General features: G+C 35.8%; 1 protein-coding gene across 1 annotated transcript; it reads left to right on the top strand.

Moving 5' to 3' along the window:
* The first annotated feature begins 55636 nt into the window (after nt 1-55636).
* Nucleotides 55637-59962, top strand: LOC118621404 (beta-defensin 112-like). The gene is made up of 3 exons (XM_036248716.1): nt 55637-55694; nt 56840-56968; nt 59805-59962. The coding sequence occupies exons 1-3, from the start codon at nt 55637-55639 to the stop codon at nt 59960-59962; spliced, it is 345 nt and encodes a 114-aa protein (XP_036104609.1).
* Nucleotides 59963-72089: the final 12127 nt, after the last annotated feature.

Genomic DNA, 72089 nt, shown 5'->3' with positions numbered 1-72089 from the left:
TCAGGTGAGGATTAACAAAAGAAAGAGAGAGAGAGAGAGAGAGAGAGAGAGAGAGAGAGAGAGAGGAAGAAGAAGAAGAAGAAGAAGAAGAAGAAGAAGAAGAAGAAGAAGAAGAAGAAGAAGAGAAAGAGAAAGAGAGAAGAGAGAAGGAAGGAAGGAAGGAAGGAAGGAAGGAAGGAAGGAAGGAAGGAAGGAAGGAAGGAAGGAAAGAAAGAAAGAAAGAAAGAAAGAAAGAAAGAAAGAAAGAAAGAAAGAAAGAAAGAAAGAAAGAAAGAAAGAAAGAAAGAAAGAAAACTAAGTCTAATTACCTGGCCCAATCACAACTTGGGCACATGGAAGTAACCCATTCAGCAGTTAGCCTATGGTAGGTATGATCACGAATGGCTGCAAAGCCAGGCAAAAGCCTGCCTTAAATTCAGTCACTAGTAATTGAAACTCAGCTATGATCCGGTACTATTGAAAGACAAGTGAAAGGCCATCCCTGCCTTTTAAGAGCTTACAGTTAGCTGTCACACAGCACAGGAGTGATGTGCTTGAAAGGAAATTTAACAGAAAGAGAGAAAGTTTTGTTTTACTACTGGGATCCACATACCTCTCTAGTCTTTAGGAAAGCCCTAGTTTTTCTATGTATGTTTTAATATGTGGACTTCCTTATGTAATTTAAACCATTTATTTTAATGGGATTCTGAACAATATATGAAAATAGCATAACAAAAAAATATTAATTTAGTTTTCTCTCAGTATCTCTGCTCCTTCAATACTCTCTTCATATATATATATATATATATATATATATATATATATATATACTGAAGAGCAATTCAACATGAGTAAAATTATTCCATAATGACATGGCTTTTAATGACATTCCCTATCTAACATGAATCCTTGGTGATATAGTTTAAAAGATGTTCAAGGTCAATTGTTATTTTACTTTTAGAAGGTACCTGTAAATATTAAACAACAAAAATATCCAGTTTTATGTAGAATTATAAAAATTTATTCTAAAGAGATCAAATGAGGCTATATTTCTATAAACCATCTGGGAAAAATAGGAAATAAGTTCAACATTCACGTCTTAAGTGGTTTTTACCTAAGTTTTTCTTCACTGAAAAGAAAATTGGTTATTTTCAAAGTGTGTCCTAACTTATCATTTACATTTATTTACTTGAGAGGCAAACCTGCAATAGTTGTATGCTATGAAAATAGTCTATTTTGAATCTGACAAAGCACGTCTATAACCAAATATTCAATTAGAAATACAGATACATTGAAGAAAAATAATTTTTAAGAATCTTGTCTGTGTTCTTTCCTTTGCTGTTTTATGTTCATATTCCAGCCACTCAAATTGCAAATGAGTTTAACATGAACATGATGGTAGCAATAAGCTCTGCTGAGTTTTACTACATTATCCAGGCACAAACCTAGAAATCTTGAGGTGAGGCATATTTTTGTCTTGATGATAACACACTTAATCTTTTATTTAGAAATATATCTCTTCACCCTGCACAGTAGGTCTTCTATAAAAGTAGTATTTTCAGAACTCATTTCAATTTAATAAATATTGTTTCTCAGATTTTTCCTTGAACAAAAATTCGCTGTTACTAAATAGTCTAGAAACAAAAGAGAGTTTCAAGAAAAGTTATTTTTAAATTTACATGATTGCTCAAATTTCAATTCTAATTATTTTTTAAAAGACCCCTAACTTCCCAGAGAGCTTAGAAAATAACATTATGAGCTTGATGCATTAACATTACATCCCAAGTAAAAGAATCCAAGAGTGAAATAAATTTCAACAGAAAGTATGAGAGGCTGGCTGGTGCAAGCAAAGGACCTGGGGGAAAAGATTCAACCAGACCAGCCAAATAAGCAAATGTTTCTAAGCTTTTCACTTATATTATGTGAAGAATTACTTTTTCAGTCCACTTTATATTGGTTATTTCTTTCATTAATAGCTAATTAAGAAGGAATTAAAAGGTTGAATAATGAAAGTTTATTTTGACTACATAAGGATTTCCATTATTGAGAGGAAATATTTATTTAAAAAATTATATTATGTCATAAGGAAACCCTAATGTTACTAATGAAAACCAACATGCATTTATTCCTCCCTAACTTGGGATGTAGTTTGTGGAACTGTCATTATTCTCTGAATTTTTGTTTAAGCACTCCAAGTATGTACAGGTTGACTATTTTTTAAATAGTTATAAGTGTAATAGGCTTATCTTATTTTGACAATATGATATAAAGCAAAAGACAAATAGCAGTGCTGTTGAAAAAGAAAAGAGAGAACAAAAAGAAAGAAAGATAAAGGAAGGGCTAATACATATGATAAGACATTTCCAATCATGCTTTACGTGTGCTGTGGATTTTGGCACCAAGTCTAGATTAAAGTGATAAACATAGAACTTTGAAGTATGCATTGCTTACATTTTAGTTGTAAGCAACCAAAATTATTCAGACCCACTATTGGTTTAATATTCATCCTCAGTTTGTAAATCAGCCATTACCCATAGTAAGAAAATACACTTTGCAATTTCGGTTTGGGTTCATATTTCTTACTAAAACCTCTATTTATAGTAAAATAATTGCCTTCCCTTAGTATTTCAAAATAAATTTTTAAAAAACTTGAGGTATCATTGAAATTTGAAAAACATTTGCTTGTTTTAAGTTACAGGTGGAAACATGTCATTCTAATAGCAAACGGTTTTTCTTCTAAGAAAGTGTGAGCGTGTGTCTGTGTATGTATATATACAACGTACACATACACAGCATGCAGCACACAGGAAACATTGGTTAAGGTTCCAACTTGGGCAATATTATGAAGAATTATCTTCTATTGGCTGAAGCTATAGACCATCACAGCCAAACTGTAAGCTTGAGTCTAACAGTTTATTTTATTTTTTTTAATTTCAAAATTAGCGGAAGTAGCAGACACGGGCATGTATTAGACCTTGAACAAAGATAATAAGCAAATATATGTGTGTAGAATCTAAAGATGGAGAGGAAGTTTAGGGTTTATGTTTTCAGCTGCTTAAAACCAAACAATGTACATTTCAAAGTTCTAAAGGCATATTTGCACCGACATTCTAATTATTAGTTCACTTTATCTCTGCTGGCCCAACGTGGTTCTCAGTTTTTTAATCACTTCTCTACTGACACAGCTAATGTGCCTACAAGTTGTCTAGAATTTTAATATTGCTAAATTTAGTGACACAAGTTGTGATTAAATTGTGAAAACTTGTTTAATGCAAACCCTGATTGAAAAGAATACATGGTTATTTAAGGAAAATGTACAACTTTGCAAAAATTATATAGCACTATATATGGTCGCACATTTAACAGCTTTACCGACCTGCAAAAAAGTTGGTTCTTGTAGAAAACTGCCAGGCTATGTAGTCTGAAATCTGGAGTCGTAATACCAGAGAGCTGTCAGTCAGCCATCCATCCATCTAATTGGCTTCTTACCATCTTTCCATCATGTTTTTTTTATAACTGGTCGCCTCTGGCTAAAATGCAAATCATGAGGAAGAGCCGTCTAGAAAAAGCTGCTGCTTTCTTAATTATCTGTCAGAGTATGGACCAGTGGACCCAGGGCCGCACTGTAGAGTTATGCTAAGCAGCAAGGCATCATGGGAATTGGAGTGACAGCTCATTTTCCTCCTGTGTTTTCTGTGTTCGAATGACAATGCAGAAATATGGGTTTTCCCACACTTTCTCTGAACACCTGGGCTATTGCTCAGGGGAGCACAAAGCCAAAACTGTCACATTTCCAGACATGGTCTTATTGCTGTCACTATGACAGGATTGTTGACAAATGCCAGCAGTCATCTCGGCATCTTGGGAAATGTCTGCCATGATTGTGTCAACAGCCTGACAGAAATTGTTAATGTTTAAACTTCTTCCACTGACAGAATCCTGTCTTGCTGACAATATTTGTCATATGAAACTCAATCTTTGTCAAACTTGCTTAAAAATTAACACTTTCTCAATTTCTTTTTTTCTCTCCTAGTTTACTGCCTAGCAGTGCAAAAAATTTTAGCAATAATGTTTCAACAAGGTAAAGTAACACAGTAATTTAAGTCCACCTTCTGTCCAGATCCTCCAACCCTCTAACTTGTGGCCACCTTGTCCTTTTGACCTTTACTATCAGAATAATTAAGCATTTATATATTCAGGAGCTGCAGAACACGATTTCTCAGTATACAATGTAGAAAATCAGTTAAGTCTTGAAGATTTTTAATTTCTATGAAAATCAGTTGCAAATCTGCAGGTATGCATTAATTCATTTTTTAAATTTTACATATACAATGTTTCATTTTATTATTTTTAACTCTAATTTTTAAAAAATTAATCAGGTTAAATAGTATCTTTTGTAGGAATTCAGCAAGTAGTTGTTTGTAAGTTTTTGGTTTGTTTATTTGTTTTTAACATGTGATTTTGTCAAATCTGGACTATAGGGAAAGTCTGAATTTTCTAATTCTGATAAATCTGTTGGCAAGTATTTCTGTGAGCACTATAAAATATGTTAGTTTTATTTTATTTTTTAAAGAAATATCCTTTTTTAAATTCCACAGGTGGCTGATTTTTAAAAATATTTTTGGTGAGACACAGTGCTCAAATTGCTAGAAGGCAGTTAAATCCTATTTGGCTGTACTAATCCTATTTAGAGCTACCCAGTCACCCACAGGATGCTACATATCTTAGACATGGTGTAGAACAGAGCAACTGGTAAGCAGAATATAATGTCTATTTGTCCCTGACAGAGCAATCTCTGTCAAACTAAGAGTGGCAACTTGCTAATAATGACATCAATACTATTAGTTATGTTATTATTAGATAGTGTGGCATAACACACAAATATGGTATATACTTATACCAGTAAGGGCATATTAAAATAATTTTTTATTAGAATAGCAATCTCCTAGAAAAATACAGTGTATCTATAGGTAGTATGTATCTGAATTGTTGACAAATATAATTTCAAGTTACTCTATAGACAGGTACTAGGTACTGCCTGAAATAAGTGGACTTCTTTTTCTTTTTTTTTTGTTCAGGTAGAGTGGGAGGGAGAGAGAGGAACAGAGAGAGAGAGAGAAACATCAATGTGAAAGGAATACATCGAGTGGCTGCCACCCGCACAACCAACCAGGGCTGGGGACAAACTGCAACCGAGGTACATGCCCTTAGTGGGAACTGAACCCGGGTCTCTCAGGACCGCAGGCCAAAGCTCTAACCACTGAACAAAACGGCCAGGGCATAAGTGGACTTCTTAATATGCTTTTTAGTTTCAATTTTTATTTGTTGTAAGAGCTATAGATATTAATTAAATTCAATTAATTTTTTTAAAGCAGTTTTAAGTTCATAACAAAATTGAGCAGAATGTGTAGAGAGTTCTTATATACCTTATATCCCCACCCAGGCACAATCAATATCCCACTATTAATACCCTACAACACATTGGTATATTTGTTACAATTGATGAACCTACATTGACACAACATTGTTATAGTATTTTTTGTATTTTTAAAATTCAAACATCAGAAGTATCTTCAATAATACAATGCCGATGTCTTAGACCAGAAGTTGGCAAACTTGTTCTGCAATGAAACAAATAGTAACTATTTTAAGTTTTTTTCTACATCATAACTCTCTAGTTCTACTATTGCAAAAGCAGTATAATACATTTTAAAATATGAGCATAGCTCTGTTTTAATAAAACTTTATTTACAAATAAAGTGGGCCAGATTTGACATACAGGCTGTAGTTTGTTGACATCTGTTTTAGAAGATGGGCTAAGAAATATGACACATCCTGATTTCAGTTTTCAGCTCTACTGTACACTAGTTGGGTGATGCTGCGCATAGTTCCAGTATATCACTCTGCTCTCTCAGTCCTCAAAGTAACCTTTAGAAACATCTTAATCTCCTGATATTATGAGTGAGAACTGATAGCTCATAGAGGTCAAGCCATGCCCCCAGAGCTACCAGGTAATGAGAGACAAATCCGGTATTCTAATATGAGCCTTTCTGAATTCTTAGCTTTCTGTTTTTCTCAGTTATGATATTTTATCTGGAATTCTTATACACTTCTGAAATAAAATTCTAGGTCAAATGTGGAATCGTAGAGCACAGTGTGAGAGAAAATGTGGATGAGGGCAATATCTATGATTCAAGGGGAAAGGTGCTCTTCACCACCAGCATTTCTTCTTGTGTTGACAACACAGGGTTCTCTGCTTTCACTTCCATTAACGTTGATCACCTCCTTCCATTGGCTGGGGAAATCAAAAACAGGGTACAAAAAAGGGAAGAGATGTGCCTCCTAAATAACGAGTCAATATTTAGTGGTTCTCTCAAAAATTCAATGATGGTTATTTTTATGTATCAATTTGACTAGCCCATGAGATGCCCCAATATTTAGTTAAACATTATTTCTCAGTGTATCTGTGAGGATGTTTATGGATGAGATTAACATCTGAGTAAGTAGACTGAGAAAAGCAGAATGCCCTTGGCAATGTGGGTGGGTATCCTCTACTCTGTTGAAGGCCTGGATAGAACAAAAAGGAAGAAAAGAGAATTTTCTCTCTCTCTGTCTGTCTTTTTCAAGCTATAGGTCTCTTACACTTGAGTTAAATCTCATACCACTGGCTTTCTTGGCTCTAAAGCCTTTAAACTTGAAATGGAACTACATCATAAGCTCTCCAGCTTGTGGACAGAAGATTATGGTACATCTCAGCCTCTATAATAATGTGAGCCAATTTCTTATACTTAATCTATATAGAAATAATATAATTAAATAATAATAATAATATGAACAAAATTTATTGGTTCTGTTTGAATAACCTGACTAATATAGCATTATCTTAACCTCCTTCCTAAGTAAATCATGACTAAAGTGTCCTCTAGTCTGGACCATGTAAACTGTCTTAATCTCATGGAACTATATACCCAGCATCCTTCTCTGGATCTCTAGAAGGTGTACAATCAATTCTTTTTTAACTTAAACTTAGCCAGACTAATGTCATCAAGAACCTACAGCCAAAGAACTCATCTGCAGAAGTAGAAAGGGCATCCCTAGATAATGTTCTGCTGCTCTACTTGTTTCTCTTTGACAGTTCAATGTAATTCAATTCAACTTAAATCCATAAGTATACACAGAGCATCTATTTTGTTTTAGGTTAAGAGGCATGGAGGATCCAAAGAAATAAATCCTAATCACTGAAAACAAAGAGACCGTGATAAAATAAAATTTTGAAACAATGCAGGAATAATATAACATGCTTAAAAATCAAGAAACGTTTTCTTTAGCATTAAAAAAGCTTAGATACGAATTTATGAAATACTACAAATTCTCCAGATATAGTCAAAAGCTAAGTTAAGTGAAGTGAAATATCTCTTTCAATTCTCTTTCTCCTAAACTTGAACTTTGCTGGGGCCAAGAACAGCTTTTAGCAGACTCAAGGTTAGTTTTGAAAATGTTGTATTAGGATATGAGAGGAGTTACAGGTTGAATTGAGTGCTTCATAAAGATATATTGAAGTTCTAACCTCTAGTACCTTAGACCGTGACCTATTTGGACATAGTGTCATTGCAGACATAATTAGTTAAAATAAGGTCATCTTGGAGTAAAGTGAACCCCTAATCCAATATGACTGGGGCCTTTAAGAGACACAGGGTATTTCACTTAGCATAATGCTCTCCAGGTCAATGGAGAGGGGTGGGGTACATGTATAATACTTTCAACAATAAAGATACATTTACACTAAAGGAGAGAGAGAGAGAGAGAGATGGTAAAGACAACCAGGCAACAATGGAAGCAGAGATTGAAGTGATGCGTCTGCCAGGCAAGGAGGTATGAAGATTTTTTGATAAAAAACAGAAACTAGAAGATGCTAGGGAAGATTCTCTTCTACAGGTTTCCGAGGAAGCATGACCCATCTGACACCTTGATTTTATACTTCTGGCTTCCATAAACAGACAATTTTCTGTTGTATTAAGCTCTATGGGTTTTAGCACTTTGTAATAGCAGCCCTAGGACGCTAATACAAGAGACATGACCGTATAGGAGTAATAGGCCTAATTTTAGAGCCCCATTAATCTGGCTTAGAAGCTCAACTTCATTATGTCTTCTTATGTTTATTTCCTCATCTACATAATGGAAATTCCTCCCAATCAGAATCTTCTTCAGACTTACTCTGGAGAATAGTACCAACACACAGCCAATGCTAATGTGCTCACCATATGCCCTGATGTCTTGACTAAACTCAAATTGGCAGTCAAAGCTACTGTAGGGATTTAACAAAATTCCAACCTCCTTCTGAGTGTGTCCATGATTATCCCAAAAACACAGTGGCCAAAGCAAAGGTGGAGATAAGCATGTTTTCAGCTTGCTGATGGTTTCCTATGACAATGAGGTATAAAATGTTTCTTCCTAAAATTCTTACCTTTTGAGATTGCAAGTTACTTACGTTGTGACTGTGTGTTATTTTCCAAATCCAAAGCAAGGACACTTGCTTGCAAAGTATAAGTGAACCTAGGGTGACAATGCAGCTGAATATCTGGAATCAGAATTTTTAGGCACTTTTGCAGTTCATGGCACTGCATAGATGGACCTGTGATCCGGACATCAGTAGATCACCAAGAAAGTCAGGACAAACATTTGTTCTCGGTACAGGTATTAAATGTTGAAATTCCAAAAGAACCCACTATGTGTAGACCACACAGTCTTTTATTCCATATCAATGAGGTTATATTTTTGTAAACCATCTAGAGTAGAATAGCTACATATTCATATCTTCTCTGGTCAATGACTTTAATCTCTCTTCCACTTTTCAGCTACTACATACTGTGCTAAATTTCAAAAGGTGCCTCAGATAATCATTATTTTAATGTCTACCTGAGGTATATGCCTACAATAGGACTATAGGGTGAATTAATCACCTTTTAAAAATAATAGACTCTGAAAGGAAGAGGCTTTATAAACACAGAATACTGTTCTATATAGACAAAGTCCCACTGTAAGGAATGACAGAAATAAGGCCAGGAAGTTCCCAAGCAAAGTAGGACCCTGAACTTTCTACCAAACCTCATAGAAAAGCCTCTTGAATCTATAAAATCATCTGATATTAGGGCAAAGCAGAGAGAAGCAAAAAACCTACTTCCTCTGGGAGGCCAAAAGAGAACAGAAAACACAATTATGTTTAAAGGATCTGCAAAAATCAAAATCAGTTTTCAAGTCCACTTATTAATGGACACGGAGAGATACTTTTACAGGCTATAATTATTTTCTAATTAAAAGTATTGCTTGATATAAGATAACAGTGTGATGAAGAGTTGGGGGGGGTGGATTGGAAGGACTGAGTTAATAAGGTGACAAGTGAAAGTTAATAAATTATTATTCAGGTTTTTAAATAATTGGCATCACTTGGGAATAAGAGAAAGAGACTGAAGCTGGGAGGAGAGGAACCACTGGAGTAGAACACTTTAACAAATGACCCACTTAACACCAATTATCATGCTATTTTGCCTCTACTAGGTTTGTTAACTATTTGGATATCCTTTAGGAAAATGTGTCATGCAAATGACAAAATGAGATTAATTATTATGAATTCAAGACAAAACACTGTGGAAGCCAAGCCTCACCTAATAGGGCTTATTTTAAATAAACTTACCAATTTGCAGTTCATGGTTACTCAGACCTTGGCAAAGCATTACATTTCTGTGAAAGCCTTACTTCCTTTTTGCCCTTCTAATATATACTGAACTGAAAATTTAGGTGCAGATTTGTTTATATTTTAATTCTTTTTAATTTTATTTTTCAATTACAGTTTACATTCAACATTATTTTGTATTAGTTTTTTATTGTTGAAAGTATTACATAAGTTCCCTTATTTTCCCCATTGACCCCCTGTTTCAGCCCCCCTCCCCCCACCTCCTGACTTCCCCAGCCTAGTGTCCATGTGGATTGGTTGTGCATATATGCATATAAGTTCTTTGGTCTATCTATTCCCACCCCAATCCCTCTGAGGTTTTTTAGTCTGTTCCCTACTTCCATGACTTTGGATCTATATTGGTTGACAGTTTATTTTGTTCATTATGTTCCACAAATAAGTGAGATCATGGGATACTTTCAATATGTAGCCCTCTTTATTCCAAAAAAACACATTTGATTTGTCTTCTTTATCATACTACTGTAAGTGATCCCTTTAGCCAAGACTAGTGATAGCATGAACTTTATTTTAATAGTTTGCTAATGGCTACATATTTAAATGCATTGTAAAAATTCTAACTCTTGAGTTATCCCCTTCCCAAAAGGACAGAAGAATTTGCAAATTATTAAATTTGGACATCATACTGAATCTTTCCTAATGAATCCTGTTACTTTTAACTAAATTAAACTAAGGTTTTTGTTTGTTTGTTTTTTACTGAATTGGACCTCATTTATTTTTCATTGAATTTATTGGGGTGACATTGGTGAATAAAATTATATGTTTCAGATGTACAATTCCATAATAATACCATATGTATATTTTATTGTCTATTTGCCACCCCAAGACAAGTCTCCTTCCATCACGATTTTTTTTTTTATCCTCACCCAAGGACATTTTTCGATATTTTGTTCAGATAGAGTGGGAAGGAGAGAGAGAGAGAGAGAGAGAGAGAGAGAGAGAGAGAAGAGAAATATTGACGTGTAAGGGACACATCGAGTGGTTGCCACCAACATGACCCAACCAGGGCTGGGGACAAACTACAACCAAAGTACGTGCCCTTAGCAGGAACCGAACCCAGTCTCTCTGGACTGCAGATCGACCCTCTAACTGCTGAGCCAAACTGGCCAGGGCTTCTTCCAGCACCATTTATTCCCCCTACACCCTCTTCTACTCCCCCCACCCCTCTTCCCTCTGAATCACCATGATGTTGTTTATGTCTATGAGTTGTTAGTTTTTTGTTTGCTTGTTTGTTTGTTTGATTTTTGCTTCATCCCTTCACCTTTTTCACCCAGCCTTGCAACCCCTCTCCCTTTTGATGGCTGTTAGTCTCTTCTCTTTCTATGAGTCTGTTTCTATTTTGTTTGTTAGTTTATTTTCTTCACTAGACTCCATGTATGAATGAAAGGCATCTAAATTGGAAAATAAGTAAAACTATCATTATTTGCAGATGACATAATACTGTATATAGAGAACCCTAAAGGCTCCACCAAAAAAGTATTAGAATTGATACAGAAATTCAGTAACATAGCAGGATACAAAATAAATATCCAGAAATTGATTGCATTTTAAAACACCAATAATGAGCTATCATAAAGGGAAACTAAGAAAACAATCACATTTAAATGCTTCAAAAAGAATAAAATATATAGGAATAAATTTAACGAAGGATGTAAAAAACCTATACTTGGAAAGTTATGACACTGAAGGAAAAAAATTGAAGAAGATTCAAATAAGTGGAAGCATATACGGTGTTAATGGATAGGGTGAATTAATAACATAAAAATCCATACTACCCTAAACAATCTAAGATTCAATGCAATTCCTATCAAGATACTAATAGTGTATTTTACAAAACTAGAACAAACATTCCAAAATGTATATGGAACTATAAAAGACTCTGAATAGCCACAGCAATCTTGAAAAGGAAAAAGTAGGAATTATCATCCTCCTAAATATCAAACTATACTACAAGGCCATAGTAATCAAAACAGCATGGTACTGACATAAAAACACATATAGATCAATAGAGCAGAATAGAAAGCCCAGAAATAAACCCACAGCTTTATGGTCAATTAATACTTGACAAAGGAGGCAAAAATATTCAAGGAGATACAGATAGTCTATTTAATAAATGTTGTTGGGAAAATTGGACAGATACATGTAAAAAAATAAAATAAAACTAAACCACCTTCATACACTATACACAAGAATAAACTCAAAATAAATTAAAGACTTAAATGTTAGATTTGAAACCATATAAATCCTAGAAGAAAATATAGGCATTAAAATCTCAGATCTTTCTTACAGCAATATTTTTTTTCTCATATATCACCTCAGGCAAGGGAAACAAAAGGAAAAATAAATAAATGGGACTACATCAAACTAAAAGGTTTTTGCATAGCAAAAGAAACCATTATCAAAATGAAAACAAATACAGCCCACTGAATGGGAGAACATATTCTACAGTACATTTGATAAGGAATTAACATCCAAAATTTATAAAGAACTTATGAAACTCAACACCAAAAATACAGACAATATAATGAAAAAAATGGGGAAAGGAATTGGGTAGATGCATCTATAAAGATGACTTGTAGATGGCCAATAGACATGTGAAAAGATGTTCATCACTGATCATCAGAGAAATGCAAATTAAAACCACAATGAGAGATTACCTCACACTTGTCAGAATGGCTATCACCAATACATCAACAAACAAGTGAGTTGGCAAGGATGTGGATAAAAGGGAATCCTTGTGCACTCTTGGTGGGAATGCAAACTGGTACAGCCACTGTGAAAAGCAGCATGGAGTTACCTCAAAAAATTAAAAATGGAACTACCTTATGATCCAGAGATTCCATTTCTGGGAATATACCTGAAGAAACCCAAAACACTCATTCAAAAGAATATGCGCACCCCTATGTTCATTGCAGCATTATTTACAATAGGCAAGATTCAGAAGCAGCCCAAGTGTCATTAGTAGATGTGTGGATAAAAAAGCTATGGAAATGCCCTGGCTGGTTTGGCTCAGCGGTTAGAGTGTCTGCCCAGGGACCAATGAGTCTTGGGTTTGATTCTGGTCAAGGGCACATACCTTGGTTGTGGTTCAGTCCCTGGCCCTGCTTGGGGTTGTGTGGGAGGCAACCAGTTGATGTGTCTCTTTCACTTTGATGTCTCTCTCTCTCTTTCTCTCTCTCTCCTTCCCACTCTGTCTGAGGATAAACAAAATATCCCCGGGTGAGAATTAAAAAAAAAAAAAAAGCTGTGGAAATTATATTTATATGATGGAATACTACTTGGCCATAAAAAAAGAGAAGGAAATATTACCTTTTGTGACAGCAGGGATGGATCTGGAGAGCATTATGCTAAGTGAAACAAGCTAGTAAGAGAAAGACTAGCACCTCAGCTTTCTAACGCTGGTAAGGAAAGCCAGTTGAAAAGTTTGTAACACAATCTCATCAGTTTGCAAGGCTGTAGAGATTAGGCTCAGACCAACAATCTATTTCTTCATTCTAAATCAGAGTTCAGGAAGCAAATCAACATTATTGTTTTTGTATAACAATGGAGGTTCGGCCCTTGAACACACAACTCCTATTTTTGAGTCTTGGAGGAGCCAAATTGGAAGAAACATCAAAAGAGGAAACTGGAAATCCTATCATTTGAGGAGGCTTGTAAAAATGCATTGCATTCAATCTCTGCCCCCAACTAAATTCTACAATTTTATAGACTGGGGGTATCTGCTGAGATTAGGAGGAAGTTATTGTTTGAGGTAAACTGTTCTTGGGGCTCTGGATTTCATTGACAATGAGAGACCTTGACAGCCCCTATAGGCTACTTCTCCACCCTGCTTATTGTATAAATATTTGGGGCAGCGTCTTCATTAGAGTGTGAAGTTACATTCATCTTCCTTCATTAGATAAACTCAGCCTCCCAAAGGCTCCCCAAGAAAGTATCATTGGGAAGGTGGGAAGAGCTTGAGCTCTGCCCAGAGCCTAACATATAATAGATATTAAATAAGTACGTATGGATTATGGACAGAATAAAGACCCAAAAGGCAATTTCCAAATCCATTATAATGAGTTGCTAGAGAAGGTTCCCTGTTCCATAAAGATGTTTTCTGTTGGAATGTTCATTAGGCGGCTTTTGCTGTTGATGGTTTTGGTTTGTGTGAACTGCTTTCCTCCTTTAAATTAGAATTAGGAATTCTTTAAGAACATAAATTATTGTATTCACTTTCTATATGACCCCTTGGATTTATAACAGTGATTTATAAATAACAGCATCTACATAAAACTTAGAGGAAAATAATTGGTGTGGCCTGAATATTTGTGTCCCCCAAAATTCATGTTGAAATGCTAATACCAATGTGATGTTATTAGGAAGCAGGAGGTTAGGGAGGTTATGAATGAAATTAATGTTCTTATAGGAGAGAACCCCACAGAACTTCCTGGGCCCGTCTATCATATGAGGACACAATAAGAAGCGTCTATGACCCTGAAGAGAGGTCTCATACGCATATGCTAGTACCCTGATTTGGGACTTCAAACCTTCCAAACCAAGAAATACATGTTTGTTGTTTATAAATGACCTGTCTATGGTATTTTGCTATAGCAGCTTGAATGGACTAAGTCAATGATCACAAGAGCTAATGTTTGAGTGCTTCTTGTTTGCCAGGTTGATGCTGCTGAGGATGTGATGCCAAGGATGGCAGACACTGGGACAAACTGTATAAATAACTGTGATGATAATTCTTTTTTTTTTTTTTTTTTTTTTACCATATATATACTAAACACTTAAGCTGTGAGAAATTTGAGAAGTGTTATATTTAAGATGAGAATAATTTGGAAAGAAAAATGATGTCCCCCACTCTTACCCAGTGCAATATCATCTAACTACTACCTAAATAACTATGGACTTTTTTCTTTGGGCAAATTCAAAAAGTCTCAATATTTACATCAAACATTCAGATTCCATTCCTTTCAAGCTCCCTGCTTTGCTATAATATTTCCACCACTCCCAGTGGTAAGAGCATCATTTATTTTTTCATTGTAGATCTTCTCTTTCTCAATTTAGAAACATTATTTAAAAAAATAAAAATAAAAAACTTGGTTGCACGGCCAGTATGGCTCAGTTGGTTGAGCAACTTCTCATACACCAGGAGGTCACTGGTTCAATTTCTAGTCAGGGCATATGCCTGGGTTTTGGGCCTGATACCCAGTAGGGGGCATGCGGAAGGCAGCCAATTGATGTTTCTCTCTCACCTATGTTTCTACCTCTCTTTCGCTCTCCTTTCCTCTCTCTGAAATTAACAAAAACATATTTAAAGAAAAAGAAAACATGGTTGGTTTAAGATTCCCAAAAAGAAAGAAAAACTAATAAAAAAGAACAAAGAGAAAAACTACTTAAAATGATGCATATATGTAATAAAGAGTAATGTCTCTTTAACAAAATGTCTTTCAGTTAAGTTTATTAAAAGTAGCTGCTCCACTTTGACATGAAGGTTTTGGTATAACACATGCCAGTCTGGCCACTCTAGTACGGGAATGACTTTCAAATGTGCAGCAGATGGTAATCAAAATTGACTGGAGGCTTTTGAGGATATATGTTATGACTAACCAGACGTGGACTGCACAACTCTGAAATTAAGGAATGTCAGGGATGCTTGAAGAAGAATCTGATGGTAATTTGGAGTGTTACATCAGCCACTTCCAGAACAGCATGGGATGTGAAAAGACATGTGATTGGGTGATAGAAGTAGTTACCAAAGTCATGTATGAATGACACCTCCTGACTTCTCACATTAACCCTGTGACAGATGAACATAAATCTGAAACACTATAATGTCTGAATAAGTACTTCTGACAGCTCCCCAACATTCACATCCACGAAGGGCATTTGCAACTTCTGAGTGTATGAGAGGTGGAAAGCAGGGTACGATGAACCCCATCCACACTCCAGATGGCTGCTAAACCTCCTCATTGTTCTCAGGATGGGAACTTGAACAACAGGCATCAATCATGCACTTCCTGCAGAACTTTGACAACAGTGTTTGTTTCTAGTTTTCTGTGTAATTATTCTCCCTACACTGAATGTCCTGCAACACTCAGAAAAGTAAACGGGGTAAGACACCGGGAAATGACATGAAGTGCAGCATCTTCATTAGCATAAGCCGTGGCTGCAACTCCTGACATTTCAACTAGGACCTCATGAAACTGAACATATTTTTGTTTTTTAAATGACACTCACTCTTCCTGAAAATCAAGGAGAAAATATTTGGTGATTTGCTTCCATGCTGTTATTGGAGATGTCAGAACTTGCTCAGGTCTAATCCCTCGATTAGTTCATTTATTTCTTTTCTCCTAGTTATCTTGTTATGAAAAGGTTGATGGGGTCCAACCTTAAGCCTCATGAATAAATATTAGACTAATGATTGATGGCATGTATTAGAGGCATGTTAAGTGTCAATGTATTTTTCTAAATGCTTTGCAGTTACTGACTCATTTCATCTTAACACCAATCTTATGAATTAAGCATTGATAATTTTATATCCATTTACAGATGAGGAGACCAAAGCACAAAGAGGCCTGGGACAACATAGTCTGGAAGTTGCAGAGCTGGATTCCATAAGGTCAAATTGTCTCCGTGACCCGAGTATTCTAACTACTATGCTTTTCTGCAGCTCCCTTACCTAACTGCACTTACCACAAGAGGAATACAGCTGCAAAGTCTCTGAAATCAATATTCTTTACTGTTGTGCCAGGATTTATTGAACTCTCAAGTGGATACCTAGAAATTTTGCAGAATTGTATTTGACAGTAAGGTAAAGTGGGCACAGTGGTGTAAAGACACATAGTGAACCACACCTGGTTCCATATCATCCCCAACTATTGAAGAGACTTGAGCAAATGATTTCTCCTCTCTGGAATCCAACTGTTCTTCATCTGTAAAGAACAGAGATTGACTAGATTACTTCCGTGGTCACCTGCAACTCTAATAGCCCCATAAATATAGTATTTTACAGTAGAGTTAATTATAAGAATATTAATTATGTTCTAGGCCTTAGCTACCAAATGATTTCCTCAGAGATGCCACCTGGAAGTTTATGCATCACACCAGTCTTTGCTGATGCTAGATATGTGTTTATTTCTTTGTTTTATTATTTGTCTCACCCACTAGACTGCATGTTCCATGAGGATAGAGACCAGAACTGTTTTATTTACCATATATCAAGCACAGAATATCATTTATGCTGGACAAGCACAAATGAATTACCTCATTTATTTCGTATCGCCGTGGAAGAAATTGTGCTATGTTACTGGGTGTTTTATAGATGATAATCATGCCAGCTATTGTTAGTGAAAACTGCATTACTTGTAAAGAATTGTTACACTCATTAGCTTCATAATAGCCCTAATAATAGCTCAGTTCTTTTTTAAGTCTGAAATGTATCTTTTATTATAAATCTTTAGAAATATATATGTATAAATACCTACAGAATTTTTTCTTTTTTGTTCTTTTTCTACTCTATGATACCATTTTAAGCATCTCTAATTTTATTATTATTTATGTGGTAAATAGAAAAAATAAAAAAATAAAACCCAAAACCAAAAATGGTCTCCACAATACTTTATAGCTCCTCCAAAGAAGAGGTAGAATCTGTTTCCTCCATCCTTGAATCTGGGGAGGAGGGGTATGGGTTTTAGAATTTGTATTAATTGACAGAAACTGGCTCTAGTGAGATTGTGCCAGTTCTAAGCCTAGACCATAAGAAATTTACAGCTTGCTTTCTAGCTACTTTTGGGGGAGAAAATGCCACTGTGTTAAGAAGTCCATTTAATCCTACTGGATGATGAAAGATCCTGTCCCAATCATCCTTGTTGCTGCAACTAATGACCAGTTAACTGCCATTTATGTGAGTGAGGTCTTCTAGAACTAATAAGGCCTAGAAAATGTACCAGCTGCCTACAGATGCATGAACTAACCTAGTCAAGGTCAGTTAAGTTTGACCAGATCAGAAGCACTGCCTAGCAGAATCGTGAGCTACATAAGTGGTGGTTGTTGTAAAGCCTTTGTGTTTTAGGATGGTTTTTCAACTGCAAACGCTAATAGATACACACAAATTCAATGATTTTATGTAAGCTTGCTATAGTATTTTGGTCATTTATCTCAGTTGAAAAGGGTGAAAATTTTACACTATTTTTAATTATTGTGGCAGTGTTCTGTAGATTTTCCTTTTCTTCATCTTTGCAAAGTTGATGGGAGGTTATGGCTCTCTCTAGAAGCCAAATATTTCCCACATTTTAAAGTTACACCAGCTTTGTTGTAATTATATATTTTTATAAAATAAAAAAAAATATTTTAAGAGTTTTTAAAAGAATCCCTTATAATTAACTTTGGCTTTTAAATAGATAGCTTTGGTGGCATCCCTTTTGTGTGATTGCCATTGTTTGCTTGTATTTGCTTTCTTCCAGGCTCTTGCTTTTATTCAGTCTTCTTGAGGTCACCTGAAAAATAACATCTGGGTGAGTTTATTACCTAATTGGTGTCAGATTCTCTGTACTCAGATTTCATCAAACTATTTTCTTTTATATCGTTCACTTCAAGCTCTCATGGATAAAAGTGCAGCATAAACCGAATTCTGTTCTTGTTCACCCTTCGGACAAAGAGCCTTACTAAACAATTTTCCTCTCGTTTGGAAGAAATACTGTACAAAGCAATAATGCTAGGACTCTAGATCGAACAGAGACATAAATAGGACCAGAGAAATAGTTGTGTATATGGATACTTAGATTCTAAAAATAAACAAGCAACATAAATTAAAAAATGAGTGAATAAATGATTGAGTGAATAAGTCTCAAGAATAGATAATATTACTTATGATGCCTTTCTTCTCCAGTGCCTGGTATTTCTCACGACGTGGGCATTTTGTCCACATTGTAGCCTGGCTCAGGTGCTAAGATACACTGGTAATGTCATCTATGTTACATAACATTTTAAATGCAGGTCTCAGCAGGCTCACAGCTTTTTAAATTCTCTGACAGATAGTTAAGTTGACATGAGACTGCATGATCAGCCTAAGAAACTGACAGGGATTCTAATAATACCTGGATAAAGAATGTATAAGGGAACATAGTAGGTCAGAAAGAGATTCCTAAAGTAGGAAACTTTGCACAAGAATAGACTCCATCATTTTGATTTGGTCAAAACTGAAGAAAAAGTTTGAAGGGAGTGTATGGGTAGGAAAGACTAGCACAAGCATATTTTGAGAAGTTGAAGAAGGAATAAATTTAACTAAATAAATAGTAATTCGATTTGTAAGTCCCAAGAGAGAAACATCAGTAAGAAAGGAAGTGGGGGGAGGATGAGGATATGAGGAGGGGTAGGTAGATTAAGCCCAGAGGTAGTAAGACAGAGGGTGAACAGTAGCATACAGAGAGGTGAATACTTTTTGGCTAACTGATTTAGCCAGAACCTTGTTTAGAACCTGAAAATTTTCCCTTCCTGCTAGTGAGACACAATATTCCTTTATTTTTCTCTCAATTTGGACATGTTTGTCTGCCATCATCATGGTAGGTAAGTCAATTATACCATAAGGCTGTCATGCAGAAGGTAACAAATATAATTGAATATGGAAAATATAAACTGCTATAGACATTTTGTAATAGTTACGGCAAAAACTACGTATATGAATACTTATAGTAAAAAAATCATTTCTGTTTCTGCTTAAAAGAATGGGAAGAAAACCAATATTCAGGGAGACAGCAGCACCCTAACCACTCAGTCCAAGTGACCCATAGCCCTGCTCCCGAGTTCTCGGTGAGGAGGGCCTGCCGAAGCAATGGGTAATGTGTTCTGTGCTGAATGTTATGTTTTTATGTTGCTGGGTTGTGTGAGGCCTTCTCTCAAACCATCCATCACAAACAGGCACTAGAGGGAGGGATGCTTTTCCTAAAGGAATTAAAACCTGTTTATCGCTCTAGGCACCTTTCTCTTTGTTGTTTTGTCTCTCTCGCATTGGGGGTTCATACTGAGTGGTTTCTCAGTCAAGGCTATGACTAAAAATAATGATGAACCTGGAAAGAGAAAAAGCTATCTGGATATGACTGAGGTTTACTGTTTTGATGCTATAGTTGATGACAATTTATTTATTTTTATTGTAAACTCCTGGGACAGGAGAAGCATGTAATGGAGCTTGGTGATAGCTATTGTATTCGGTAGTCTCTTTGACATTGTTCTGAAGTTTTTTGTATTATTTCTGTTTTCTAAAAAGGCATATCAGCCATAGACAGGCGTAATGAATGCCACACAAGAGGTGAAGTTGACATGTGTGGCTCTCTCATTTCAATAGTGTCTGGATTCTAGGTTGTTGAATGGGAAGTTTACATTATTTTGCTGGTATGCAGTCCTTAAGCGGTGACCTTGCCAGATTCTGCTGTGGTGTCCCTATGTCCTTAGAGCTTTTTGCTTCCTGAGTCCAGAAATTACCCACATTTTTAATTAATTCACTATTTACTTGAAAGTTCAATATTGAGCTTTATGGAAGTATCAATGAGTGAAATATTATATCCAGATGTAATTATAATCTGGATATGCATTGCAGTTCCAAGGCACATATATATGATCAAATTTATATAGAGTGAAAAGTTATCATTGGATTCTTTGTGTGGTACAGAGCTAGTCAGACCACTTTTGACAACCTTGATTCCTTTGAACATTGCCGTGTCTGTTTTCCTTCATGTTGTGTATGTGCTCAGATTGCCCATCCTTCCCACCACCCTTCACAGTTCCCACAGCACATGTAACCTGTACCCTCATAGGTATCTTCTTCTCTTTCAAAGTAGATACATATATTTTTTTTTAGATTTCATATATAAATTAGATCATATAGTATTTGTGTTTCTGAGTCTGGTTTCATGAACTAGAGAGTACAGTAGTGGTTACCAAGGGCTCCTGGGTTGGAGAAATGGGAAGACGTTAGTTAAACAGCCATCTTTCAGTTGTAAGTTGAGAAGTTCTGGGGCTCTCATGCGCAGCACAGTGGTTATAGTTAACATTGCACTGTATACTTGAAATTTGCTAAGAGAGTAGATCTTAAGTGTTCTCACCACACAAAACAAAGGTAACTATGTGAGGTGATGGCTGTGTTAATGAACTTGATTGTGGTAATCATTTTGTAATCATCTGTATTAAATCATCATGTAAAACCTTAAAATTATGTCATACACCTCAATATATACCATTCTTATTAATATTTTTTTTAAAAAGCAGGAACATTTTTAACATACAGAATTTCATTTTTTAAAAGAAAACTTAAATATTTTCCACCTATCGTTAGTGTTATTATAAGTTCCCTTAATACTCTGTATGTACATGGTTTCTATAAATTTTCACTAGTTTACATGTGTCATACTTGTTTCATGTAAGACAAATTAGCAAAATTACGTAGTAAGAAACATGTGTCTTCTAACTGGTTAATGCCCCTTTACCTCTCTATTCCCTCTCCTCCTTCTAGGTTCTTAAAATAAGAAAACTATTCAAGTCAACTGATATTATTAAAGGTCCATTATGTTTTCAAATAAATCACAAATATTCCAAAGTTACTTCATCTAAGTCATTACTTCCTATAGCATGGAAACTTGAAAAGAGGGTAAAATGACCCTACAATCCAGAATTTATTATTAAACAAAACAAAAACAGCCACTTCTTTTTACCTACTCTTCTTAACCTCACAAGACAAGTTGCCATTTTTTTCCATTTGTTTGTTTTATTTTATTTTTCAATACATTTTACATTCAATATTATTTTGTATTAGTTTCAGGTGTATCACATAGTGATTAGATAACCACTAGCTGTCATTTTTTTTTCCCCTTTATTGATTTTAGAGATAGAGGATGGGAGAGAGAGAGAGAAACATGGATGAGAGAGAACATCGATTGGATGCCTCCTGCATGCCCCCCACTGGGGATCGGGCCCTCATTCTGGGCATGTGCCCTGACTGGGGATTGAACGGGTGACCTCTTGGTGCATGGGTCGAAGCTCAACCAGCCGGGCCTAGCTGTCATCCTTAAACATCTCGCATGCCATCACCAAATCTCCACTGTTTCCTCTTTCTGAATACTCATGCCATTTATCCTTACTTGTTGAAAGCTGATAAAACTGTGTTTACAAAAACAGGTGGGCAGCCCATGGACCATATTACACCAACTTGATGTTTAAAAATATTTTGCTGAAAACTTTCTGGATTGAAAACAAACATTATTTATCTTGATTTTTGAATTGTTTGGCACCACCTTAAACTTTGTCCTTATGAAAAATGTCTGAATCACTTTACCTTATTCCTGGTCCTGCTATGGATCCTTCAAATTTCCCTATATTAAATATTACCTGAAATCTCAGAGAGAATTACTCTTTCATTCTCTTAAATGTCAGACAATTGGCCCTACTTTTAAAAACATGTTATCACATTACAGGATGATTACTTGATTGTTTACCTATATTCCTTGCTATGCAGAAAAATAAAATCTCATATATTTCTAAACCTCCAAATATAGGACTTTCCTTCGACCACAGCTTAGCTTAATGCATTTACTGAGTGAATGAATACATGACCAAAACAAGGTGAAAGAAAGTCTGCAAGGTAGGGTGGTTTTTGTGGTGACTTTAACTTGCAGTTGTAGAACTTTTTTAATTTACTTTTCAATAAGGCTTTTTTTCAGAGCTGTTCATCCCCAATTTAAAGATATTTTAAACAATTTTAGGGCAAGACTATGTCTTTTATTATTTGTTTTGTTTTATACAATATACATCAAAGAAACTTTGGGGTTTGGATTAGGCATAAAACTGGGGAACAGGGGCACCTAATGGAACAGAGATCATTCATGTTGAATCCAGTTACTTCAGGAAATTTGGGGGTGAGAGTAAGAGGTCCTTAGTGGACAGAATGCATGTTTACTGTCACCAGTCCAGTATCTAAAATATGGTATGCATGCAGCCAAGTTTTGATAAAGAAACAATCATGAGAAATCAAATATTCCTAATAATGGGAGTTTCTCATAGATATTGCTCATGCAGAAAGAGGATTTTCCCCCTTGTTTTATTTGGTTATTTGTTTCACATAGAATTACAGGAATTGTCTAAAATCCCTTGCTGCCATATTTATGCAATAAACATTTTAATAAAGATGCATTTTCTTTTAAATCTTGCAGGGATTTAAATCCCCCTGTTGCCATATTTAATAACATAGTCAAACGATGATATGCAGGTATTTTACTGAATATTTTTACAGGTACTTTCACATTTAAAGAGAAAGCATAGAGTGCCATGACCTCAGTATTTTATCTCCCCAAATAATGTGTGCAGGCCTCACAAGATTCAACAGAGCTGGGGGCTGAGGCATAAATCTCTATCACAGTGGTATTCAGAGCTTAATACCCAGCCCTTTCTCACAGGGTGTTCTTGAAACTCTAAGACATTCAAGACTCCAGAAGATCAGTTGTGTAACCTAGTACCTCACTGTGATTGTTGATGACTATTGTGCATAGCTTTACATATATTTTAATGTATTCACATGTTTAATAGCATATGCCTTGCATTGTTAAATATGAATTTTATCATTTGCAACTGAAAATCCAGAAAATGTATCAAAGTCCTGAAAACAATATCACCTTTTAAGTGGTAGCAAGAAGTGTTTGGAACTAAGGATTCCAACCATTATTTCAGTTTATATTGTCATTTCTGAATTGGGTACACCTGTCTACTTGTATCCCTAACAGAATGTAACTCTTACTTACTGTTTAAGTTTTTACCATTTTATTCCCAAAGCTCTCTCTGCATGTGGAGTGAACTGGCAGGTGGTGCGTATCCACTATAAATTGATCCTGCATGTATGATTAGTAGTTGCTTATGCTGTTCTGAAGATTTCGGAATAAGACAATGAGGTTGTAGAATCTGTTAGGGACAGAAAGAGTGACAGAAAATAGAAATTTGGTACAGTAAAGATGACAAAAGGGCATTAAACATAAACTTTATTTAATTCATAATGTTTGCTAGGTTATTAATCTGCTCTTTTAAAACGGAAGCAAGCCAACAAGTGATTTAAACACAGGGTTATTATTTTACTATTTTTGCACCATCTCCAGGACAAGGCTGCTTGATATTTTCTGAGATTATTCTCTGCTATGTTAAATTTGGTGATGGAAGCCATATAAAAATAAGATAAAGAAAAGAAAATCTGTAGGCTTATTTAACTCATCTTTAAAGAGGAAAAATGAACACCAAATAAGAGACATTGCAAGTTATAATTTACTTCTAATGACTAGACACCTATTTTAAGCAAAATAGATTATATTTTCCTAATCCTTATAAGTACACACATTATTTTTCTTCGTACACAAAGAAATTAAAGTCAAAGAAGTGAGTATAATATCATAATTTAGTAAATAATTTAGCAAGGACTCAACTTCTAATCTAAGTTTATACAGTGATCCCTATAAAAATAAGATATACTGTTATCCATCTACAGTTATATAAAATTCTAGGGAGATTAGAGGAAGGAAAGCGGATTCTTGGGTGCTAATGCTCCCTTGGGCCAAAATCACTGGCTAGATTTTTAATAGTTATCCTTCTGAATGTTGCCATTGTGGGATATTGGTTATTTTAATGGACTTCTTAGTTGCAATATCTGTACATTTTCTTATCTCTAGGCTTCTAATTTGTTGAGATCAGAGTCCCTTTCAGTTGTTTTATTTAAAGAGCCATAAATTATTTTTATTTTTAGCCTATTTACTTTCTAAGGCTATTTGGAAATATTTAACCACACATTGAGTATTTTCTAAATGGACAATTTCCCATTTTAATTTTATTTTCTCATTCAATGCACTTGAACTCATTGAAAACAACAAAGGATAGCCCTGGCCGGTTTGGCTCAGCAGTTAGAGCTTCGGCCTGAGGTCCAGAGAGACCCGGGTTCGATTCCTGCTGAGGGCATGTACCTCGGTTACAGTTTGTCCCCGGCCCTGGTTGGTCGTGTGGGTGGCAGCCACTTGATGTGTCCCTTTCATGTCAATGTTTTTCTCTCTCTTTCTCTTCCTCCCTCTCTGTCTGAACAAAATATGGAAAAATGTCCTTGGGTGAGAAAAAAAACAAAAAAACAAAAAACAAAGGATAAGGTTAACTTTATAGTAGCTATTGAGTCTACTCCAGAAACTTATTTGAATATTTTCTGAAGTCTTTGATCTTACTTTAATACAAAATTTGAAACCGTATTGAATTACTTAAAGAAAGGTTTCTGAAATTGCCCTATGTAGTATATTTTCTATTTTTATTTTAAAAATTTTACACAGCTGTGCTATTTAAGTTTTCTCTTTTCTTCTCAGTTGCTTTTAAATATTTTCCTCCATCAATGGGCTAATAATTAATTGAAATACTTGGTACAGATCTATAGTCCAGAATAATAAGTATTTCACTAAATCTTGACTACTATAATTATTGTTTTTTTTCTCCCTTTTTTTCTTTGTTGTTGTTGTTTTGCATGTCTTTCTGGAGTTTAGCATCTTAATCAGAACCCTTAACTTTTATCTAAGCCAGTGTTTTAATTTAATTACTATAAGGTATTTGGCTCTAATTGTTTTACATTGTAAAATTTTTTGAGAAAACCTTGGAGAAAGAATAGGAAAGATGAATGCAAGGAGGGTAGATTTCAGGACTACAAAGTTTTTCAGAGACACTGCCTTGGAGTTATATGTTTTGATTTTTAGTATAGCAATTAAAGAAAGTTACTATTTGTTGTTTGACTCCTAATTATTCTTAAACTACTCTTGAACATATTGATTGATTGATTTTGACCCAGCAGAGATTTCACCTAGTGGCCATTTTTATACTAAGCAAAAACTTATTTTTTGACACTTTTCAAGGAAAGCACATGAATTTGGAAAATAGTTATATATATATATATATATATATATATATATATATATATATATATATATAAATTGATTTTTAGAGAGAGAAGAAGGGAGAAGGAGACAGAGATGGGAACATCAATGAAAGGGAACATCAATTGGCTGCCTCCTGCATGCCCCCCACTTGAGATTGAGCCCACAACTTGGGCATGTGCCCTGACCAGGAATTGAACCGATGACCTCTTGGTCAACAGGTGTATGCTCAACCTCTGAGCTACACCGGCTGGGCAACAGTGCAACTTTATATAGGAAGTAGAAATGCTTCCAGGAAGAGTGAGATTTTGACGTAGGCACATTTTTTACCAACAAAATGAGAGGTTATTAGACACAAAGTGTGCTAATGAGTAGTGCCTCAAATTTCTCTGCCTAGCTGAACTTTAGGAACATTGTTTCCTGAAGTTTATGGGAACTTTTAAAAATAAATTTTAAATACCTAACAAAATCTTCATACATTAGCCAAAAGTCACATAAAAATGTTCATTGCATCATTATTTATGATATCCATGCATTGGGAACAACTCAATTTTTCTTCAGCAGTACAATGGTAAGCCCATGGTGGTGTATTCATACAGGTGAGAATGGCCAAGAATGACTCATTGCTACATACACCTAAGTGGTCGAATCTCACATCATCATGATGTTGGATGACAGGAACTGGTCTCTAAAAATTAAAAATTATATAATTTTTCTGATATAAAATTCAAAAACCACAAAGCAAATTTCTAGAAATAAAATCAAATAATGGTTACTTTTTTTTATCAGAGGGATGGATACTGTCTCAGATGCTGGCAATTTTCTATTTTTGACCTGGGTGCTAGTTTCATGGGTGCATTCATCAAACTACATGCTTAAGATTTTTAAGCTCTCCTATGTCTAATACTTTAAAAAGATGAACAACAAACTGTAGAGTTTCTGATGCATGACCTGTAATATAGAAGAGCTCTTTCAAATACTTCTCAGACACACCTATCTTCTCTTGAGCCTTCTACCTTCTATATTTCATTATATGTACACTGATAAAGCTTATCTTAGATTTTTTTACATAAGGCATTCATCATTTCTTACAGAAAATTTATACCAATATTGTTCCAAATAGATGGGTCTCAATGCCTTACTACCAATAATTCTCTCATTCTTCTCTCTCTTGTTCCCTCTCTCTCTCTCTGTTCCACCCATTCTCTCACGCTCATTAACACACAAACGAGCTATAACACCATAATATTCTTAGATATTTATATTTGAGTTTTAAGAGAGGAAAAAAATTTTTCTTAATGCCTTACCAATATTTAGTCATTGCATACATATGGATATAACACTATGAACTATTTGACACTTCATTGCTGAATCACTAAAATTTCTAAGCAACTTTAGAATAATATATTTTTGTTGCTGACACTACAAAAGAATTTAATGTCAATCCAAGATATTCTTTTTTAACACCTTGGAAATCCAAGAGAAGCAGAGATAAGCAGTGTGTTAAAATACAGTGGTAGGCAAAGGCAGGTTTACAATTGTAGTACAAATAAATACTATCATAACTAATAAATAATAATACAAGAATAAACTGTTGTGTGTACTCACAACTGTAAACCTACTTTTTCCCACCCCTGTATAGTAGCCAGTGTGGAAGACAGAAAGGGTGGAAGGAGGGTTTAGATTGACATTTTATGCCTCCAAAATTATTCGATTGTCATTCAATTTTAATTCAGGGTGAAGACTTGGGTCAGTTGCTCTTTAATGCAATCTGGCTTTTGCTTCACTACTATTATTAACTCCTTTATTCAGATGTTATTCAAATACGTTTCTCTATTAAAAGAAGCAAACTGATGCAGGCAAAACATATTGTTAGTACATCTTCTCCAGTTTGGCAACACATTACTGATAGATCTGGCAGTATCATTGTCAGAAACTCCATCGGCATCTGTTACAACGGAATCAAGATAAAACGAGGGAAAGAAAGCAGAAAGGGGTGGTGGGGAGTGCTGTGAAATGTTTGAAATGTGCTAGAGATGTTTTGTCCCTAAAGACTTTCTTAGGTTTCATCACATTGATCGAGAATTTGGTACTACATCCTGTAGGGAACTTTCCTGTGGAAATAGAAATGTGCAAATATGTGTGGAAAACCTGGGGGCAGGCAGGTGCTGTCAGCAGAAAGTGTCTGAAAAGTCTGTTTGATGGGCTCGTCCTTTTTCTGTGACCATGTGGCTTCCATTATTCTATTTTGCCGCTGGGCATGCGCTGTCGTCTTCTACACCTAGATGCTGAGAGGTCTGACAAAGGTCCAGGCGTGGAACAGGATGGCACGTTTACTCCCTATACTGTAGTTCACCTGCTCCAAACCCCATTCCATCCAAACCTTGTTCTATAAGCTATTGCTCTTAGCAGGCAACCTGACCTGGCTAACGTAATTCTTCATTAACAGTTCATCTCACTAAAGAAATTAATAGTAATGTCAGTTAGTGATAATGTGTATGGACTCTGGAGCTATACTGTCTTGGTTCAGATCCCGCCACTATTTCTCACTAACAGTAGGAACATGAGAAATTTTTTTGACCTGTCTTTCCTCGGTTTACTCATCTGTAAAATGGGTGTTGAAAAATAGTAACGACCTAAGGGGCTTTTAAGGGATCGAATGAATTAACATATGCAAATTTTTTACGATGCTGTCTGGCACATAACAAGCACTATTTGATTACTAACTGTTATTATTCACTAATAATATTATTACTACTACTAATATTATTAGTAATATTATTTACTAATAATATTATTATTTACTAATAATATTATTCACTAATTATGTACTAATAATATTATTTACTAATAATAAAATGTGCTTTTAAATATGATTTCTTAGAGATGCCAACTATCTAAATTAAAACAAAGACTTTCTAATTGGGAAAATACCAGACAGCTTATGAAGCAGTTAGGAAAGAGAAATTTGAGCAAATATTTTAAGAACTCTCAAAATAAAATATGCCTACCTCCAATGCATGATAATTGCTAAGTTACAAGAAAATTGAGGCCCAGTGAAATTAAACAGCCTATCTGAGAACATAGGTTTAGTAAAGGAAGGAGATAGAAGTTGTGGTGGGAGGTTCAGCATGAGGGATCTTGAACACAGAATGTCCGCTAAGAGTACACAGCCCATAGACTTCAAGTTGTCAAACATCTCTATTTGCAAATTCTCAAATCTACATGTTTCCAGGTTTGTTTTCAGCCTCTGAGTAATGTCTTCAGATGCTTCCAAGACACCTCAGTTTCTGTATCCCAATAAAAAACCATGCAACCTATAACCAAAATGACCCACTCTTCTGAATCACCTGCCAATGTTTTCTTCTTTGTTCCATGACTGGAATTGACACTCACTCAGTTACCCAAGATGAAATGCTAGCAGCGTCCAAGCTCCTCTCTCTGTAATTTTTCTGTAACCCCAGATCCACTACCTCAATCCAGAGCACTGTTTTCTCTCACTGCAATGGCAGCAGTCATATGACTGATCTTTCAGGCAATATCATGGGTCCCCATGACCCATTCTTACAATGTGGCCATAATTATCACTAGAAAGTGCAAAGGATCATGTCAATCCCACCCTTGAAATTCGTCAATGGCTCTCAGCTGCCCAGAAGTTCAAGTTCAAATTTTAAAACCTAGCTCCCAGGCTTCTGCATGATTTTACATTGACCTGACTTTTTAATGTCTGCTCCCTTGCCTTTTCTGATGCATCCACACTGAAGAACTTGCAGTTCTCCCAAGAGCATGCTGCAGTCTCTCAGTTCTGTGAATTCTCATGTACTATGTCATCTGCCTAGGATAATCCTTTCCTCCAGGGGCGTTCCTGCATATTTGAGGCCTAGATCATGTAATTCAGGAAAATATTTTCTTTTTTATATATGATTTGATCCTTTATATGTGTGTATATCTATTCATATATGATGTAATATGTGTATATATACACACATACTCATATATGATGTGATATATATGCACACATATACATTCATATATATGATCAAATCACATATAAAAAGGGAAATATTTTCTTGAATTCCTGTATAAACGCATATTGTATGTATACATATATACATATATATTACAACTAACAATTTGTACTGTCTTACTATTTTCAACCTAAGATTCAAATGAAAACTCCAGTCACATAGAATTACACAATTGTAGTAACTCAAGTTCTGTTTCTTTATCTTTACAATTACTCTGCTGACATTGTTTCAAATCTGTTGTTTATACACAAGAATATCTTGTGCCCATGGGTTTGGAGACAGTAACTGTGTTCTAAATGCATGTGGATGATTCTGAAATGGCTGAACTTACTCTTGAAATGAAAACGTGTAGCTGATTGGAGGGTGTTGAGGGCTGGTTGTATAACTGAGGTTTCTCCAAATTAATTTCATGTAGAATAAGGTATTTATTAAAGGATAAGTTTAAATATTGGAATTTCTCACTCAATGAAATCTGCAGCAACTATTTAGAAAGTAGAGCAACAAAGCATTTTTGGGGTAAGGGTAAGTGACCATGAATATTGTTTAGAATCACTGTTGCATGGTGATAATAACAGCTTGGCTTCTGTTTGCTATTGTTTTAAACCACTTGCAGTCACTGCTCCCCTGTGTTGCCTGCACCTGTTGCAAACCATTCCCATGGCCGTACCCTTGACACTATTGCTTTCTACTCCCATGTAATATCTCTTCCCTGTCTCTTGCCTCACTAACTTTTCCTTTATTTCTGCTATAGCTAAATTCTACTAACCCCTCCTATCACTACCATTTCTTACAGGATTTTTCAGTAGACTAGGTTCCTTGAATTATAATAAATTAGATGCCTGAGGTTATAAACTCCCAATGTCCTGGCATATGCTATAGTGGTGCTGCAGATCATCCTGCCACTTTTTGATGGTCAATTTGCTAGTCTATCTTTTTCACTGCACTCTAATCTCTATGAAGGCAGGGTATACACGCTGCTCCAGGAATAGTCAATCAGTAATAGTTGTTCAGTAAATGAATTTCCACTGTACTCCTCAGTCTAAGAGTAATCCTATCAAATGTAGGCTGATCTGCTAGTTTCACTCCAACACAGTGTCAGGGTCTACCTTTTAATGTCCACGTTTCAGAAAAGCCTACTCAGGTCCTATTATGCCCACCTTTTGTGACCGGGCCATCCCACATGAGGAAGGATCATCATGGGCAAATACTAATCAACACCTACGTGTCTGGGTCTGAGAACCAGCCCAGTCAGCAGACAGAAACCAGGGACGGGGGCAGGGCCAGGTGAACAAAAGACATTTGCTCCTGTTTCCTACTCTGTCAGTAACATGTTCCCTCCCTCAACTGATGAAAATTATTCACACTAAAAGCTTCAGGTAAACTGTCTTCCTTCAGAATACATTCCCAGGGTTGCTCTCAAAATACTGTTTGCTGACTTTCTGTGCAAATACATCATATTTTATTAAAATCTTGTTTTCAGTTTCTTCCACCAAACCATAATCTCTTTATAAACATGGATCTTTTATTAATTTATGAATGAATTTCAATCACCAAATATAGAATGTATGCCTGTTGAATTTAAACAACAGACCTGAAGACTGTCCACAGATAATGTTGATTGAAGAGAACCACAGAAGTAAACACTGGACTATGAGGTGGACAGTCCTCAAGCCATCTTCTTTCAACTACTATAATACCTTTCTTAAGGTAACCTCTCTCTCAATAATTCTTTTTCGGTCTGTATTACCCCCTCCATGAATTCCTGTTCCATAGCAGGTAAGTATATGGAACTTGTTCTCTGAGGACTTGAGTCCTGGGCAGATGGTCCTTGCCAAGTGAGAGACAAACAACATCCCAGAAGTGATAAGCCATTTTCTAGATAATATCTCTATTTATTGTGAACCACCCTGCATCTATGATGGACATTTTTGATGCAGAGAAGACAATGTATTTCCAGTTCTTTTCCATATATCCTGCAGAATGGCACCCTACCTAAATTATTGCATCTCTTATTTTCTTTCTAACAACAAGGTCTCACGCTGAAATTTTGACCTCAGAGTTTGCTCCTTGGAAAATAGATCAGTAAAGGTCTGCATTTCTTCAAAATTTATAGAACATAATTCTCCTTTCCCTTGAGTCATAAAATATTTCTTCTCAGCAAATTTATTTCTGCTGAGTATGAGAAGACCCAGAAAGTTGGCATAGTTTGAGGAGTAGAAACTTCTATGGTTTCCTGTACATTTTGGAGGTTATAAAGTTCTATGAGTCTACATTTTCCTTCCTCAGCAAACAAAAAACATTTTGTCACTGACGGGCTATCATGGATAGGGTTCTATGCCTGCCACAGGCGGATCTTAACGGGGCAGGTTTCTTAGCTGTATAATTATCCAATCTTCAAACCCTAGCAACACTCAAGTAGATAGCATTTATGTGTTTTAGCTGAACATTAGAATCCAAGATAGTGTGGGGAAAAAATGATGATAACAATGACATGTGGCATCTACTGAGCATTTGCATGTTCACTACACACTTCATGGGAATTCCTTAGCATGATGTAAATAAGGAACTTGAGGCATAGAAATGTTCAGCAACTTTGTGAAGTTCACACAGCAAGTGAACGACACAAACCAGACTGAAACCCGCATCCGTATTCCACAGCTTGCTTTCAAGTCTCAAGTGCCCGCATGGTGTGGCACATTTCTACCGAGTTTCTGAATAGTAAAAGCCCCATCTTTGCTTCTGATTTCCCATGCAGTGCCCAGCCCAGGACCTTATAATTCTTAATCACATTTTTAGATCATCAGTGAAAGAATCTATTTTAAGCATGTTGAAGAGAAGAGCAGCCATATATTCTATTCCCTACATAGGCGAGTAACACTCAACCTATTCTCCAAGCTTATTGAAACAGAGTATCCAAAGGAAAACAATTTCAAGATAATACTCTTCATGAATAGCAATTTTTAAAATAGTGTTATGATCAAACTGGGACAGCAGGAAGAACAATATGATAGCTACTGTTTTTCTTAATGTGGGCCAAAATCGTCATGGATTATACCATGTAATTATTGCAATGACTCTCAAATGCAAATGCTCTCATTACCCTAATTTTACTGGTGGGAAACTGACTCTCAGAGTTAGTAGGTATTTGCTAGTTTACAGAGCTAGCAAGTATCAAACCAGGATTGAATGTAAGCAGTCAGCTGAAGTAGCCTGTTTTCTTCACTACTTGCTGCAATACAGCACTGAGGAATGCCCTCCTCTTTTATATTGAATAATTTTGATTTTTAAAAGGTCTACTATTTGTTTTATATGATCTATAAATTTCATGCCGAATAAATTCCCATGAATCGACCTCATAAAGACAGATTCTGGCGTGTCCTTGGTACATCATGTGTTTATTCCTTCTTGATCACTAGAGGGCGATCATTGTGTTTTCAGGGTGGATTCATTCCATCTAGAAGTGCTGACTCCATGCAAAATCAAGTCAGGCAACTGCTTTCAGTTCTGAAAGGAAACAATAAAACCAATTTGATTAGCCATGAATTCAACAAGTATTTTTTTGTGCCACATTGGAGACAAAGACAGAAGCACTGGACTCAAGAAGTTTATATTTGGGGAAAGCTATGCATGTATAATAAATCTAAATAAATAGTGTGGACAATGAAATTTATAAGTTTAAAAGAAGAAAGTACTGTGAGCCAAAGAACTAATATGGAATGCTTAGAGCTTTTTAAAATTGCAAAGTTTTTGTTGTTGTTTTGTTTGTTTTTGTTTTGTTTTGTTTGTTTGTTTTTTGTTCTACCTGCTTGATTCTTACATCCTCATGTGGGCAATAGAATTCTCTCCACCTCACATGATGAACTTGGAAGTTGGATGTTCAGTGACTTGTCTCACTCTTTGGTTTGCTATTAGAATGGGTGAAATTTTCACTTGCATTTTCAAACCTTCTTTCAAACCATTTCTCTTCTTAGCAACACAGGAAATTAAGATGTAACTGATATAAATTGACCACGGCATTTGGGGTAATTCTTCTTTTTCCCAATTCCTTCTATCTTCCTAGATATAGTTGGTGTATTGTTGTTGTTGTTTGCAGAGTTAAAGCCTAAAATGGCTGAATAGATCAAACATGTGTATGTGTGTTTTAATTTCATTTAAGAAAAAAAGGCTTGAGTTCTATGCCTCAGACCTTATTTGCCAAGTATCAACAAGGAGAGAATTTTTATGGGCAAATTATAGAACCCTGAAAATAGGACTTTATAATGGAAATGCTGATACAACCGTAACTATAGTATTGCAATTGCATCACTATAAGAAAATTGGTTTAGATAATATACCCTTCTGGAATGAATGCCATTCTAAATGATTGTGCATCTCCATAAATCTAAGCTAACTCAGTAATTCAAAATTACTAAGATTTAAGTTTAGTACCAATAAGCAATAAACTTATGGCTACTGCTATAATAACTGTTGGTCGCTACACTCTTATTTCACAGCAGGTGGTCTGTTCCATGCTGGTTGCAGACTGAATAAAATCAGACAATACTTTGAAACTAATTCCTGAAGTTGATAGAAGACTCCAGAGCCATTTCAACTGGTGAAATAGTGTTGTATTTTGTGCACATTTTTTTCCCTCTAAATTAAATGCTCTGAGACACTTGACCTTTCTAACAAATGAAGGGCAAACAAAGCTTTGCTCTCATTTCATGCCACAATGATATGTCTCTAGATGTTTAAAATGGTCTCGAACAGATTGTTTTCAGTTCATAAGCCATTCTTAACACAACACCCCTATAAAAAGAGAAAACTTATTTGTCATTGAATGGATTTGTTGGATTCAAAAAACTGAAAGAGGGTGTTAGTTAGTCTGTCTCTATACGACTCTGGACAAGCAATCCAGGAAATCCTGCTGCCTTATTTCTAGACTCTTCATAAGACCATTATGTACTTTGTTTAAAGTATATTTTCAGGTCTCACAACTTAAAATGTCCAGTTTTAAATGATGAAGAAGACATGTTGTAAACCTTCCTATCTAGTTTTTTAAACATGGGAAAAAAAGAATAGTTGCATGTTATCACTGATAGGATTTAATCCTCCTTGTTTTAGGATCAGAGGTTTTTTTGTCTTAAATATCAATGAAGTGTTCTGAATTATTATACAATTTATTAACAAATATTTCTTAATATCAGCAGTTTATGTGACTTCAAATTTGGCCTGGTTTGTATGATTTGAAGCTCAATATATATATATATATGCCTAATCACTTAGAACAGAACTTTATACGAAATAAAGCCCTTTTTTCTTCTTCTTTGAAGAAAAGGGTATACTTGAAGGAGAAACTGACATTAAAGATAAAAGAAAGTGAGAAGATGATTTGTAAAGCCAAATCTGAGGGCAGTTATTGAAAATAGTATAGAACAAAGGTTAAAGCACTAAATGAACAATAATATTAAATATAAAATAAAAATAAAGCATCATGAATTCCCATGACATAATAAAAACAGTGTGAAATGGTTTTACAAAAGAATTCAGTAGAAAATGAGATTCTCCTTTAGCTAGAGTTTTTCACTTCAAATGCAAACTATTATATATTTTAATAGGTTGGAATATAAAATATCATATAATATAATACCTATATTCTTAAACAAGAAAACATATTTTTATTTTTAGAAATTTGTTACCAGGGTCTAACATGTGAAAACATAAACGTCTGAGTTGCATGTGGTTATGGAACTATTTTCACAAAGTTTTCAAACTGCTGAGGTTTGACAGTTTATTGATTTGCTTTTATTGTCTTATGAAGTCACACATTTACTCACGTTGCACTGAGATATTTTTCACATAATGAATCCATGAGTACCATTCTGTGGGATAAGGGGAAACTCCATTCCCTACCAATCCATTTGTTTAACGCAGCTCCACACAGAAATTTAGAGTGTCTCTTTTAGCAAATGCTTAGTCATTCAGAGTGGCACTCACCCCCCCTGTTCAACTCCAAGGTCACATCTGAATTTATAAAGGAAGGGATTTATGTGAGCAGATGTTAGAGAAAGGATGGCCTTGAAATCCACAGTTCTATCCTCTGACCCCTCTGGTGTCGCTATAATGTCCTATGCCCACTTGCTCTGTTTGCCCTCCTGAATTTTGCATGTTCATTTTCTTACTGTTGAAATGATGGTTTATTCTTTTTCAGCTAAATTGGGGCCCAGTAGTCTTTCCAATGTATTAGTAGCAACATCAGGTCTCGCTGGCATTGTAGACCCTCTGAAATATAACTGTAACTCCCACTTAATCTCAGGCTCTGACTATCTTGAGTTCAAGATAAATTTGCTAGTATTATTGCTGGGGAGAGGACCTCCTCTCTACCAAATGGTAGTAGGAGTGGGCTTCTTGTGATATCCCAAGAAAAATAATTTTCTACAATTCACATGGAAGAATGGGTGGTTTTTATTTGTGTAGAATGAAATTCCTTAGTTTCCAAGGTCCCATTTTGCTTTTCCCCACCAAGGAAGAAGTCCCATTTTACTTTTAAAAGGGCTAAGATCAGAGCCAGTGTCTAGAATGTTTGTTTCATGTTAGGGCCTAGTCTTGTCCAACATCAGGCTAGCTTAGTATGTATTCCCAGCTGCACTCCGAGGGTCCATTTAGTACAGGATCTGCATGGTCATGGGCCACACAGACAAATCCAAGATAGCCAGAGCCAAGAGAGAAAACTCCTTTGTGTGTGTGTGTGTGTGTGGGGGGGTTATGTATCCTCAAATTTTTATGGGTTTGCAGTGGTCCTGCCTACTGTCAACTATCACCAATGGTTGCTCTTTCCAGGTTTGACTGACAGGCAAGTACCTTCCCTTTGTCACCCCCAACTTCACCGCACATTTGTCTGACTTCCCCTTGATGGACTTCTTCCACCAGTGACCTTCAGGGAATGGGCTGGTTTTCCACTGGGGAGTGGACAATTGCAGCTTTCTGATGAAGCTGCCTAAATGAGGTGCCTAAAATGTCTGGCTTCCCCCTTTGCTTCTTTCCTATTATTAATAGCTAGCTAATTACAATGGTATCACTCCTATAAGTACCACCTATTCTGGCAACATCACAGTCAGACTCTCAACTAACTTCCATGTAGCCCTCCCAAAGACATGTGGAAAACTCTGAGTCTCATCCTCTCTGAGACGGCATGGGAGCTGAGCTTCTCGGAGAGAGCTATGTGAAGTTTCTCCTTTGCCTAAGCGGTGTGCATGGCCATTTTTATTTACTCTTGATTACAGTTGCACCCAGGCTAGTACAGGCATAGTAAAGGGAACCAAAGTTTTACCACCCTGAAGCTGCCTTTTTGATTTTAAGCTGTTTATTAAGAAACAAAACTCAGAAACAACCATGGACCCTCTCCCTTTTCCTGCCCAAGAGATTTAGGCAGAAAAAGGGGCATTGTGGTAATCATCTGAGGAATCTTCACCCTAGCAGGATTTAGAAAGACTCCAAGCCTGTTAGCTAGACCCCCACTGTGTCCCACTGTTTCTGAGTTGCCTAGCAAGAATTTTCCTGCTATGTTCCACTCTTCCTCAGCTACCTGTAAGTTGCCCATTCTCACTTCTGAAATCAAATACCCCATCTCCTCCTTTTCTCCTTTGTCCAGATGTCTTATACACTCAATGTTGCCTCATTGTCTTTGGAGTATTCATGCCTATGTGAATTTCCTTGCACATGCATTAAAACTTTGGTTTTCTCCTGCTAATCTATCTTTGTTCAAGGGAGTGGTTGTGCAAGGGCTTATATGAGAGTCTTACAAGACTCTCTCTGGCCCCCTTGTTCCTCCTCTTACAGGGTCTAGTACGTGACTAGCAACATGCCAGGGGAAGAAAGCTCAGGGAGAGTCAGAACCACATGACCAGCAATATGAAAGGTTAGGATGTCTAAACAGCATGGCCAACAGTATGCTAAGGGGGGAATGGTCACTCTGGGGTGAGGTCCCACCCTACAGTACTTGGTTTCCCAGTTTTTCCCATTGCTAGACACCCTAGGCTTTCCACCCTGGTGACCTTCTGTACCTGAGCTATCCTTCCTATTCTGCTCATGGCTGTCTAACTGCCTACTATATTGTACCCATTCCCAGGTGTTAAAATGGCAAACTGTGAGAAATAAGAATATGGCTTAGTGTTAAAAGGAGAGAATAAAAGTTATTTTCTCTCCTTCTTTATTTTCAGCTTCTCATCTATACCTTCTTACAGCATCAAAGTCCCTAGTGCTTATATTTAACTGTCAGACATGGATCTGGTGAAAACAATTGTTCAAATATTAAAATGTGTTTATACTCATTGGCAAATAACCACTGTTCTCCAAGTGTTCTCACTGTCACCTGGGCTACTAGCATCCTTCTCCTAGAACATCCAGCCTTTCCCAGGAATCAGTAATAAAGAGGTAGTGACTAGCATATAAAGGGGTTTCCAGGACTCTTATCCAACGTCATGGCTGACATTCTCTCTGGCTGCTCATTGCTTGTGTTATACATGTTATAAACTATGAATATTATCCCTGAATGCACCTGTATGTAGTCATTCCACTGCTTCAGGTCTACAGTGAGCTTCAGTGTCAAACACTCAGTGTAACTCATATGTTCACTAGAATCCATTAGTCCCACAAGGATCTGAATACATTCATCCTGGGCCCCTCTTACGTGGTCTGGAGAGAGTCTGGAACTCCTCCTCTGGCATATGAGGGTTTCTACAACTGGCACTTCATGCTTCTTTTTGCCTTGGTACCCCCTCATCTGCACCTCTGCTTTTAAATGAGCTTTAAACCTGACTTTCTTTGTTGGTTACTTCAAAACCTCCACTTGAATTTAAATACTGGTTAGGTATAGTCAACTTAATGAAGATTTAGGAGTCATGGGTGGAATTCTCACTGTGGCAGGGGCAGCCTGCTACCCACATTCTGTCTCTTCACACTGCAGTTCCCTAAAGCAACAAATTCTCTCTGCTTTTTGGTAAGGACACCTCCATTCACATTCATGCTTGGATAATTCGTTTCTAACTAAAGTGAGCTTTTCAGAAAAGGTACATACTATAACAGGGTGTTTGTCCTAGAAAGTTCTTATTCTACATGTTAATAAAATATAATTGGTCTATACTGTTACACAAATATGTTAGAATTGCATACAAGTCATACATATTAGGTCTGTATAATTTATCTATTATTTTTTTAATGTAGCTGGAGTTAATTCATATTTATTGTTAATTAACTACTTTGATATACCACATTTATTTATTTTCTTCCATGAAATTTATCTTCAGTCATATACTACTACAGATGATATTGTTGTGATTATCCTTATACCTGTTACCTGTGTTCTAAAGGGTAGCATATATTTGAATATGTTATTTCCAGACCTGAGAGAAAAGGCTACATAGCACAAGAAGATGCTGGGTTCTTAGCTAGATACTTTGTTGGGATGATATTTTTGAGTTGTTAACCTTGGGGGAGGGATAGAGGTTGTTCTTCATGTGGACAAAGATTTAAATGCATATTGATCATTAGAAAACTTGAGTGTGCCTGAGACTGGCTAGCTGTTCCCAAACTCATTTTCTCTTCTTTCTGAGATCACAACTAAAATGCATTTTCCAGGCCAACTTAGAGTTAAGAGCATCTATATAACTGAGCTCTGGTCAAAGGAAGTAGTATGTATCATCTTTAGGAATGGTCCATAAAATACCCCCACATGGGATTCTGTTTCTCTTGCCCTTTCCTCAGGCACCTTGAAACCCACATGTTGAATGTGACTGAATCCTAAGATGGAAAGAACCTGGATCCCTGAATAAATTCTCGGAAGAGAGACCCCTGGTTTTTTGTACTGGTCTTAGCCTACCAATAACCAGTGTTGCGGCTGGACCAGCCCTGAGGTTGTTATGATTGCAAAATGCCTTTTATTCTTTAATTAATTGATTGATTGATTTAGCAATAACCACCAGGAAACATGAGCAAGAGAGACTGAGAGAGAGAGAGAGAGGACAGGCCTGGGGTTCCTGGGGTTACTGGGGTTCTTCTTTTATTGGGGTTGAAATTAGTGGCCTAAATTTTAAGGGCTCACTCTTTATTGATAAATATAAAATAAGAGTAGGAGTCCGGCTAGTGTGGCTCAGTGGTTGAGTGTTGACCCATGCACCAGGAGTTCGCCAGTTCAATTCCCAGTCAGAGCACATGCCCAGGTTGTGGGCCAAATCCCCAATGGGGGGCATGCAGGAGGCGGCCAATCAATGATTTCTCTCAATGATGTTTCTATCTCTCTCTCTCTCTCCCTTCCTCTCTTTCTAAATTCAATAAAGAAAAAAATTTTAAATAAAATAAGAGTAAGAATTTAAAGTGTGACAAGACAGAGAGAGGAAAGAAACAAACAAACAAACAAAAACAAGTGGTCAGTTATTGAAATCAACCGAAATCTCAACAACAAAGAGCCTCGTTGTGGGGAGGAGGCCTGATTCTTTTCAAATGTGTGGCTGGCAGTGTGTTGAGTCAAGAGCCATCCTGGAAGTGGATGCCTCAGCAAAAAGAAAACTTAGGGAGTTGCTGCAGTCACTGAAGAAACAAGGAGGATTCTCAGATAAATATTAGCTGCACATAAAAAGTTTCAACTCTCGCCCATGACTTATTCTACAGCCAAATGCTTCACTTGTGGCAGAAATATTCATGGAATCTGAAACTGTAAGTCAAGAAATGTTTAATAACCATGAGTTTCAAGTCAATTTTTTATATTTTGTATTATTTTCCATGCCTTTGTGACCTGATAGTTTTGATTTTCATTTTATTTCTTTTTGTCTCAAACAGAGACATAACTTTTATTATTCCCATTATATAATAAAATTTTATCACAAATCTAATGACTACCACTACTTAGAATATCAGTGAAGCATAGGTTTGGATCAAAGGGAAAGCAGCATTTTAATGAACTCTTTATTTGGAAATTGGCTTGTGGTTGGATTGAAATGTTACAACTTGTTCTGTAAGAACTTTCTGTCTTCAGTGAATTCTGTTATCTGTGTTTGATATCATAGAGTGTTCTTGGGTCTTAAGCCTTGGTAACTTCACCTTATGATCAGCATGAACATAGTTTCCAACTTGGAGATCACAAGAAAGCTTATTATTTCAAAGTCACCTAAATTATACCTCTTCCGGCTATTAATTCTCGACGGTCTCCTTCCCCCGAAATTTATTTCTCATTTGATTACTTTTCCTCTCATTTTATCACTGTTACAGAACCTCCCATTCTTTTCTCCAAATGATACCATATCTGTACTAGACTTTATTTGAGAAGAGTTCTTTCTCCCCATCTGCAGATTCTGTGAAGTTATATAAAAATCATGGATGTCTTCTCATTTGAAATACATACATCACATTCTGTATTCTCTATTCCTTGAAAATATACTCATCTCTATTCACATCTCAAAATCTAGGTTGATATATTTTCCACTTTTTTCCTGCCACTGACCTAAGAGGCTAGCAAACCATGGCAATCATCTATCTATTCCTTGAGAAGGTTCTTGAGGAAGACATCCTTGGGTTGTAAAACTAGCTAGAGACTGGGAAGATATTTACATCTCAGAGGGGGCAGAGAAATAATTTATAATTCAAGTTTTCTAAAATAAATGTTTTAGGAAAGGGGAGGTTAGAGGCCTATTGTCAGAAAGTCACCTGTCTGAAATTTAGGCATGGTGAGAAGAATGATGTCATCCTGATCAAGAGTCTTTGGAACATATTCTCTCTGTTTGCTAGGCCAGGATTCAATCTGATATATACACTCTTTGTCTCTAGAGAAGTCTAAATAGTGTCTTCAGACAAGGTATGTTTATGGTCTCTGAACTATCAGGTGAGAAATAGAAAATAAAAAGAAGTAGAAAGGACCCTTAACCCATAGTTCCTCCTCCACTGTCTCATGGTGTTTATTTATGAAATTGTTCACTATAAAATCCTTTACTAGATTTAAATTCTTTCTTTTTTTTTTTTCTTGGTAAAAATAGATTCTAAAGGGAAATGTATGTCATATTTATAGAAGGAATTTGAATGGGCCCCAAAGGGCCTATATTCTAGAAGTTTTCAAAGTAGCCAAGATTATCACAAAACTATTTCCAGACCACCATAGGGATGGAAAGATTTAGAGACTTTTTCTTCTCTTCCTGCAGCTTAATTTTTATATATCAAGGTTATATATGCAATTTTGTTCCAAAAATCTACATTTTAAAAACTTTGACAATTGTCAACATTCTTAAACTCCATATCTCACAGATGAGAAAAGAGAAATACAAAGGAATGAAAGGACTTGGCCAAAGTCTAGTGGCTATAATTATATTTTTGAATAAAACATACTAGGGTAAGAATCTGAGTCCTTTGACTTATTCTGTGATTCTGGGCAAATTATGTACTTCCTCTTAATTTATAAAATGTAGAAACTAATACATACCTATAAGGTTGTTTGTGGATACTAGATAACATCTCAAAAGCACAGCTCCTAATTCAAAATACGTTTTAAGGAAATGATTGTGATTATGAAGATTTTGACAATAATTACTCTTTATGTGTGACAAAACCTAAATTAAGACTGTGCTTGCCAACTAGACAAGAAAAAAATTAGGCTGGGTATTGCAGAGTTAAAAATCATAAGCTCAAATTGATTTCCTGAACCACTCTTGCATTCACCATCAGATAGAAAACAATTTCTTGTTTTTCATGGATTTAGGCCTCACTCAGAAAACTTCCTGGTGAATTAGCACTATCATTTGGGGTGGGGGGGGGATCATTTTTCTCTTTCTGCTTTGGAAAATGTAGGTTCAAGAGTAGACATTCTATTTGGTTGCAGGCCCTGAGTAGAAGAATAATCTCATATTTGTTACCTTTTGGAAAAGAATTTTTAAAAAATCAATAAAAAGTTTTTTCTGTTCTTCTTAGTATCAGGAGTTGATAGCAAAAAGATGTTATAATTAATTTACTCATGGGTTTGATGACCCACTTTAATAATCATTTTTATTCATAACAAAATTAAATTATCTATGTTGCTGACTATGGGCTTTGAACAGAGCGAGATACATACATTTTACTTATAGATGAGATGAAATGTCACCTTCCTGTCAACTGATGGAAAAATGCTCAATCCTTTTTTCCAGCAAGAACATGTAAGATGCTCAAATTGCAAGACCTCAGCTAGAATGCTTGCGCTTTTATTATGTGTGGAAAAAATTGATTGAGGAGGAAATTAATCCCTGGACAAATCACTTCATCTCACTTCTTACGAGGGGATCTATATGAAATTATTTACTATTCTGGGACACTGATTAATAGTTTTGTTGGTTTTGAATAAAGATTATTGGGACTCCTGTGGATGATCCTATTCACTTCCACATTCCAGGCATCCTCGGAGTGTTGTTAAAAGAAGTAATGATACCCTGGCAGGTTTTGCTCAGTGGTTAGAGTGTTGGCCCGCAGACTAAAGAGTCATGGGTTTGATTCCAGTCAAGGTCACATACCTCGGTTGTAGTTCGTCCCTGTCCCTGGTCAGGGTCGTACAGGAGGCAGCCGGTCGCTGTGTGTCTCTCACATGGATATTTCTTTTTCTCCCTCCCTCCCACTCTTTCTGAAGATAAGTGGAAAAATATTCTCAGGTGAGGATAAAAAAAAAACGAAGTAATGAAAGAAACAAAAAGAAGTAATGGATCTCTGTTTTCAGTACTAATATTGGAGGACCCTCTTTAAATAATAGCCTAGAGAAATTTTACAGAGTAGATTATAAATAATTCTGAGTTATTTGGGAAAGTATCAGAGTCATGGAATTTGGTTTTAAGTAGTGAAACATTTATTATTTATCATAATATCTACTTTAAGAACTTTTATCAAAATAGTGCAATGTTGGCTAGATAGACTTCCAAAACTATTGGTGAATTTCTACTTTTAATAAATTATAAAGATTATATGTTGTAATACATCACCTAACCTCTTTGGGTTTTTGTGTCTTCACCTAAAATATGAAGTATTTTTTACAATACTTCAAGTTCTAAATTGTTATGATTTAGATGTCCCTGCACATTAAGATTCAAGATTCTGATACGAGAAATATAAAATACATATTCAGGGATCAATTAAATTGTTACAGCGTAATTTTAAAACTTAATATCTTAAGAATTTAAACATGCATCCTTTGATATAATACTTAAATCATATTAACTTAATAGAGAAAACAGTATATGATAATCTCAATTAATTCAGAAGTAACATTTAATAAAATTAAATATCCATCATATTAAAGACAATAAAAATTTTTCTTAAATAAATTAAAACAAAAGGGTACTTTCTTACTCTATTAAGAATATATCATAAAAATCCTGTAGTTAATATCAAACTAAATAATAAAATTTTGACAGTTTAAATGTTTTACTCTGAAGTCAGAAATGAGATGCCCACCCACTGCGGTCCTTTCTTTCCAGCAGTAGACTAGAGTTTTAGTCCATGCATTGTCAATACAAATTTTTAAAAATACAGGTATAAAAAATGGAAATAAATATCTAAAATTATTTTCATGTCTAGATGAAATGATTACATACCTAGAAAGTTCAATAGAATTTACAAACTATTATAATTAATACATGAATTAAACTACTCAATACAATGTGAAATTACAAAATTCATTGTGCTTCTGTATAGTATTAAACATAAATTGTAAAACTGAAATTTTAAAATTCTACTTACAATAACAAAAATCTCAATTTACTGGAAATAAAGTTGTGCAATCTTTCTAAATGTAATATATAAAATATTGCTGAGAGAGATTAAATAACTCTAAAATTAATGGAGTTATGCACCATATTTATGTATTAGCAGACACAGTATTCTTATACCTATTGTCCTTAAATTTATCTGTGGGTTTGATAAAATTTCAATAAAATTCTCCCATGAGCAACCCTCACCATTTTTAACAGTTCCATTAGAGAACCACACTTCTGAATTCTGACAGTATAACCTCCCTTTAGTCCTTCACCCTACAAGTGATAGGAATTCTTACTATTGCTAATCTCTGGGTTGCCTCATCATTTCATAGTTAATTCCTCAACTCTCCTTTCAACTCTACAACCAACCTCTATATTACATTCCATGTGTTTGAAATACCTGAAGTGGTTTATCTTTTTCTAATTGGTATCTCACATATATATTTTTAAACATTACAAAATTTCAGTCCAATCATGCTTATTTTTTAAATGTTATGGTTAAAAAATGTTATGATTGATTTTGGCTCAATTTAAATTTCAGGGTAAATCACTAGTGGGTAAGAGAACTGTTATTAGAATAGCTATATATTTCCTAAGAAAAACTGATGCAAACAAATACACTCATAAAACCTGCTTTAAAAATAGAGCTCAGAGAACACTAACACTGAAAAAATATGCTCGCAAAATTCTGGTTCAATATCCTCATTCTACAAGTCAGGATTCTTGAACAAGTGAGGTTAACTTTGTCCACAGTTACAGAAACTGTGCTGAGACTGTGACAGGAATATATCATTCCTAATCCAATCTGTTTATCTTTTGGTCTATTCCTTCAAAGAACATTTTAGTTAAAAGGTAACTTGAAGAGTCAAGGCCGATAGTTGACATCGATGAAGTAATATCAGAAATATTTATGTAATTAATGGTAGTGTGGCTTGTGTAAAGCCCTAGGTCTTATATTTAAAACAAAATAAAATGAATTTAGTTTGACTTTGTATCTTAAAGGTCAAGATGGCCAAAATGTTACTGAATATAGTACACAAGTCAAGGAATTGTTCCAAAAGTAATGGTCCTTTCCCTGGTAGCAGTTCTCCAACTGTGAGCACAGAGAGCTAGCTCTCTGTCGCAGTTCAGTGAAGCTTAGTGCAACACAAATAATGATGCTTGTACTAAAACTTCCTCTGGTCCACAATCCTTCAGGGCTCCCTGACTTCCACACATTTTCTTGGTTTGTTTCCATATTCACCTTCACATCAGCAGCTGAGAAGGCCCCAGGAGACAGAACTCAGACTCTCCACATGACGAATGTGTGTTGATATACAGTACTTAAGAAGACCAGCTAGTGTTTCAAAGTCCAGTTTTACAAATTGGAATATTTACTCTCTGGGTGACCTTAAGTATATTAACTTACTTTTCTAGCTCAGTGCCCTTGCCTGGGTTTTAGGGGGAGCTCTAGTATCTATTTCATAAAATACAAAATGAGATGTTTTCAAAATAGTACCTGGTACATGGTAAAATACCTGTCCAGGTTATTATTAGAAGGTCTACACTCGAAGTTATAAATGCCTATGATGTCTTCAGATACATAAATGGCAGGGTAGCTACTGCTATGTACTTATTGAGCCTTAAGTATTGTTTAGGCCTACTAAATTACACTCTAGTCCTGGTTCAGGACATGAATGAGTGAATAAAATAGAGAAGGTAACTTGGTGCCTCATGGTTTTATGTGCCATGGAACTGACATTCTTCACAGTGGTAAGTAAAATTAGGTTAAATTTTTTCAAGGGCATTTGATGGTAGTCTAGCTATTTCCTTTCACACAGAGTTATGATATAACTGAAGTTTAGATGATAAATGACAAAGGAACAAAATGGCCATGTGTTTAATAAAGAAGACATTTCAAAATGAGCACAATTATGAGTATACTCAATCTTCCTCTTTCTCTTCCTCTCTCTCTCTCTCTCTCTCTCTCTCTCTCTCTCTCTCTCTCTGTCTCTCATACACACACACACACACACACACACACACACATACAGAAAGAACATTAGCTCTGTGTAAGATAAGGGACTATAACAGTTAACCTTTTTCTTCTTATTCTTTCATTTATTTACATTACACAGGTTTGTTGAGAGTCATTTTTTTTTTTTTTTTCAATTTCTTAATGTTCAGAGAAATGCAGTGAATCAAAGACTGAGTTAAATATGTTTTTACTCGTTAAGACAAAAGATTGATCCAGGGACATGGAAGTAGGGAACGGACTGACAAAGCTCAGAGGAAAGGTGGTGGGCAGTCGAGAAGAGATAAACCAAGAAACGTATATGCATGTGTGCACAACCAGTCCACACAGACAACAGTGTGGTGAAGGCCAGTGGTGAGAGCTGATGAGTGGGAGGGTGGAGTGAGGAGGAGGGAGTCAGTGGAGAAAAAGGAGGGACATCTGTAATAAAAAAATAATTATTTAATTTTTAAAAAAGGGTAAATTTGCAAAAAGACTGGAAAAATAATAGAGCGAACTATTTTTTATCCTCACTTCATTATCTGTCAACACTGCTTCTTCAATCCTTGTGATAATTTCTTATGCACTTTTGAACGTGCAAAATATAAACTCAAAATCAGAAGTGGGTACCACACTCTTGGGACTGTCAATGAAAGAACCACAGTTGATGGCTACAAGAAAGAAGTGTGATAAAAAGATTGATGAGGATAGTTCACCCCGTTCACTTCTGTTGCCAATCATCAATCCATATGGAGTGGCAGGAGATTTTCTCATTGATGGTGTTCCTCAGTTTTGAATACAGATACTGGAACAGTTTAGGCCTTCAGTTCAACAAGAAACAACTTATTAGTTTTGTAATTCTCCATCTCTTTTCATAGCAATTTTTTTAGAGTGGACATTTTAGTTTGGATTTTCTATTTTCCTCTTACTTCTTTCTCCTAAAGTGTTTGAAAAAAATAATAAATTTCTTTTCATGGTGATTAAAAATAATAAATTAATTTCTTAAAAATAAGAGCAAACTGAATTGGAGAGATTCTGCTCCTGAAAAGGATGTTCTCAGTAGTTCCAAAAGGGCATTATTTTCCTTGTTTCTTGACAAGCACAAGGCAAATACATTTTATGCATTTTCACTACCCAAGATCACATGGTTACTGATAAATGTAAATATTGTAGACCCCAAAACACTAATTGTGGTAATAATTTGGGTTCTCTATAATTGAAAAAGGAGAATTAGGAAATGAAGAGAAAATGAATCAGGATTAAAATACTTAATGTACTAGATGTATTAGTTTTTGCTTTAATTCCCAGTCTGATTTTATGAGACCCACAAAAATCCCTGGTCCAGAAATGTTGTAATATTCGGTCTTCAATGTTGACCTTTGTGCTATAGGAGGGAAAATACTATACTCAGAAGACACTAAGAAACTATTTTCAGATGGTGGCGGAGTGAACGGAGCTACACAGACCGTCTGCCAGAACCAAACTGGAATTACAACTATAACACAGACAAATCAACGGGAAAAACCAACAGAAAAGCAGCTTGCGAGGACCATACAACGAGGGACACTGACTCCATCCTGGTAGGCTTGCGAAGGCGCGAGACGGGGGCTGGGAGACAACAGTCGGCAGCTCCACAGCGGCCTTAGCTGGGAGCAGTGCCCTCGGGTTACACGCCCAGGCGGCTTCACAGCACAGAGCTGGTACAGAGGCTAAAACAGCCACAGCCACTCACCTTGGGCTCCGGCAGAGGGAGGGCAGACTGGACTGGAACTGTGTGGGGACACTCGGGATCTGGAGGGCGCTCAGAGCTTTGGCTGAGTGCAGCCACGCAGGACTGTGGCCATCTTACTCCTTCCCAGGGCTCTGAGGAGAGGCAGCAGCCCCTCCCTCGGAGATCCAACCCTACCTTGTGGGCCGCTGAAGTGCTAATTGAGGCTCACTAACAACCAGCATCTGCCCCACCCTCTGGAAATCCCCTTGTGCTAAGCACCTGAGGGAGCTTTTCAATCAACTGACAACCCAAAACTTATCAAGTAACCTAGACTGCTAGCCTCCAGGCAAAAAGCTAGAGGATAACAGTACCTTTCCTGGGCTGGCAACTTTAACTAGGAAAGTAAGACTTGACAGTGGTGTTCAACGTGGGTCCTCCCTTGCTCATCTAAACACAGGAGAGGGAGTCACAAACAGCAGAACACCAACACCCACAAGGAAAACTTGACAGGCTCCAAAGCCCACAGTGATAGCCAAAATGGTGAAACACAGAAACAGAAGCCAAATGAAAGAGCAAGAGACCTCCACCGAAGATGAGATCAATGTGGAGCAATTAGGCATGTTAACAGAGCTACAATTCAGAGCCATGATCTTGAGGAAGCTGAACAGCATGAGTAAGGACATAGAGACACTGAAAATAAGCCAATTGGATATTAAAAACCAACAAGAAGAGATAAAAAATGACATATCAGAAATGAAAAACACATTGGAAGGTTTAAAAAGCAGAGTAGAGGAAGCTGAGGACCGAATCAGTGAATTAGAAGACAGGGTAGAAAAAATCAACCAATCAGAAAAACAAAAGGAAAAAACTATTAAAAAACAGGAAGACAGCTTAAGAGAACTATGGGACAACTGGAAACGTAAAAATATTTGCATCATAGGAGTCCCCGAAGAAGAAGAAAATGAGCAAGGGATAGAGAATATATTCAAAAAAATAGTGACAGAAAACTTCCCTAATTTGGTGAAGGAAGAAGGCATTCAAGTTCAAGAAGCACAGAGAGTCCCAAGTAAGAACCCAAACAGGCCCACACCAAGACACATAGTAATTAAAATGCCACAAATTAAAGACAAACAGAGAATCCTAAAAGCAGCAAGAGATAAGCAACAGGTTACCTACAAAGGGAACCCCGTAAGGCTCTCAGCTGACTTCTCAAAAGAAACACTACAGGCCACAAGGGAATGGCAAGAAGTAAGCAAAATCATGAAAAACAAGAATCTGAATCCAAGACTACTCTACCCAGCAAGGCTATCATTCAAAATAGAAGGTCAAATAAAGAGCTTCCCAGACAAAAAAAAAAAAAAAAAGGCTAAGGGAATACATTAACACCAAACCAGCACTGCAAGAAATGTTAAAAGGACTGCTGAAATTAGCAGTAGAAATGGGAAGAAAAATAGAACCACACTAAACAAAAATGGCAATAAATAAGTACATATCAATAATCACCTTAAACGTAAATGGATTGAATGCTTCCATAAAAAGACACAGAGTAGCTGATTGGATAAAAAAGCATGACTCATCTATATGTTGTTTACAAGAGACCCACCTCTCAACAAAAGACTCACATAGGTTGAAAGTGAAGGGATGGAAAAAAATTTTCCAAGCAAATGGAAAGCAAAAAAAAGCTGGGGTAGCAATTCTCATATCTGATAAAATAGATTTCAAAATGAAGACCATAACTAGAGACAAAGAAGGACACTATATAATATTGAAAGGATCTATCCAACAGGAAGTCATAACCTTGATAAATATATATGCACCCAATATAGGAGCACCAAAATATATTAAAAATCCTCTTGAGGACTTCCAAGGAGAAATCGACAACAATACAATCATAGCAGGGGACTTCAACACCGCGTTGACAGCACTGGATAGATCCTCTAGGCAAAAAATTTGCAAGGAAACAGAGACTCTAAATGAAGCATTAGACCAAATGGATTTAATAGATATCTACAGAGAATTACACCCCAAAACTACAGAATTCACATTCTTCTCAAGTGTACATGGGACATTCTCATAGATAGACCACATGATAGGACACAAACTAAATCTCTACAAGTTCAAAAAGATTGAAATCATATCAAGCATCTTCTCAGATCACAATGGCATGAAACTAGAAATCAATTGCCACAAGAACATGCAAAGACATTTCAACACATGGAGGCTAAATAGCATGTCATTAAACAATGAATGGGTCACTGAGGAGATCAAGGAAGAAATGAAAAACTTCCTGGAAACCAATGAAAATGAACACACAACAACACAAAATCTATGGGATGCAGCGAAAGCAGTTCTGAGAGGGAAGTTCATAGCACTACAGGCCTACCTCAAAAAAACAAGATAAGTTTCTAATTGACTGTCTAACCTCACAACTTAAAGAATTAGAAAGCAAACAAAAAGAAAACCCCAGAGCAAGTAGAAGAAAGGAAATAGTGAAGATCAGACCTGAAATAAATGACATAGAGACCAAAAAACAATTCAAAGGATCAATGAAACAAAGAGCTGGTTTTTTGAAAACATAAACAAGATTGATGGACCCTTAGCTAGACTCACCAAGAAACAAAGAGAGAGAACCTAAATACACAAAATCAGAGATGAAAGAGAACAAGTAACAGCCAACACCACGGAAATACAAAAGATCATTAACAACTACTGTGAACAATTATATGGCAACAAATTCGACAATCTAAGCGAAATGGACAAATTTCTAGAAACACACAGGCTCCCAAAACTATTCCCGGAAGAGATAGAAAACTTGAACAGACCAATAACAACTAAGGAAATTGAAGAGGTAATCAAGACTCTCCCAGCAAACAAAAGCCCAGGCCCAGATGGCTTCACGGGGGAGTTTTACCGAACATTCAAAAAAGAACTAACACCCATTCTCCTCAAACTATTTCAAAAAATTCAAAAAGAAGGAAGACTTCCAAACATGTTCTATGAGGCCAGCATAATTCTAATTCCAAAACCAGAAAAAGACACTACGAAGAAAGAAAACTACAGGCCAATATCCCTGATGAACATAGACGCCAAAATCCTCAACAAAATATTAGCAAATCGGATCCAGAAATACATCAAAAAAATTATTCACCATGACCAAGTGGGATTCATCCCAGGGATGCAAGGCTGGTACAATATTTGCAAATCAATAAACGTGATACATCACATAAACAAAATGAAGAATAAAAACCACATGATCATATCAATAGATACTGAAAAAGCCTTCGACAAAATCCAGCATTCATTTCTGATAGAAACGCTCAGCAATGTGGGAATAGAGGGATCATATCTCGACATAATAAAGGCCATATATAAAAGACCTACAGCCAACATCATACTCAATGGACAAAAACTAAAAGCATTTCCCTTAAGAACAGGAACAAGACAAGGATGCCCACTTTCGCCACTCTTATTTAACATATTACTGGAAGTCTTAGCCACAGCAATCTGACAGGAAGAAAAAATAAAAGGGATCCAAATTGGAAAGGAGGAAGTGAAACTGTCTATATTTGCAGATGACATGATACTATACGTAGAAAACCCCAAAGATTCCATCAAAAATGTATTAGACTTAATAAGTGAATTTGGCAAAATAGCAGGATACAAAATTAACGTCTAGTAATCGATGGCATTCTTATACACCAATGATGAACTCACAGAAAGAGAAACTAAGAAAACAATCCCATTTACCATTGCGGCAAAAAAATTAAGATACCTAGGAATAAACTTAACCAAAGAAGTAAAGGACCTATTTGCAGAAAACTACAGGTCATTGAAAAAAGAAATAGAGAAAGATATAAAAAAGTGGAAGCACATACCCTGTTCATGGATTGGGATAATTAACATCATTAAAGTGTCCATATTATCCAAAGCAATCTATAGATTCAATGCAATCCCCATCAAAATACCAGCGGCATACTTCACAGAATTAGAACAAGTATTTCAAAAGTTTATATGGAACCAAAAAAGACCTTGAATAGCCACAGCAATCTTGAAAAGGAAGAACAAAGTTGGAGGGATCATATTACCAAATATCAGGTTATACTACAAAGCTACCATAATCAAAACAGCCTGGTACAAGAACATGTCTATAGACTAGTGGAACAGAACAGAAAACCCAGAAATGGACCCAAGGCAATATGCTCAATTAATATTTGACAAAGGTGGCAAGATCATACAGTGGGGTAAGGACAGCCTCTTTAATAAATGGTGCTGGGAAAATTGGACAGCTACTTGCAGAACAATGAAACTAGAGCATCAACTTACAAACTACACAAGAATAAACTCAAAATGGATCAAAGATTTAAATGTGACTCATGAATCCATAAAAATCCTAGAAGAAACTGTAGGCAACAAAATTTCAGACATCATACACAGCAGCATTTTTACTGATACATCACCTAAGGCAATAGAAACAAAGGAGAAAATGAACACACGGGACTACATCAAACTCAAATGCTTCTGTACAGTGAAAGATACTATCATCAAAACGAAAAGGCTACCCACTGTATGGGAGAGCATAATTGCCAATGATATATCAGATAAGGGGTTAATTTCAAATATATATAGAGTGTTCATACAACTCCACAAAAGAAAGACAAAGAACCCAATTAAAAAATGGGCAGAGGAACTAAATAGACATCTCTCCAAACAGGACATACAAATGGCTAAGAGACATATGAAGAAATGCTCATTATCACTAATCATCAGAAAGATGCAAATTAAAACAACAATGAGGTATCACCTCACACCTGTCAGAATGGCCGCCATCAACAAATCATCAAACAACAAGTGTTGGCGAGGGTGTGGAGAAAAGGGGACTCTAATACACTGCTGGTGGGAATGCAGACTGATGCAGCCGCTATGGAAAACAATATGGTGCTACCTCAAAAAATTAAAAATTGAACTTCCATTTGACCCAGTGATCCCACTGCTGGGAATATTACCCTAAGAAGCCTGAAACACCAATCAGGAAGAATATATGTACCCCCATGTTCATATCAGCACTATTTACAATAGCTAAGATCTGGAAATAGCCCAAGTGTCCACCAGTAGACGAATGGATAAAAAAGCTGTGGTACATATACACAATGGAATACTATGCAGCGGTAAGAAAGAAAGATCTCTTATCCTTTGAGACGACATGGAGGGACCTGGAAAGTATTATCCTAAGTGAAAGAAGCCAAGCAGAGAAAGACAAATACCACATGATCTCACTTAATACGGAATATAATGAACATAACAGTCTGAGGAATACAGTAGACCCAGAAACATGGAAGTAGGGCACAGACTGACATCCCTCAGAAGAGGGGATGGGGGGTGGGGGGGTGGGAAGAGATAAACCACAGAAGTTATATGCATGTATGCATGACCAATGGACATGGACAACTAAGCCGGGGATGGGGCGGTGGTGGGGTGGGGGGTGCCAATGGGGTAAGAAGGTAAAATATCTGTAACAAAAAAATAAATAAAAAATTAAAAAAAAAAAAGAAAAACTATTTTCATACAACGTGTATGGCATTTATCATACTGACATATATTTTTTGTGTATCTTTTAAAAAATAATTTGTTTCTCAGAACATTGACAAGGTCTTTTTATTTGTTTCATGACTACTATCTATATCTGAAATGACCATAAGTTGATCATGTAATGGTGGTAAATGAGTCTAAGCATTCCTAAATTATTCAGTTGTCTATGACTTAAAATTCTTTATTTCTATAAACAAAAACAATTGAAATAATACAAATAATAAATGTGGAATGGAATAGTCTAGTTCCTCTATGCGATATAGATTCTGTGGAATGTGTTTATCATGTTGGCCCACCAGAGCACATGATAGAGGTGAGGCTTACCTGTTCAAGAAAGGGAGTTGTTCCTACATTCACCATGAAACCTGGGTCAAAAAGTATTCTCAGTGAATCAGCAGTCATGTTTGATGTTGCTGTCATTTCTTCAGATTTAATAATGGCCATATCCAAAATACAGTTCTAATTGGCTTCACTCCTTGGAGGAAGGTAACAATATTTTACCTTCATCATATCTTTGGAAAGGAATAGAATGGAAAATCAAACAGGAGCTCTGATAACAGAGAAAGTAACAATACATTATTTTTAATAGAATTTAAACTTTAGTTTCAGCTACTCAACTAGTACTTATTTTTATCCACAACAATCCAGTACCCTGTCTTCTTCATTGTTAACACGACAGCATGTAGAGCTGCAATAGGTATCTGGCAGGTGTTTGATTAATTTCTGTTGAATGAATCTTAAATGGAGACAGATCTAAAAGGTCTTACACTATGTCATATGATGGTGAAATTCTCGATCATGCTCTAAGCTTTAATCAGAAGTTCTTTGTTTTTTACTGATATTTTGTAGAGCAAAGGAATTTGTTGAAGAAAGATGTAATTCACGTATGTATCCCTTTATTATTTTGTTCAGGAAGCCTTGCCAAGATTCTGAATTTTGATACATGTAATAACCAACACCTCTGTTGCTGTAGAAAAAGGATGATTAATGTTCACTGGGACTCTTTCATACCCAGATCCTTTGTGTCTTCTTTAGGTGTCCTAAGAGAGAATCAATCAATGGACTGTTGCTCCTAACATCTGCTCATGGGGTCTGGAGCACAGTTTCAGCTGCTCTTTTCCAATATCTCTTAGAATAGACTGTGAAAAACTTGCAAATGGGGTCAAAAATAAGTCCAAACTACAGAGAGAAAAAAAAAATGAGAGAGAAATGCAATCTGACTTTATAACATGGGATATTTATTTGTACACAGACTTTTATGAATCCTACTTGAGGGAATAGACCTCTCTTTAGGTACAAATTAGCTACATAAGGTAATTTTCAAACACATCAGTATGCTGTCATTATCTGTGTTCATATATATATATATATATGTATATATATATATATATATATATAAAATAAAAATGATGTGGATTATGAAATCACCTCACCACTCTAAATCTCAGTACTTTGTGTGTAAAATTAAATATTCTCAATAGTAATTTCAGTCTAAAATCTCATTTTAGGTTTCTCATCTCACTAAGATTCATTTTTTATATTAGGGACATTAAAATAGTAAATATGATTTTTTAAACACATTCCACCTGAATATCATGTGGATTGCTGTAGAATTATTTTCAACTTAGTCACTCAGCAATTTATAACCATAATATTGTAACTGTTAAACTTCCTTAGAGATACTGACCTCAAGAGGAATCAGTAGATGGCATTTCTTCTAGCGATGCTTTCTGTGACAGTATACCAGTGTTTTCTAGCCACCAACTCTTTGAACATGGCACTGTTCTACCAAGGAAGAAATGTTCTTACTCTTAATAGCCACAGTAAGTAAGACTATGTGAAAGAGTTTTATAAATGAATCGATCCTTTTCTCCTTTATTTCACAGCACCTGAATGAAAACAGCAGATCTGTGGACAGTTCTCTCCTCAGAAATCATTAATAATGAAGATTTTCCTCTTTTTCTTCATTTTGTTCTTCTTTGGCATCTTCATTCTACCAGGTAACATGAATATTATTGCCAATTGGGTCAGCACTAAAGGGGGAAATGGGGTCAGAATTTTTAAAGTGAATATTATTAACATTGTATTGATACCATCAGCAAGACCACATTATATTTATGTACAGCCTTAGAAGGAGAAAATATCTGAATACATTTTCAGGGACAATACACTAGCAAAGGCCATAATTCACTTTGATTACATGAGATTTTATCTCTCATATATATGATCTCCAATATTGAAATCTAGAGAAATATATATATGTTGTAGGAATAATGCTACAATGGTATACTCAATCCCTGAAATGTTGAAATGTGTGTTTATTCAATATTCAAATTCTACTAAATTTAATATGCTAAAAATTATTTAAAATGGAAGTAGAATGAATTTATGCTTGGAAATTATTTGCTCCACGGAGGTTAAGTGAGGTTAAATGGCTTGCTGAAAGTACAAATTTTATTACATTCATAACTGAGACTAGCCATGCATCTACTCTCAGGGAAATTCTTCTTTATCTTGCTGCTTTCCCTGGATCTCTACAATCTCCGTCATTACTGAGTTTAAAGGAGGTCCACATACAATAAATGTGTTGTATCCCATTCTCTCACGTCCACTCTGCTGTAATAATATTCAAACAAAAACAGCTTTTAGCTGACAGTTTCTCGCCAAAAGTGGACAGGTTAATGAACTTCAATTGATAATGTAACTCATGTAGCTCAAGGAATTGGAGTTAAGTTAAATAAGAATAAGTTTATTCATCATCTTCATAGAAAGTTATCGGAATATGTTCATTAAAATTTCATCTGTTTATAGAAATTTTCTGAGACATTATGTTAATTTCTCTAGATTTCAATATGGGATCATGCTTTTCTTCTTAATAATGACTTGAATGGCTAGCATCTGCTCTGCCTTTTACCCACATTAATGTATTACTCTTTACAATAGCCATATGGGTTAATCTTATTAATAACCAAGATGTTCACTTACATATTCCACTCAATTTAAAAGAAATGTGTACTATGTATGCAACATTTTCTAAAACCTTTTACAGTATATAGGATCATTATATAAAGACAAGTATATTAATGTCCTTATTTCAAAAATATTTTTTTTTCTTATACTTTGACATAGCTTTTTTCTTTTGCAGTGGGCTCTGAACAGCCTACTAAAACTCCTATGCCAACACCAACAGTCGTGTGTAGAGAGAAGCTCGAGGTATTATACTTAAAGACACAAACACTTCAGAAGACACAAAATGAAGAGGAAAGCAATGCAGGTAAAATCAAACAAGTAGAATTTTATCTTGCATGTTTAATTTCAATGAATAAAATATTTTAAATATGTTCTCTGTCCCAGTCCCTATGTATTTAGTTTTTCTTGTCTTTTAGTGTCTATTTTTATGAAGGCTGAATTTTATTTTCAAAATAAGAAAGAAGACTTATTTCAAAGTCATAGGGTCTCATTTTTTTATGAAACTCTATCTAGACAAATGTCATTACTATTCTAAGAGGGAAAATCCTCCAGTCATTGCTCCCAGCACCATTTTCCTTTAAATGTTGTTAGTGTGGTTATACTTAAAAGGCAGACTGCTGACTCAGTTTTCCTCTTAATTTTCTTTTGTCAGTCACACTGTCCATTGTCCATAATCCTGACATCTTTGGATACATAAAAATATATTGTTATAGAGAAAGAGTAATTAAGGTGTTCTTAAAAATTCCAAGGATGGTGTAATTAAGATAACTTGAAGAGGCGGTTGAACAATAAAAGTCCAGACTGGGTATTGGGGACTTATTTAAAAAGAGACTCTTCTTTATTTTAGTATATATATATATATATATATATATATATATATATATATATATATATATCCTTAACTAAATGCTTCTCTTTGTCTTTTAAGTCTTAAGCCAAGGATATGTTTCCATTTATTTTCAGACAGAGTGGAAGAGAGAGAGAGAGAGAGAGAGAGAAACATCATTATGACAGAGACACATGATCACCTCCTGCATGACCCTGACCAGGGCAGGGGACCAAACCACAACCTAGGTACGTGCCCTTGGCCAGATGGAACCCGCGACTCTTAAGTCTGAGGGCCGAGGCTCTAACTGCTGAGCCAAACCAAGCACAGCAGAGAACAGTGGTTACTTTTAAGCAGAGAGAGAGGAGGCTGTGATTTAGTGGGGGGAGTTGTAGAGCTTTAGCAATATTTAATTTCTTATAGTACATAGTAACTCCCTAGATATGTGATTTATAGAAATACATTAAGTTTTGAAAGTAAATTTGTATTTCCTATTATAATACAATAAAATATTTTTAAAAAGAAAAAGTGCAAGAATTAAGGTAACATTGTTCTTCTCTCAGAATGCCATACCCTGGCCGGTTTGGTTCAGCAATTGGAGCATCAGCCTGTGGACCAGAGAGTCCCGGGTTCGGTTCCTGCTAGGGGCACATACCAAAAAAGAAAAAAAGGATGCCTTACCCTTGTAATATGTCACTCTGTTCTTAGGCTTATGCTGAGGTTATTTGATTGATGAGATATACCTGCCCCATCTGACAGTCAGTATTAGGTTTGTGTTATTTTTACTGTTAGTTACAAATAATGTGCAATTTTTAACTAACAGGGCTATTTAGAGTCCTGGCTCCTACCACCAACCTGAAAATCCACCATATTATCAAAGAATACTCAATGATAGTCTGGTCTCAGGGTCTTCATTACCTAAAATGACTGCTGGAAAATGTATCAGTCATATTTCTACTTTATTTAAAGCGGTATGCATATATAAAAACCTCTTTAAAAATATGTTACTAAAAATAGTTTTTAGTAAAAGGGTTGATTAATTGCATAAATAAATTTAATAAAAAATAAAATAAAAAGGTCTTTGAGATGAAAGAAAGCTGATAGATATCAGTGACAAGGGCTCATCCATTCTGGCTCACTGTTTAAAATAGATCCAATAGGTCCTGATTATATTGGTCTAAGTCTAAGACAAGATATTTCATGATCATAATAAAAGCTTTAAATGTTAAAATGTATTTATTATATTGAGTCAAAACCTGGCTCTCCATTGACCTGCACCGTTATTTCTAGCTTTGTTCTGTGGGGACATAGGAAATTAAAAAAAACAAAAACATTTCTTACATTTCAGAACTTCTGTTAGCAGCAAAAACACTTAATATCTAAATCTCTAAGTAATTCTTTATGATTATTGATGTTACACAATCAAAAGAATTACAGTGCAACGTGAGACTGGGAACTTCTTTTTAAGTTTCTATAGCTTTTGAAATCTATGTGTGAGACATAGAAAAAGAGGGGCGGAGGGTAGCACTGAAAAATTAAGAGCCTTTCTGAAATGTTCATCCTTTCTGTTCATTTCCTATTCATCTTGCTAAGTTCCCAAAGTGTCATATATATATATATATATATATATATATATATATATATATATATATATATTTTATTTAGTGAGAAAGGAAGGGAGAGGGAGTGAGAGAGAATCAACCCTGGCATTTGCACAGCAACCTTTGGGGGCCTAATATGATGCTCGACTAACTGAGCCACATAGGCTAGGGTCCATGTCTGTTTTGGGGCATAACTTCTCCTGGGTTGAGGGTGGGGTACAGATCCAAGAAGAATGAAAACCTTTAAATAAAATAACAGAGTATTTTTCAGTATTTTAGAACTGCTGAAGTCAGGATACAATGAACAATGAAATCTTATGGAGGAGGAAAGGATTCACAATAGAACAGAAGTAAGCATAAATATAAACGAGGGAGAAGATGGAGCTTGGCCCACTCATTATTCAATGGTCTTAGGGGATGAACAAGACAGATTGAGGGGGGTATTAATAAATTGCAGGCTCTCCAGGTATCTCTGATTGAGTGACTACCTAATCAATTGAAATGTGTAAGGGTGAGACATCTAGCTTAGGAATTGACTGCATCCTGATTTTCTTGACTTGCTCTGATACAGATAGAGACAGAAAGATTTTAGGGGAAAAAAAAGGTAAAAATTCCTTTCATTTTTCTTCCCTCTGTGGTCTGTGTTTCTTTGTGCTAAATCTTGGCATTTCTTACTTGGATTATTAATTCCATTCATTCTTGCCTTCTTTCAGATTCAAACAAAGAGCTCCTTGTCATTGATCGTTGGGACATATGTAAAAAACTAAGTGGTCAATGTAAAAACCAATGTGGTGATAAAGAATTTAAGATGATATACTGTGAAGTGCCTACAGTTCAGTGCTGCATAAGAGAATGTGACCCTGTGGAGTAATTGAAGAGCGCCATTCACAAAAAGAGGACCAACATGAACTGTTGTTATGTCATTACTTCTCTTACTCCATTCACGGCCTAGTATTTCTGTCCATTTATATCTCTGAAGAATAAAATAAAACGTATTTCAGTCAGAATCATTCATACACATTGAGGCTACTTGTAAGAAAGCTTCATAATACGGAGTGGAGTTTTGAACTCGGGACTAGAAGCAGAGTGAAGAACAAGTCCGTGATGGAACTACTGTGTTAAATGAGATTCTGGGGCCATTTCTATGTATAGTATGCTGCTATAAATATTCATGTGTAGATTTTGGTGTGGACCTAAGTTTTCAACTCCTGTGGGTTAATACCAAGGATCATGGTTGCTGGATTGTATGATAAAATTATGCTTAGTTTTATATGGAACTGCCAAAGTGTCTTAGCCATACCATTTTGCATTCCCACCAGCAATGAATTTGAGTTCCTGTTGATCCCTGTCCTCTTTGGCTTTTGGTGTTGTCAGTGTTCAGTTTTTAGCCCTTTTAATAAGAGTGAGATGGTATCTCATTGTTTTGATAGACATGACATATAATGTAGAACATATGTTTGTATTCTCAGTTTTCCACCTGTGTATCTTCTTTGGTGAGGGGTCTGTAAAGGTCTTTTGCCCATTATTTAATCAGATTATTTGTTTGCCTACCATTGATTTTTAAGTGTTCTTTCTATGTTTTGAATAACAGTTCTTTATTAAATGTCTGTTTTGCAAATATTTTCTCCCAATCTCCAGCTTGTCTTCTCATTCTCTTCACATTGCTTTTCACAGAAATTTTTATTTTATTTTATTTTATTTTTTATTTTAATGAGGTTCAGTTTATTAATTATTTTTTTAATGGAATATGCCTGTGGTATTCAGATATCTAAATTTTCATCACCATTCCCAAGGTCATCTGTGTTTTCTCTTATGTTATCCTCTAGGAGTTTTATATTTTATATTTAGGTCCATGATCCATTTTGAGTTAATTTTTTCGAAGAGTAGAAGCTCTATGTTTAGGTTCATTTGTTTGCTTGTGGATGTCTAACTATTCCATTATAATTTGTTAAAATGACTATCTTTGCTCCATTATATTGCCTTTGCTCCTTTGTCAAAGATTGTTTGGCTATATCTATGTTGATCTACTTAGGTGTTCTCTATTCTATTCCATTGGTCTATCTATCTATTCTTTTGCCAACATCCCTACTGTCTTGGTTACTATAGTTTTATAGCAAGTCTTGACATCAGAGAAGACGCCCTCTAACTTTGTTCTTCTCTTTTAATAGTGAATTGATTATTCTGGGTCTTTTGCTTCTCCAAATAAATTTTAAAATCAATTTTTGGATATCTACAAAATAACTTCCTGGAATTTTTATGGGGATTGCGTTGAATCTATAGAACAAGTTGGGAAAAACTGACATCTTGACAATATTGATTCTTCCTATCCATGAATATGGAATTTATTTAGTTCTTTGGTTTCATTCATCAGAATTTGGTAATTTTCCTAATATTGATATTTTATACATTTTTAAACAAGATTTATACCTAATTAGTTCATTTTGGGGGTAAATGGTATTATTTTTTACTTTTAAAGTTCATTTGTTTCTTATTAGTATATGGGAAAGTGGTTAATTTTTGTATATTAATCTTGTATCTTATAACCTTGCTATAATTTCTATTAGTTCCAAGAGGTTTTGTTTTTGTTTTTGGAGAGGGGGCAGTATACAAGGGGATCCTTTCAGATTTTCTATGTAGATGATCATGTCATCTTGTAGAGTGACAGTTTTATGTCTGCCTTCTTAATCTGTATACTTTTTATTTCCTTTTCTTGTCTTGTTGCATGAGTCAGAATTTCCAATATGTTAAAAAGGGGTGGTAAGAGGGACATCCTTGCCTTATAGGTTATCTTAATGGGAAATCTTCCACTTTCTCATCATTATGATGTTAGCTGTAGAATTTTTGTGGATTTTTAAATCAAATTACAAATGTTCTCTGTTCTTAATTTACTGAGAGTTTTGGTTTTTTTATGAATGAATATTAGATTTTGCCAGATGTGTCTTCATCTAGTTTTGGTATTGGGAGAACATTTTTAAACTGATAATGTCTTTCTATAACAAAACCTACATCAAACAGAGATGTTGAAGTGGGGTACAGACAATCCCCAGAAGAAGGGGTGGTGGGGGAGAGATAAACCACAGAACTTACATGCATGTATACATGAACAATGGACATAGACAAAAAGCTGGGGACAGGGTGGGGAGGGAGGGGGAGGAGGCAATCAGTGGGGGGAAAGGAGAAACATCTGTAACAAAAATAAATTAATTAATTAAATAAAAAAATTATATTTTACAAGAACAAAATAAAAATATCAATTTAACAATACCTTTATACATTATACTTCACCAGTGCTATAATCTAAGAAGAATGACAAATAGTATAAAAAGTGAAAATAAATAAATGAAGCTCTCATTATTCACACACCATATGATTGCATATCTAGAACATTTTTTAATCTATAAACTACTAGCATAAATATATCAATTCAGCATGATCACCAAGTATATTATATTATATATCAGAAATAAATTAAAAATAAAAATTTTAAATAACACTCTTTAGAGTGGCATTACATGTTTAAGAATAATTCTGATAAAAAATGCATCCCATCGTAATGAAAACTATAAAATATTACAGAGAGAAAGTTTAAAGTTTAAATATAATTGAAGGAGTATTACCTACTTATGTATTGGGAGAATTGCATTGTAAATATTTTTTTATTTTCTCCAAATTGATCTACATATTCAAAGAAATTACAGTTAAAATTTCAGCAGGATTCCCCTCAAATTCTCCTTAAACTGACAAAATGTATGGAAAAGCAAAGAGCCGGTTGATATAAATTCATGCTGTTGTATCACACGGAATTTCCTATAACTCTTTGTGCCACAACCTGTGTTAAATCTTTTGATTATGATATTACTAAATGCAAGACTGTAGAGAAAAATTCAATCTTTTGAAAAATCCCTCTTTTTTGGGTCTGTGCTTATCTTTATAAATCTACTTTTCTTTTTGCAGAAATGTCTTTAATAGAGTTTTCTTAGTTTACTCAAAGCTGTAGTAAGGCTTTCTGTCTTAATTGCAGTTGCTATGCACCTTCTATAACTCATTTTTACAATAATCTGTGCCCATTCATTTGGATTTTAAACGTCCATGCATTTGCCTTAAACTTCTAACTCTATCCATTAAACAAGAATATTTATTTTTTAAAATTTATTTTAATAGACAGGCTTTCAGAGCAGTTTTAATTTCACAGCAAAATTGAGAGGAAGGAACAGAGATTTCCCTATGGCCCTGCACCCACACATGCACAGCCTCCCCATTGTCAAGGTCCCTCACTACAGCACATTTGTTGCAACTGATGAATCTACACTGACATATCATTATCACCCCAAATTTATAGTTTACATTAGGGTTCACTCTTGGGGTTGTACATTCTATGGGTTTTGACAAATTTGCAATGACACGTATCCACCATTATGGTATCATTCAGAGTAGTTTCACTGCATTAGAAATCCATGCTATGCCTATTTATCCCTCCCTCACCCCTGGCAACTACTGATATTTTTAGTATTCATCATTTTGCCTTTTCCAAAATGTCATATAGTTGGAATTATACAGTATATAGAGCCTTTTCAGACTGGCTTCCTTCACTCGGTAATATGCATTTAAGGTTCATCCATATCTTTTCATGGCTTAATAGCTCTTCCTTTTTTTTTTTTTTTTTTTTTAAGCACCAAATAATATCCCTTTGTTGTAGTTTATTTATTCATTCACCTACTAAGTTCCATCTTGGTGACTTCCAAGTTCTGGCAATTATGAATAAAGCTACTGTAAACATCTGTGTGCAGGTTTCTGTGTGATACTCTCATGTGCTACCTCTCAATGACTCAATGTTTCATACTCAGCATTTTGCCTTACCATAAGGTGACAGCCGAGAGTAGTGTAGCTGAGATTCCATCTCTCAAAAATCCTGCCCGTGCTGGAAATTGTCCTTTCACTAGTCTGTTCTCCTATCAAGAAATATACAACACTCATGATCTGTCCCATGTTTATTTCTAAATATGTTTTTATTGATTTTTTTTAGAGAGAAAGGAAGAGGGAGAGAAAAACATCGATGTGAGAGAGAAACATCAATTGGTTGCCTCCTGCATGCCCCCTATTGGGGATCAAGCCTAAAACACAGGCATGTTTCCTGACTGCCCTTACCAGGAATTGAACTAGGACCTCTCAGTTTGTGGGATGTCACTCCGACCACTGAGCCACACCAGTCAGACAATATCTGTCTCACTTTTTAAATATTTACTACACTTGCACTCCAGTTAAACCAGGCACTATTGTTTTTTAAACAGTCATTTTACAAGAATAACAGGGGCTATTTGCCTGCTACAAAAAGGCAATCTGATATGGCAAATTTTGTCACAAAATTTAGTGGAATTTTTCCGAGAAAGTGTTTACCTTGATCTGCCTAGGAAGTGGATGGAGTAAGGAGGACCCCTGACCCACAGTATCTTCCCCTACTCCCCAGTGTTCATCTCTGAAATCTTGTATGTCTCTCATACCTCATGTTGGATTCATTCATCCAACCCCTTATTGAGGAAAGGCAGACAGGACAATGTTGAGAAGAAGATAAATAACTTGAGAATTATTGTGTTAAATAAGTTATGCCCTTTGAGAGTGTCATGACTAAATTTTTTTTTATTGAGTTTTCTGAAGAATTCAAGGTCTGTATGAAATATTTCAGCCTTATGAAATAAGAAAATTACTGCAACATGCATGAAACTCTTACAAAGATATGTATAAATGTTGGCTAGTTGAATTTTCATTCCATCTTAAATCTTTTCAAGCAATATGGGTAATTTATTAATCCTCTCTGAACACCAGTGTCTTCCCGAGTGTGTTTCTGGTGTTTCCTTTGTCTCTTCTGATTGCATTTTAATTTGTTTGCTTTTATTTTCTCTTTTAGCATACCTCATAATTTTTTTCTTTATTGATTTTAGAAAGAGAAAAGGAGAGGGAGAGAGAGATAGAAACATCGATGAGAGAACATCGATTGGCCGCCTCCTGCATGCCCCACCACTAGGGATTTGGCCCACAAGCTGGGCACGTGCCTTGACCGGGAATTGACCTGGTGACCTCTTTGTGCATGGGTCGACCCTCAGCCATTGAGCCACACCAGCCAGGCATACCTCATAGTTTTTTAAAGCTGGAACTGGTGTATTGAGTAAAAGGCACTGAGGTAAACAAGCTTTTGGTGTGTGTGAGGTTTTGTGTTTATCTGCCTAGGTGTTAGACCGTATTTACTGTTTGCTGTAACAATAGATGTCAGAGGCAAAAATTTCCTGTTTTTCTTGATTTAGTCTTCCCCGCTTTTGGATTTCCTAGAGACTTAAATAGTCTAAGCCATTCTTTTATCGGCTACCCCCTGCTCTGTCCAAATTGTGGCAAATGTGCAGGAAGGAAGAACTCGACAATTCTGTGGGGAGGTTTCAGTCTTTCAGGGAGGCTATCCCATGGGGCCGAGTCCTTCACAAGGGCTTCTTCAGTTCCCCTACACACTCCCCTTAGGTGAGATGGGTAGGCTAGAGGAAGTTGGAGTTGGGTATTTCCCTTTCCTCATATCGGTTAAGCTCTGGTAAAATCTATGGTGGTTAGGCTCTCATAAGATAGTCTTCTTTAAGTGAAGGCCTTTGTTAAGGAGAGCAGAACACTCTGGGAGCTTTTCAAAGTGCCTATTACTCTCCAGTGTTCGCCCTGATAACCTGCGGGAGCTCTTCAATATAAAAGTCAGCAAAAGTGTGAGGGATTCAATAAAACTGGGATCCCAGAAGTGTTTGCCCTCAAACTAGTTTTCATTCAGTCTCCATCAGTCCGTGATTTGTCCTTTTATTTTTTTAACTTTTTTTTCTTTGTTGATTTTTTTTTTTTTAGAGGGAGGGAGGAGAGAAAGAGAAAGATAGAAACATCGATGAGAGAGAACATCGAATGGCTGCCTCCAGCATGCCCCCCAGTGGGGATCAGGCCCACAACCTGGCCATGTGCCCTGACCGAGAATTGAACCAATGATCTCTCCGTGCACGGGTCGACACTCAACCACTGAACCACACCAGCTAGCCCTAGACCGGTCCTTTAAGTATTCCTACCAGCTGCTAGGTGTAGTAGCAGCTTCTGCTCCTCTAGGCTATGATTCTCAGCATTCACCTGTCTCTCTGGGTTCAAGGTTGTGGTTTGTCTGTGAACTCAATTCTTAGATACTTCGAAGAGTAGTTATTGATTTTCAGTTGATTCAAGAGCATGCTGTTGTGAGGATAGGAATAATGACTTCCAAGCTCTTTACCTATTGAACCGGAAAGCAACTTCAGTGTGTTTTCATTACAAAATAAAATTATCTCTAAGGTTTCCTTTCTTTTAGGTCCAATATTATATGTTTTAAATTTTTAAATTTTTTGAGTATTAAAGTAGCTTTCTGATATTTGATACTAAAACAATGGAATGTCAAATGTTGTTTACATTACCTGTATCAGGGCTCCCATATATCACTGTGGTGTCAGTTTCCAGAGCTATGATTATAACTATTAATACTCATCTCTAAATCAGTGTCTCAATAAGAGGTTGATCCAAGGAATGACAAATAGATGGTGTTTCTATTCACATTTATTGAATTGTACACTAAGTGTTTTATTTAAATTGGTTCAATTAATCTTGATCAAAGTTCCATGAGGTTGTCCATTAGTTAATTAAAAAGAAAAGGTAGGTAGCCTCTTAAAGTCCCTTAAAAGAGAGAGAAAAGAAAGAAAATATTCCTCTCATTAGTGCTTTAACCATGCTTCTCTTACTCTCAAAGCATGCATATTTGTCCTTTTTAGAGACATCTTCCCAGTTCATTTAGAGAGCTCTTACTGTTGATACAATCAAATTCAGCATGTGCTAGCAGAAGCAATATATAGCGGCATGTATTTCTCCCACAAAATTTGGAGAGGCATGATACAAGCTGAATGAAAAGAAAAATGCACCTAAATCTAACAGGACTGCTGTAATTAGCAGTAGAAATGGGAAGAAAAATAGAACCACACTAAACAAAAACGGCAATAAATAAGTACATATCAATAATCACTTTAAATGTAAATGGATTGAATGCTCCCATAAAAAGACACAGAGTAGCTGACTGGATAAGAAAGCATGACTCATCTATATGTTGTTTACAAGAGACCCACCTCTCAACAAAAGACTCACATAGGTTGAAAGTGAAGGGATGGAAAAAAATTTTCCAAGCAAATGGAAAGCAAAAAAAGGCTGGGGTAGCAATTCTCATATCTGATAAAATAGATTTCAAAATGAAGACCATAACTAGAGACAAAGAAGGCCACTATATAATATTTAAAGGGTCTATCCAACAGGAAGATATAACCTTGATAAACATATATGCACCCAATATAGGAGCACCAAAATATATTAAAAATCTTCTGGAGGACTTCCAAGGAGAAATCGACAACAATACAATCATAGCAGGGGACTTCAACACCCCATTGACAACACTGGATAGATCCTCTAGGCAAAAAATTAGCAAGGAAACAGAGACTCTAAATGAAGCACTAGACCAAATGGACTTAATAGATATCTACAGAGATTACACCCCAAAACTACAGAATATACATTCTTCTCAAGTGCACATGGGACATTCTCAAAGATAGACCACATGATAGGACACAAACTAAATCTCTACAAGTTCAAGAAGATTGAAATCATATCAAGTATCTTCTCAGATCACAATGGCATGAAACTAGAAATCAATTGCCACAAGAACATGCAAAGACATTTCAACACATGGAGGCTAAATAGCATGTTATTAAACAATGAATGGGTCACCGACGAGATCAAGGAAGAAATTAAAAACTTGCTGGAAACCAATGAAAATGAACACACAACAACACAAAATCTATGGGATGCAGCAAAAGCAGTTCTGAGAGGGAAGTTCATAGCACTACAGGCCTACCTCAAAAAACAAGAAAAATTTCTAATTGACTGTCTAACCTCACAACTTAAAGAATTAGAAAGCAAACAAAAAGAAAACACCAGAGCAAGTAGAAGGAAGGAAATAGTAAAGATCAGAGCAGAAATAAATGACATAGAGACCAAAAAAAACAATTCAAAGGATCAATGAAACAAAGAGCTGGTCTTTCGAAAAGATAAACAAGATTGATGGACCCTTAGCTAGACTCACCAAGAAACAAAGAGAGAGAACCCAAATACACAAAATCAGAAATGAAAGAGGAGAAGTAACAGCCAACACCACGGAAATACAAAAAATCGTTAACAACTACTACGAACAACTATATGGCAACAAATTTGACAATCTAAGCGAAATGGACAAATTTCTAGAAACACACAGGCTCCCAAAACTATTCCCGGAAGAGATAGAAAACTTGAACAGACCAATAACAACTAAGGAAATTGAAGAGGTAATCAAGACTCTCCCAGCAAACAAAAACCCAGGCCCAGATGGCTTCATGGGGGAGTTTTACCGAACATTCAAAAAAGAACTAACACCCATTCTCCTCAAACTATTTCAAAAAATTCAAAAAGAAGGAAGACTTCCAAACACGTTCTATGAGGCCAGCATAATTCTAATTCCAAAACCAGAAAAAGACACTACGAAGAAAGAAAACTACAGGCCAATATCCCTGATGAACATAGACGCCAAAATCCTGAACAAAATATTAGCAAATAGGATCCAGAAATACATCAAAAAAATTATTCACCATGACCAAGTGGGACTCATTCCAGGGATGCAAGGCTGGTACAATATTCGCAAATCAATAAACGTAATACACCACATAAACAAAATGAAGAATAAAAACCACATGATCATATCAATAGATGCTGAAAAAGCATTCGACAAAATCCAGCATCCATTTCTGATAAAAATGCTCAGCAATGTAGGAATAGAGGGATCATATCTTGACATAATAAAGGCCATATATGAAAGACCTACAGCCAACATCATACTCAATGAACAGAAACTAAAAACATTTCCATTAAGAACAGGAACAAGACAGGGATGTCCACTTTCACCACTCTTATTTAACATTGTACTGGAAGTCTTAGCCACAGCAATCAGACATGAAGAAAAAATTAAAGGGATCCAAATTGGAAAGGAGGAAGTGAAACTGTCATTATTTGCAGATGACATGATATTGTACATAGAAAACCCTAAAGACTCCATCAAAAGTCTATTAGACTTAATAAATGAATTTGGCAAAGTAGCAGGATACAAAATTAACGTCAACAAATCGACGGCATTCTTGTACATCAATGATGAACTCACAGAAAGAGAAACTGAGAAAACAATCCCATTTATCATCGCGCCAAAAAAATTACGATACCTAGGAATAAACTTAACCAAAGAAGTAAAGGACCTATTTGCAGAAAACTACAGGTCATTGAAAAAAGAAATAGAGGAAGATATAAAAAAGTGGAAGCACATACCCTGTTCATGGATTGGAAGAATTAACATAATTAAAATGTCCATAATACCCAAAGCAATCTATAGATTCAATGCAATACCCATCAAAATACCAACGACATATTTCATAGAACTAGAACAAATACTTCAAAAGTTCATATGGAACCAAAAAAGACCCCGAATAGCCACAGCAATCTTGAAGAAGAAGAACAAAGTAGATGGGATCACAATACCAGATATCAGGTTATACTACAAAGCGACTGTAACCCAAACAGCCTGGTACTGGCACAAGAACAGGCATATAGATCAGTGGAACAGATCTGAAAACCCAGAAATGGACCCAAGGCAATACTCTCAATTAATATTTGACAAAGGTGGCAAGAGCAAACAGTGGAGTAAAGACAGCCTCTTTAATAAATGGTGTTGGGAAAATTGGACAGCTACATGCAAAAAAATGAAACTAGACCATCAACTTACACCATACACAAAAATAAACTCAAAATGGATAAAAGACTTAAATGTGACCCGTGAATCCATAAAAATTCTAGAAGAAAATGTAGGCAACAAAATTTCGGACATCATACGGAGCAGAATTTTCACTGATACATCACTTAAGGCAACAGAAATAAAGGAGAAAATGAACACATGGGACTACATCAAACTAAAAAGCTTCTGCACAGCAACAGAAACAATCATCAAAATGGAAAGGCAACCCACTGTATGGGAGAACATCATTGCCAATGATGTATCAGATAAGGGGTTAATTTCCAATATATATAGAGTGCTCATACAACTCCACAAAAGGAAGACAAAGAACCCAATTAAAAAATGGGCAGAGGAGCTGAATAGACACCTCTCCAAACAGGACATACAAATGGCCAAAAGACATATGAAGAAATGCTCAACATCACTAATCATCGGAGAGATGCAAATTAAAACAACAATGAGGTATCACCTCACACCTGTCAGAATGGCCGCCATCAACAAATCATCAAACAACAAGTGTTGGCGAGGGTGTGGAGAAAAGGGGACTCTAATACACTGCTGGTGGGAATGCGGACTGGTGCAGCTGCTATGGAAAACAATATGGTGCTACCTCAAAAAATTAAAAATTGAACTTCCATTTGATCCAGTGATCCCACTGCTGGGAATATACCCTAAGAAGCCTGAAACACCAATCAGGAAGAATATATGTACCCCCATGTTCATAGCAGCACTATTTACAATAGCTAAGATCTGGAAACAGCCCAAGTGTCCACCAGTAGACGAATGGATCAAAAAGCTGTGGTACATATACACAATGGAGTGCTATGCAGCTGTAAGAAGAAAAGATCTCTTATCCTTTGAGATGACATGGAGGGACCTGGAAAGTATTATCCTAAGTGAAAGAAGCCAAGCAGAAAAAGACAAATACCACATGATCTCACTTATATACGGAATATAATGAACATAACAGTCTGAGGAATACAGTAGACCCAGACACACGGAAGTAGGGCACAGACTGACATCCCTCAGAAGAGGGGGTGGGGGGGTGGGGGGGTGGGAAGAGATAAACCACAGAACTTATATGCATGTATGCATGACCAATGGACATGGACAACTAAGCTGCGGACGGGGCGGAGGTGGGGTGGGGTGGGGGGTGCCAATGGGGTAAAAAGGTAAACTATCTGTAACAAAACAATAAAAATTCATAAAATCTACTTTATCAGATATGAGTATTTCCACCCCAGCTTTTTTTTCCTTTTTGTTTGCTTGGAAACTTTTTTTTCCATCCCTTCACTTTCAACCTATGTGAGTCTTTTGTTGTGAGGTGGGTCTCTTGTAAACAACATATAGATGTGTCATGTTTTCTTATCCAATCAGCTACTCTGTGTCTTTTTATGGGAGCATTCAAACCATTTACGTTTAAGGTGATTATTGATATGTACTTATTTATTGCCGTTTTTGTTTAGTGTGGTTATATTTTTCTTCCTATTTCGCCTGCTAATTACAGCAGTCTTTTTAACATTTCTTGCAGTGCTGGTTTGGTGCTAATATATTCCCTTAGCCTAATTTTGTCTGAGAAGCTCTTTATTTGACCTTCCATTTTAAATGATAGCCTTGTTGAGTAGAGTAGTCTTAAATTCAGAATCTTGTTTTTCATGACCTTGATTACCTCATGCCATTCCCTTCTGGCCTGTAGTATTTCTTTTGAGAATTCAGCTGATAGCCTTATGGGGTTTCCTTTGTAGGTAACCTGTTGCTTATCTCTTGCTGCTTTTAGGATTCTCTTTGTCTTTAATTTTTGGTAGTTTGATTACTATGTGTCTTGGTATGGCCCTGTTTGGATTCTTCTTACTTGGGGCTCTCTGTGCTTCTTGAACTTGAATACCTTCTTCCTTCACCAAATTAGGGAAGTTCTGTCACTATTTCTTCAAATATATTCTCTAACCCTTTCTCATTTTCTTCTTCTTCGGGGACTCCTATGATGCAAATGTTATTACGTTTCCAGTTGTCCCACAGTTCTCTTAAGCAGTTTTCCTGTTTTTTAATTATTTTTTTCCTTTTGGTTTTCTGATTGGTTGATTTTTCTACCCTATCTTCTAATTCACTGATCTGG

Source organism: Molossus molossus, unplaced genomic scaffold, assembly GCF_014108415.1.
Source record: "Molossus molossus isolate mMolMol1 unplaced genomic scaffold, mMolMol1.p scaffold_m16_p_8, whole genome shotgun sequence".
Lineage (NCBI taxonomy): Eukaryota > Metazoa > Chordata > Mammalia > Chiroptera > Molossidae > Molossus > Molossus molossus.
This window is presented reverse-complemented; position numbering and strand designations above follow the sequence as displayed.

Bases quoted from the DNA above. Each gene is read 5' to 3' on its own strand.
- LOC118621404 (XM_036248716.1), top strand. From the start codon at position 55,637: ATGAAGATTTTCCTCTTTTTCTTCATTTTGTTCTTCTTTGGCATCTTC. The intron at 55,695-56,839 runs GTAACATGAATA...TTTCTTTTGCAG, and splicing joins TGGCATCTTCATTCTACCAG to TGGGCTCTGAACAGCCTACT. The intron at 56,969-59,804 runs GTAAAATCAAAC...GCCTTCTTTCAG, and splicing joins TGAAGAGGAAAGCAATGCAG to ATTCAAACAAAGAGCTCCTT.